Source organism: Haemaphysalis longicornis, unplaced genomic scaffold (assembly GCF_048455015.1).
Source record: "Haemaphysalis longicornis isolate Haplotype H1 unplaced genomic scaffold, Haemaphysalis longicornis Haplotype H1 scaffold_6, whole genome shotgun sequence".
Lineage (NCBI taxonomy): Eukaryota > Metazoa > Arthropoda > Arachnida > Ixodida > Ixodidae > Haemaphysalis > Haemaphysalis longicornis.
In genome coordinates this window covers 151,318,534-151,390,622 of record NW_027526407.1, presented here as the reverse complement: position 1 = coordinate 151,390,622, position 72,089 = coordinate 151,318,534, and the positions used below count along the sequence as shown (strand labels likewise).

The 72,089-nt window shown below is 45.7% G+C and overlaps 1 non-coding gene across 1 annotated transcript; it reads right to left on the bottom strand.

Annotated features, from left to right (window-relative positions):
- Positions 1-20,823: 20,823 nt before the first annotated feature.
- Positions 20,824-20,895, bottom strand: Trnat-ugu (transfer RNA threonine (anticodon UGU)). The gene has a single exon. It is a non-coding gene; the product is annotated as a tRNA-Thr (tRNA).
- Positions 20,896-72,089: the final 51,194 nt, after the last annotated feature.

The following is a 72,089-nucleotide window of genomic DNA, read 5'->3' as shown; positions in this document are numbered from 1 at the left end:
GATGGCGTGGCCTCGAACCCCCGGCTTGTTCCTCGGACTCGTGCCACCTGACCTTCCTGCTGTGGCGTTCTTCTGATCTCTCTCTCCCCCTCTCGGCCTGTGCCCCGGGATTGAATAGCCTCTGCCCGGCCGTCGCGGCACTCTCGCATTCGCTGTGCCCGTGTCCGCCGCACGGGTCACCACCACATTGGTTAATTCTCCACGTGCCTCCATCGCGTCCCTTCGTCATTAGTCCTCCCTCTTCGCGGGAAATTTGCATTCTCTTCGTCTTCCTCTTCGTCAGCCTCTGGCTTTACTATGACACTCATCTTTGTTTTCAAGGGGGGATTGCCCCCTTAATCATGACAGCGCGCATAACGGTGAGGGGACGCGCCGGCGCCAGTGCGTCTGCCGCGGCTTTGACGCAACAAAATCCAACACAATCCACTTTAATCCAACCCAATCCAAATCCAAGCCAAGCCAATCCAATTTAAACCAAACCAATCGAATCCAATCCAATGCCCCTCGCGAGAGAGTGTTCACTATCGGAGAGGAGAGGGGGTGAGCGGCGGAGAGCGCAGCTGGCGCGGCGAGGAGAGTGGGGGAGGGGTGGACGCCGACAACGCCGGGTGGATGCAGGGACAAGGCGAGTGAATGAAATGCGTTCACATCTAAAAAATACTGGTTGGGCTTTATTTGTCGCGTTGTCTTGCTTGCGGTACTAACAATAACGTTTATTTGTTCCCGTCAATCATAGTTTCTAAAAGGTGTGAAGTCGTGTGTTCGCGAAAGAGTCCGAGTGCTTTCCTACGTAGCGCGGCGCGTTCGTTTGTCTTTCGAGTTTTGTGCTGCCACATTTGTCTGAATACGGTCAAAAATGAGCTGTGTTGATGCGCTGATTGGTTGCCCAACAACAAACCGTGTGATCTGAATCTTTTTTGAAGTCGGTGTAGTTGAAATAATTTTGGCTGCTTTGCAAGGGGGGAAGATGATTGCAAGATCGATACCGCAGGAGTTACTCTAGCGTAACACCACGCATACAGCCTCATCCTGCTGACTGCACCGAGTGTGGACTGAGGTATTGTTACGAATGAAATCTTTTCAGAAACGCCAACTTGTATTTTGTCTTTATGGCTCGTTTAAAAAATGTATGGGATTACTTCAATCGCTGTAGAACTTAGGTCCAGGTCAGTTAGCCGATGAGCCAATGAAATCACGGTGCCTTCGTCGCCTCCGCCGCAAACGATCGGATCGTTCGTTGCGCGAGAGCAGAAGCTCATACCTCTAGTTGAAGTGGCGAGCCGGAGATACACGCCTGCAGCGCTGAAGCGGCGAACAGCAACTCGTGACGTGTTTGGTTGTTGTTTGTTTACAAAATATCCAGGGAATGTCATTTGTTCAAGGTCGTCCGCTGGCTGCTCCGTTGCGTTTGGCACTTTGAAATTGATTTTAAATATGTTCTAAGATGTATTTGCCGCTAATATTTTGCAGATGATCTATGTGTGTTCACCCCAATCTATCTCCGAAGTTATCTCACCTTCAAAATTTTGTGTCAGTACCCCTTTAAAAGGAGCCATGAACACAAAATACAAGTTTGGGTCATTGAAATATTGTCTCGTTAGAATCATACTCGTACCACTATTCACACACTGTTCCCTCAAATAAGCTATATCATTAGGAAAAAAGGGAATGGATTGCGACCCACTAGCTCATTTCCTGCCACCGAACCTATGATGTCATACCATCCATGTTTGCGATTAGCGGAGGCCGTCGAAAGAAACCGCCAATTAGGTAGAGCTTATAAACTTCTATAACGAGCTTCTTGTGCTGATATATAGGGCACATTCTCTTTCTCTTTATAGCAGTAAGAATGATGGGACCAACAGTGGAAGTTGCGAAAGCACATGTAAGCATACAAGTACCGATGTGTACTGTCGTTGCTACTGCTCGAACTAGGCTTGTTTTAGCTTTCCAGAAGTCCGCCGCTTTCGAATTGGCTTACACGTACTGGCCGATAGACGTAAGGAAGCGATTACTTAATGCTGTAATAAAAACGATCCAGATGCAAGTACGGTCAAAAACCAAAGGAACGGCAGATATAGGTCCATGCATGAACATGGTAACGCCATCTGGAAAGACTGACGGCAAGCAACGCTGCAGCCGAATCACGCAGTTGAAGTTCCTTTGTATATTCCTAGAGCTTCGCGATTGCTGCGTCGGCTGCCGCCGCATCTCCGCGGCGTTTACGGGATTTGCGCTGCGTGGCTGATAGGAGCTGGTGAAGTGTTTCGGTTGCTTCGCTTCTTTTGGCATTTGCGCGCACTATAAAACTGGTTAGGGTGACGTCTATGATTAAAAGTACGTTTACGTCACTGAAACTGTCGCCTCGTTTAGACCTGATAATGGCACAGTGAGAGGTTGGTTTCGTTTTGCGGCGCGGACAAGGAATGCGGCTTCGCTTTTTAACATTTACGTCACAGAAAATAATGTTTTAGGGATGTGATTACCCAACCCCGGACAACAACTTATGCCTTTTATAAGAATATAAGCAATGCAAAAATGTTAAGTGTATGTCAAGGCTCTGCTTCCTTAATTATGTGCTCGCTCACGCCTTATAGGAAGAACAAAAGAAAGGTAATAAACCAGAGAAAAATAAATGCTAAGCAAGTCCGGAAATAACAGAATAGCTTTAATAGAAATGAAAAAACTCAGTGCTGCTTGCTATATGCTAACGACGTTTGTCAAACCTTAGGCCAGGTAGGACTCACCAGGCCAACTAGGCGCGGAACGCACTGCAATTTCCAGAGACATGGGCGGGCGAAGGTTAGGGGAACGCTGTACACGTACAGATGCGGAGCGCAATAAAGCAATGTAAGTTTTACTATTCACACATGCAAATCTCGCGTTCACTTCCTTTTGTTTTTCGAGTTCAACGAACAGCCGATCGGTCAGCAGACGCATTTTTAGAAGTATACAGTATAGTCAGCTCAGAAGCGACGAATAGTGTCGTTAGAAGAGTTTGGTATCTGATACGACCCTCTGATTTCAGTTTGCTCTTTATTTTGCAGGCTCCCTGTGCAATATGACGAAGTTTCGAAGAAGCGTTTAGTCACGGCCGCGGATTGTATTGTAAGGTTGTGTCCGCGCTGCTATTTTGTCCGCGGTTGGTATTTTGGGCTTGCTGCACGCGCAAGATTGTTTACGCATTAAAAGAAAACGCCCCATTCATGCTCTCGAACCGGCCGGTTTAAATTCGACAGAAAGTTAATCGCGAAGGTGGGCTCTTCATCCAACGCAAGCGCAGAAGAGCGCACACACTCTTGCTTTGGCCACGGAATGTTTCGGTGGCCCGGCGAAATACCGACCTGATGCCGCGGGCGGTTTGCACTTGGCGAGCGCGAACAGAACGCGCGCCGGCCGTGGCGATGACCGCGCACTTCCTTCGCTTCAAGCGAGATGCCGCAAACTTGACGTTCGCCAAGTGCTTGTGACGTTATCAGGCTGCCGAAGGAAGCCCAGTTTCCCCTCCTATTTTATTCTTGCTCCGTGGTGCCAACACAGCTTATGTTTCAGCAGTCCAGTGATTCAAGAAGCTTTCAAAATATGCAGGGCGAATGCACCACACTAAGATCGCGGCAGAAATATTTACTCTCGTAAAAATGTCCCATTTGTGATCAATTGAGTGCTCCGCATAAATATGGACTTACAACGCCCACAAACCGTCAATCTAAGTCGCGACATGCCGCTGAAGCAGCGGCAACAATCCGCAGCGGGATGGAGACTTCCACGGCTTCGTCCGAAACGGCCGCTAGGACGGTTTCAGTGCGTCACTACAGGCGTATGTTGACGTCCCGAAAATGCGCAATAGGGGGGGAAAATCAAAATCAAAATTTTAACCTAAATTGATTAATTTCTTAGCGAATACGGCCACCATAGGCGCCGGACAAACGCTAGGAGCACTGTGAAACACAAAATATTTTAAATAAAACAAACGTGTATTTTTGTCCTCATGGCTCCTTTAAAGCAGGACCCTGGACTGTCCGCGAGTCTGTTATAAACAAGCGTACCAACTAATTGCGAGTGGCGCTTGCTTAAGATAAACGCCGAAATATCCGACTGATGTCAGGCAGTGTATCAAATAACAACAATAAAGGCTTGTTTTTACGGATGCCTTCCGAGGTACGAACTCCGGCCTATATTTGTCAGTCTGTTATTTTCTACATTGATGTCTCAGAGATCCCGACGTCTCCAAAACACACTTTTTTCGCGCTCTGCCTTGTAACTGCACCGTTTAAATATGAGAGTAATATAATAACCGTCACCTTAATACAAAATGGACGACCTTTTTTCAAAAAAGTTAAAAATAATCAAACTTAAAAATTTTTCCTATCATTTTCACTTGTGCGACCAACGTCTACTCACTGTAAGTACTCCTGAACATTATAAACCCACAAACCGCTAACCGAAACTTAGGCGCCCAAACTAATACCAGCTATACGTCTTTCGCATTGCTGTGCTCCTAAACACAGCAACTCAGCTGTCAAAAACAAGTGATTCTGGCTTTAAAATGGGCAGAAAGCCTGCACCAAAACACGTGCACCGTGCCGAGCTATCCCTGCATCCTGAACAACTGATTGATTGTGGGAGGTCAGGGCTCCTGAATAATTCTGCCCACCTGTGGGTGCTTAACGTGCGCCGAAGCTAAACAACTGCTTCAACACTCGTGCCTCTGGGCCATTCATTGACGGAAGGTGCCCGTTGGAAGACGTGAGACGAAATGGTGGAGAAGAGACGAAATCCCTTTGGAGAGGCTGCTGAAGTTCCCTTTACACTTCCAGGGAAGAAAGCAGGCGTCTTGCCCACAGGCTTGACTTAGATGGTGCTCAAGCTTCTGCAGCCGTTCTTAGCGTACGTCTGCGTGCCACCGGTGGTTGCAATGCCATCGATGTTTTCTCTTGTTTTTTCCTGTGGGCCTCCTAATCCAGATGTTTCTCGGGGTGCTAAGAGGAATGTGAGTTTTTAATCAGCCCGTAGTGTGATCTTTTGCGGAGCAGTACTGTTGTGGATTTTATGTATGATTCTCGTGTGTAGTGAGAGAACGGTTGAGAACCCCCATACATACAGGAAACTAACTTAACATTTGAATGCTCTTTTAAGTAAGCCCTGGCTGCGTTATCGTGAAGTTTATTTGATACGAAGTGCGCGAGAAGGGGACAAAGACAGCCGCAGGGCTGGTTGTTGAATAGGAAAAACAACATTGAAGGTTTAATAAGGCGCTGAAAAAAGACCATTCATCCTTCGAAATCATGGCCTGTGTTTTGGTAAGGAGCGCAGTAATTTTCTAACGGTATGCAAGCCCGGAAACTTTGTGGGGTATTTGCACTTGTTCGTGTAGTCGTCGAAGTCCACGTCGTACACTGCCCAGGCCAGTTTTCCAGGAAGGGCACTCACTAGCTGGAAGAATTTTTCCATCTGGGAAGAGTTGGAAAAATAAAAACGGTACTTTTAATTGTTTTGCCATCGATTGCGATCGTGAGGGAGACAATTTATTTTGTGGGTTGGTTCGACAATAATCAGCACTGCATTTAAACCAAGATTAAAACCATACGTTTTTCTGGCCAATTACAAGCGTTTTTTAGGTATAAACACGAAAATATGCACTAAAACCTCTTTTTACCAAAAGGAAAGAAATATTCAGTGCCCCGCAGTTTTTTATATGCACACTGAAAAGCTGAACAGTGGCGCGAAACTCAAATTAAATGCGATGCACTTTTACCAAAAACGTTGTTTTCTTATGAGTAGTTAGGTTGCCTGTAATTCATGAAGCGATAGCGTAAAAAAGTCTCACCACAAAAATAGACATTCTATTTGCGTCAGCATAACCCCAATTTTAAGGGCGACCTTCTTTTCTTGGCAGGGGTACTTGGATCTGGCAAACAAATAAAAAACTATCGGTGGCTTTCAGTCCATTACGGTAAATTAGCTACTTCTGATAGATACACCAATCCCAGGATTGATACGCGGTAGTCTTGTTCAACAAAGTGAAATTTATGTTATCTTGCGCCCTTTAATACAAAAATATTGGGAGCTATTTTGATAAATTCGCTTTACATCTTCGGTCTTTATTTTCTTTCGGGTAATAAATACTAGTGATGCGAACAGTACACTAGTAGATGCGGCATTCTGCGTTCGGGAAATGCGGTAAAAGTTTTGACATATATTATTGGATCTTTTGCTGTGGCAGAATCGCAGATTTTTATTTTGCTGCGTTGTGGTAGGTCCTTCTGGTGCGAAATCAATACCTTTGTTTGAAGCGTTGTGGCGTTGTCACAAGCCAGAAGAAAAAAGGTGTCGTTTGAACCAGTGTAGATAAAATACCCTGTATTATCCATCCGCACAGGCTCAGAGTGATTCTCCACACATATCTGTAGGATAGACGGAGGTCGTGAAAATATGAGTGCGCACAAATATAAAACAGCCACAACGGCTTCAAAGCGCACTGTCGTTGCAAAGTTTTTCCTCGAAACCCTGCTTCAAAGAACAACTTTTGAAATCGAATTTACTGGCAGCAATTGCAAGTACATGAGCCGGAAATTTGTAACGGAAAGCGTGCAATGACCATAACGTAAATAAGAAATTGAAGAAACTGTTGCCGTTCGAGCAAAAGTGTTACATTTCGTTAATACTCGCCATTATTTTTACTACAGACTGTTTTCTGATCCTTCCCTAACATGTCGGAGCAGGGGAAAACTGGCTGTAAATTGCCGATGCTTTTCTATTGGACATTTTCGATGTCCGATTACAACAACGAGTTAAGATTGTCTCGGTGGCTACGAAAATGACGTTCAATATTATTGAGAAGCTTTGCATGCAAACATTGTGCGACGCAATATGAAGTTTTCCAGCGCATCCATCGAGGCCCAGACTTGTCGGTTCCAAAGGCAATCTTTACTTGGAAGCTTCGTCTTTTTCCATGCTCTGTTCAAACTTCCTTCACTGCGTAGGTGGTCTGTAGGCAGTTGTCATATAGTCCACGTCCTCGGATAATAAATGCTTCGCGAGATCTACGCAAAACAGCATACATTTACAGAGCGGCATCGCGAGAAAATACAAGTTTATGTGTTTTGAAAACTAGCTTTGGCGACACACTCAATACCCCAAGTTCTCAAGAATGTGGCGTGACCTCAAAAATGTACTGGTGTGCGCACGATTTCTGTGTATATATATGCCTTCTTTTCCTAATAAATCTTAGTTGGAAGTAGCGCGTGTCCCTGTGCCCTCTCGTTGTCCCTTGTTTATGTTTTGCGCTTCGACAGGTCTTGCAATGGAATACCAACTTGCCCAGAAGTTCACCTTAATCGACACACTCAGCTTCGTTCATGCCATGAAAGACGTTTTCTCAAGCCAAAAGATACAAGAAATATTGAAAATTTGAAATTGTGCGATGAAATCAGGTAATATGGAAACGAAGGACGTGCTGTGGGGCTGCTATGAAGGTGTAGTTATCCGTGTGTTAGCTCCAAGTGACAATTTAAATGACACCATCAAACAAACCTAGGGCTCTACTGGAATGTCCCAGGGATTATTCTTGGCGGTGTTTCATTCCCGCCGCGGCCAGTCGCACAATGATTCTGCGGCAAAATAAAAATGGCGGGAAAGTGGCGGGGCGGTACTCACTGCTACACATGTTTTCTTTTAAATCTTTATTATTTATATTAAATTTGCAATCAAATGGATATCATACTTCCGGCACAACAGCTGTCTTTTTTATCAACCAAAATTGTCCTTCCTCTTCATCGCGCTTTCTAATTGATCAGGGATGCAACATACTGTTGACAATTTTCTTCAGTGAATAACAACATGTTACAAGAATTGAAGACACCTAATTGATGACGCAGCATTTGCAGCGGTCCAAAACAGATTCAAAACGGCTGGAATTGACTGAATAGCTGATTTATAGTATAGTTTACCGCTCCGTAAAGGGCCCGAGCAGTGCCAGCGTACTGATAATCTTTCGAAGCACGTAACACTCTCTGCGCTTACATTTCCCGGTAAACACGACCATAGCTTAGAATACAGAAACAGAGTACACCGTACTATCATACGTACAAAAACATTCACACTCGTAAAAAAAGTCACGGAAGTTCGAAAGCGAAACGTGCGTGGCACCTTCCATGAAGGTCCGTCCAGTCAACAGTCAAACATTCATACAACGAAATCGCAAGCGAAGAAAGAAATGATGCGACAATTTTCCTCGCACTGAACGAATGAATCTACCAAAAGTCTAAATGTAGAGAGATAAATCGCTTATGAGATTATTTATTTATTTATTTATTTATTTATTTATTTATTTATTTATTTATTTATTTATTTATTTATTTATTTATTTATTTATTTATTTATTTATTTATTTATTTATTTATTTATTTATTTCTTTATTTATTTGTTCACAATTCCTTACAGCCTCCTAGGAGCGTTGAGTAAGGGGGGGGGGGGTAAATACAAAACTATTTGCAAGAGCATTAAAGTAACATGAAAGGTTAAAGACGATGTTGTACCAAGAAGAAATAGTACATAAATCGCTATGTGCATTATTACAGGTGATGCAAGCATACAAACACGCGGTAATACACACAAAAAGAAAACAAAGATCTCAAAATTTTGTTTTAGACTAAAAATTGCGCTCAAAAAGAAATGTGAACAGCCAAGTAAAAAGCAAACAAAATCAAAAACAAAAAACAAGGCACAAAATGAACAACATTGCAAATGTTGTGCTGTGCGTCATTAACATGAAAAATGTCGAGACACATGTTCCCGAAATCTAGTACTGTCAGTTATGGAAGCAATGGTATCTGGAAGGTCATTCCACATGGAAATAGCCCGAGGCAGTGCTGATAAATTAAATGCACGAGTGTTGCCATAAATGCGGGAAAAACTAAACTGATTATGAAATCGTCTCGACATGCGCACTGGTGTTACTAGTGGTAATAGTGAAAGCCTACTATTATGAACATATTTAGGAAATAAGCAAAGGAGAGCAATGGACCGGCGTTTTTCTAGAGGCGGAATTGAAATATCTAATATTATTTTTGTTACACTTGAATGACGATCAGAAGTTCCTGAAATAAAACGAGCGCCTCTGTTTTGCACAGACTCCAACATAGTGGTTAGGTGGTTTTGAAACGGGGACCCTATTGGGGATGAGAACTCAAGCTGTGGGCGCACAAAAGTCAAATAGGCTAACTTGCGAACGCCAGAGGGAGCTTTTCGCAAATTTCTCAGCAAATATCCTAAAGTTTGAGATGCTTTCGCGCAGAGGGCAGTCATATGTAACGACCAGGATAGATTGGGTGATAGATGTACGCCAAAATATTTGTACGATTACTGTCGCGAAATCTGTTCATTGTTTAGTACGTAGGAAAAGTTGGTATTTGTTTTTTTGCGGTTCAAAGACATTATTTTGCACTTGGATATATTAAGGGTCATTTGCCACTTTACACCAACTGTAAATAAGGTTAAGATCATTTTGTAACATGAGGTGATCATCAGCGCTGTTATTGGTGCGGTAAAGAATGCAGTCATCGTCAAATAGACGGATGGAAGATAGTATGCTAGTGGGCGTCATTAATGTAGATAAGAAACAATAAGGGCCCCAGAGCACTGCCCTGTGGGACACCCCACGTTACGTAGCCATAAGAAGATGAAGCATTATTGATGACTGTGAAGTGTTTGCGAAGTGTTAGAAAGTTACGCAACCATGATAAGGTTAGACAATTCAAGCGCAGAGCAGATAATTTTGAGATTAAAAGGCTATGGGCTACCCTGCAAATTCTTTCGAAAAGTCAAGAAAAATGCAGTCTATTTGTTTGTTGTTATTCATGCCTGAATGCAGGTCAGTTGTAAATTCGAAAAGCTGCGTGTCGCATCAAACATTTTTTCTGAAGCCATGCGGATTAGTGAAGAAAAGTGATTTGATTCCAGCGGACAGAAAATATGCGAAACGATAATGTGTTCAAGTAGTTTGCCACATACGCATGTCAGTGACATTGGCCGGTAGTTATCTGGGGAATGTCTGGGAAATATGGGAACTATGTTTACGATCTCTCATTCTTCGGAAAAGAGACCCGACGACAAGGATTGACGAAATATGTGCAGCAAAAAAATGGCTTGATATACGTGCTGTGTTCGTAAGTATTTTGGAATTGATGCTGTCACCTACCGGCTGATGTAGATGTCTTGAGGTTGTCAATGAGATTACAGATGCCTTCGACAGTGATATCAATGGGTTTCATGTAGGTGAAATCGAGGTCAGGTACGAACGGGACTGTGGAAAGATCTTCCGACGTGAATACAGATGAGAAAAATTTGTTAAATTCTAGTGAACAGTCATGATCAGAGAGAAGTTTCTGGTTTGCGTCGTGCAGGGAAATATTGTATCCATAGTCGGGGGATATGGCTTGCCGAAATTTCTGCGGATTGGTTTTAAATAGTGACGGCGGGTCGTGGTTGTTGTATTTATCTTTAGCGGGAGAAAGGGCGGAGCAGTAATCTTTGAAACAGGTACGGTATTTAGGCCAGGCTTAAGGATTATTTGTTTGCATTGCATTCTTGTATAAGCGCTTTTTTGTTACCTAATTTGTTAAGTGACTTGTTAAACCACCGGTTGGTCTGGTCGTTAGATATCGTAATCAAAGCAACGAATTTGTCAATCAGCGCCAGCATCGTATCTTTGAAAAGGAGCCAATTCTCATTAGCCGATCGGGATGAAAAGGAAGGAAGGAATGTTAGGTCAAAAAAATCTTCAAGTTCAATGTTCATAGCATCGTAGTTTGCCTTGTCTCTAATTTTTTTAGACGCAGAGCCTGTGTTTTTTAGAGGAATGTCAAGGAGTAACTGGAGTAGGTTGTGGTCACTGAACCCATCAAGGTATAAAATGCTATTGACAGTGTTAGGAGCGGAGGTAAGGAATAAATCTAGTACATTTGCACCGCCGGTAGGTTGATTAATGACCTGAAATAAATAAAGTCTAATAACAAATTGAGGAAATTATTAGACTCATCGCTTGAAGATGATAAAAGCGTCCAATCGATATGTGAGTAATTAAAATCACCGAAAAGGTAAATGTTACAGCACGGGTAATTCTGAGTGGCCTTAGCTAAACTTTTGCAAAGATCGTTGACAAAGGACCCGTTGTTGTCTGGTGGACGATAGCACACCCCGATTAAAGCCTTAGTAGACAGCATCGCACAAGCCACGCAGACTATTTCAAGGGGACTGTTGGTATCAATAAGAAAGGACGAGATTGTTTGTTTGATACCGAGATGTACACCGCCACCCCTTATTTTTGTCCGGTCCCTCCGATAGATGTTGTAAGGACTGTTTGCAAGAAATATTTCGTAATCTGAAATGTCAGGGGTAAGCCAAGGTTCTGTAATGGCTATGATATTAGAGTTACTGTCGTTAAGAAACGAAGCAACGTCATCGCGCTTCGGCATCAAGCTGCGAATATTAGTGAACGAGACCTGAAATGCTAATGGTTGATGGACTGGTTTGGCGTTGTTAGAACGTGGGTTATTGATAATGGGCTTCTCATTCTCAGTAATGCGGTCTAGTTATTTGGGTGCCTCGGTTACACTGTCAGTTTCAGCATCATACACATAAGTAATGTCATCTATACGCAACCTGTCAACGTTAAGCTTAAATGACACATTCTTCTCTTTTGCAAAGGCGCGTAGTTTATTTCTTTCGGTCCGTGTTTGCCGTGAAAAATCTTCTATAACCGCGAAATCAGTGTCCATGGAGAGTTTGCCTTTTCCCATTATGCCCTGTTTGTCATTAAAATGCAAACATAACAATACTATTAAGGTATACAATTGAACTCCTTCTTCATTATCAATGCGTTTATTGTCTTTTTTTGAAACCATTGTTTTTTTCGCGATTTTCAAGAAACTGTTTGCGCAAAATGGAAGCAAGGTTTTCTGCACGCTCCTCGCGTCCAGCAATTTTTGAAGAGCTTGAAGAATTGCTTTAGGTGTTTGCTTAAACGGCATCAGTTGAAGTTAGAAAGCTTTCACATAAAAAAGCTCCCGCCTGAGAGTAGATATCATCAATATATATTAAACTATTAGGGGCCCCAGTGGGGGGCTGAAAAAACGTGGCAAGCTAAAGTCGCTGTATAAATAATGGCCCAAAACAAATGCACTTCAATGTATTACCTATTTATAATGTAACGAAGAAGCGAGGTCAGGGTCAAGGGATTAAAGCTCCGGCCGAAATCCAAACGGAAGCAGGACAATCCCCACGGACAATCCCCACGCATCAAGCGCACAGCATTCGCAGCGTGATCGTGTTCAGTGCTGGCTGCTCTGCTTCCTCGGCTGCTCGAGCTTCTTCTGCCTCCGTCGCTTGATCCCATCGGTTCCTCGGCTGTCTAAATAAACCTCACTACATTTTGGTGGAGTGTGCGGGTTCGAGCTCAGCGTCATCACCCTGGAACTTCCAAATCGGCGGCTTCCAACCCCAACCATGCCCGGTAACGACAACGCCACTCAACCGCAGCCGACGCCGTCGCCTGTGATCTGCTCTGGCGCGCTCCGGGAGCGTGATCCTGCCAAGTTCACCGGCACTGGCGACTATGACGCTGACGATTGGCTTTCGTCATACGAGCGCGTCAGCAACTACAACAGATGGGACGACCCGATGAAACTCAACAACGTGAGTTTTTCCCTCGAGAAGGTCGCAGAGCTGTGGTACAACAACAAGACCGGCATTCATACCTGGAAAGATTTCAAAACGCGCTCTTTAGAAGCTTTTGATCGCCCTGCCGTGCGTAAAATTCTCGCCGAACAGCGCCTTCGCGGACGAGCCCAGCAGCTGGGAGAAAATTTCACCAGCTACATCGAAGACGTCGTGGACTTGTGTAGGCGGGTCGACCCCGCAATGACGGACGCCGAGAAGATCCGGCACATCTTGAAAGGCATCGACGACGGTGCTTTTCAGATGCTCATTGCGAAAGATCCGACCAGGGTGAGTCAAGTTATAAGTGTATGCCAGAGCTACGACGAACAGCGCAGGCGCCGGGTCGTGGCCCGTCACTCTTTGGAAACAGTACATTCCGTGTCGGGCCTCGCTCTCCCTTCGGAAAGCCCTTCCCTTTGAGCAAAAATACAAGATTTTTTGCGCGAAGAGGTGGCGCGCCAAATTTCTTGTGTGCGCCACGTCCAGGAGACGTCATCATCTCTAGCTCCTGCTCTTCAAACTGTTATTAAGGAGCAAATCGCCGAAGCGCTTCCGACAGCTGAACTTTCTGCTCAAGACGAGGCACCGCTCACATACGCTAAATTAACGGCCCGACATCCACGCCAGTTCTCCGCAATTCGTCGTGTGGGGCCAACGTTATCACCGCTCCCTTCTCAGATGACGCCGCCAGTCGCCAATCCTTGGCGAACACCTGACAACCGGCCTATCTGCTTCGCCTGCCGCATACCGGGTCATGTTGCACGTTACTGCCGCCGTATGCCACTGTCTCATCCCGACGCACTTCGTGCCGCTGCCTACTCACCCCATCCCATGTCGATCTATGAGCCGCCGCCGCTTCGTCGTGGCGCACATCCTGGTCCAACTCCTGATCAGTTTCCGCCCACTCCTGCCGTTGACGCCAGCCGCCGTTCACAGTCACCACGCCGCCGCTCACTGTCGCCTATGCGTCGCCGCCCCGAAGATGTCCAAGAGGGAAACTAACGTGCGTAGTTCACGAGGCACGAACTGCGCACTCATCGAAATGCACAAGACCTCGATCGCCCCCAAGAAATGTCATCGACGTAACAATTGACGGTATACGCAAAGTCGCCCTCGTAGATACAGGAGCCGCTATTTCTGTGATAAGTGAAAAACTTTGTCGCTCATTGAAAAAAGCAACCACACCCCCCACAGGCCTTTCGCTTCGTACCGCAAGCACTGAACAAGTCGAACCCTTTGCGACGTGTACAGCGCGTGTAGTTATTCAAGATGCCATTTACCCCATTGAGCTCGTCGTCCTGGCCTCGTGTTCCCACGACATTATCCTGGGCTGGGCTTTCCTCTCTCGCCATCATGCGATCATTGATTGTGCCCGTGCTGAGGTCGAGTTATCTGCTCAATATTATGAGCCTTTGTGCGATGTTCCCGGTTCATCGTCTTCCAGTGACAAAATCATCATCTCCGAAGACGCTCATATCCCGCCGTACAGCTCTATCCTTGTACCTCTGTCGTGCTACTCTACCTCTGATGGCACGGTTCTGTTTACTCCATCCGAAGTATTCCTCTGCCGAAAAAACCTACCCCTTCCTTTCGCTGTTTTGGAGCTCCAGTCTGGCTGCACGTCAATGTGGATTACGAATCCGACCCCCTGCCCTTTCAGTTTGCTGCGCGGCGAATCCCTCGGTAATGTTGAACCCATAGCCTCCATTCTCTACTTCGACGATGATGAAAGTACATCTGCCCTGGACATCAACGCTCTCACCACTCCGTCCTCCCATGCCCATCCGCTACCGGCCGACGCTTTCGCCTCTTCATTGGACAGCAGCTTGACCTTAACGCAGCGCACACAATTGCTCGCACTGCTAAGCGCCTTCCATTATTCCTTTGACTCGAACCAAACTGCCTTGGGCCGTACGTCAACGGTCGCCCATCACATCGACACCGGCGCACAGCCACCCTTGCGCCAGCGTCCATATCGAGTATCACCACCTGAACGCCGCGTCATTGGTGAGCAAGTGGAAGACATGCTTCGGCGAGGTGTCATCCGACCGTCCCAAAGCCCGTGGTCATCGCCGGTAGTGCTCGTCACTAAAAAAGACGGCTCCATACGTTTTTGCGTTGACTATCGGAGGCTTAACAAGGTGACCCGCAAAGATGTCTATCCATTGCCCCGTATTGACGATGCCCTTGACTGTTTGCACGGTGCGGAATTTTTCTGTTCATTAGATTTGCGATCCGGCTATTGGAAGGTTCCGATGGCCGAATCTGACCGACCGAAAACAGCCTTTGTTACTCCCGACGGCTTATATGAGTTTAATGTAATGCCATTTGGCCTTGGCAACGCGCCAGCAACATTTGAACGGATGATGGACAACGTCTTAAGAGGTCTCAAGTGGAACACGTGCCTCTGTTATTTAGACGATGTTGTCGTGTTTTCTCCAGATTTCGAGACACACCTCATCCGGCTCAAACAAATTCTGACCTGCCTGACGGCCGCTGGTCTACAGCTAAACTTGAAAAAGTGTCGCTTCGGGGCCCGCAAATTGACAATCTTAGGCCATGTGGTGTCCAAGAAGGGTGTTCTACCTCATCCGAACAAGCTGCAGGCAGTCGCGGAGTTTCCCAAGCCGACGTCATTCAAGGCCCTCCGCAGCTTCATTGGCCTCTGCTCTTATTTCCGCCGGTTTGTCCGAAATTTCGCTTCCATCATAGCGCCCCTAACAAGACTACTGGGCAGCGACAATGGAATTACTTCGTGGTCGCCAGAGTGTGACGAGGCTTTTTATACTTTACGGCGCTTGTTGACATCACCACCCATTTTGCGCCACTACGACCCCAGCGCCCCAACCGAAGTGCACACGGACGCCAGTGATGTCGGCCTCGGTGCTGTTCTCGCACAGCGAAAGTCTGGTTACCCGGAATACGTCGTTGCATATTTTTCAATTCAATTCAATTGTTTATTTTTCACCAAATCAATACACCAGGTGAAATATGGTGAAAAAATGGCGGCCGAAAAAAAAACTGCAATAAAGCAGCTTGACAGAGCTCCGGCCACCGTCAACTAGCAGCAAAGAAGTGCAAACACAAGACATACATACATACTGTTGGAACATTCATTTCCTACTGGGTAACATTTCACACAGGGAAAAAAAACGAGATAGTTGAGGAAACACGGTAAAACGCAATGAGAAACAGTATTTGTTCACTTTAGAAAAAACTAAATGAAGGCGTGCACCGTAAAAACGAGGTAAAAGCAACGTGAATATTCAGCAATGTAGCGCTTGTCACATGTAAAAACTACATAAAATGCAAACAGGCAACGAGGTAAAATTTCAGGACATGGTATCTTAGAATTCCAATGACACATAACATTCGTACGCGAAAGTGACAATGTATACATGAAAGTGACACGAACCGGACCCTCACTAAAGCGGAGTCCAATTATTCCGTAACGGAAAAAGAATGCTTGGCGATTGTTTGGGCCTTGGGAAAGTTCCGACCTTACTTATACGGCCGCACATTCGACGTCGTCACCGACCACCACGCCCTATGTTGGTTGTCGTCTCTCAAAGACCCCACGGGACGGCTTGCGCGTTGGGGCCTACGTATTCAAGAATACGACATTCGCGTCGTTTACAGATCAGGGCGCAAAAACTCTGACGCCGATGCCCTCTCTCGCTCGCCTCTGCCAGATTCGACGACGTGCCCCGATTCACCGGAGTCCATGGTCTCTGCGCTCACGCTTACTGACCTGACCTTTCACCAGCGACAAGACCCTTGGGTCTCTTCTATTATAACGTACCTTACCGCCCCGACAGCCACCTCCCAACCTCGAGCACTACGACGGCAAGCAGCTCATTTCACTGTGCGGGAGGGTCTTCTATACCGTCGCAACTATATGTCCGACAGAAGGAAATGGCTGCTCGTAATACAACGCCATCTACGAGCCGAAATATGTGCATCTTTCCACGCTGACCCCCAATCCGCCCACGCTGGTGTCTTGAAAACTTACGCTAGGCTTCGTCAGCGGTATTACTGGAAGGGAATGTATAGTTTTGTGCGCAAGTACATCCGTGGCTGTGAGGCCTGCCAACGACGCAAGCTACCCCATCCAAAGCCTGAAGCAGACTTGCAACCTCTACCCTGCCCTTCGCGCCCCTTTGACCGGGTTGGAATTGACCTTTACGGACCCTTACCATTCACTTCTTCTGGGAACAGGTGGATTATCGTCGCTGTAGACCACCTTACGCGCTACGCGGAAACGTCCGCGCTTCCCAGCGCTACGGCACGCGACGTCGCCATGTTCCTTCTCCATCACTTCATCCTACGTCATGGTTCCCCCAAGGAGCTTCTCAGCGACAGAGGACGCGTCTTTCTGTCCGAAGTTCTGGACGCTCTCCTCAGTAAATGCAAGATTGTTCACCGGACCTGTACTTCCTACCACCCGCAGACAAATGGTTTGACGGAACGGTTCAATCGCACGCTTGGTGACATGCTTTCCATGTACATAGCATTGGACCACTCTAACTGGGACGTGGTGCTTCCATTCGTTACTTTCGCGTATAATACCGCAACGCAAACCACCACCGGGTTCTCTCCCTTTTTCCTTCTCTACGGACGCGAGCCTTCATGCACCATGGACACCATCCTCCCATACAGCCCCGATGCCTCGGAAGGCAAGCCCGTCTCCGATATAGCGCGACACGCTGAAGAATGTCGCCAGTTAGCACGTTCCTTCACGTCCAGTGAACAAAGTCGCCAAAAATACCAACACGACCTAGGTGGGTCATCTCCGCCTTCTTTCCCCCCTGGATCTCTTGTTTGGCTATGGATACCGCTTACAACGCCTGGCCTGTCTTCTAAGTTCCTCGCCAAATATCATGGCCCGTATCGCATCATAGAGCGCGCATCACCAGTAAACTACGTCGTTGAGCCGCTCACACCGTCTGACGATCTTCGTCGCCGTCGCCGCGAGACTGTCCACGCCAACCGTTTGAAGTCCTACCACGAGTCCATCGTCTCACCCTCGCCATGAAGTCGCCAGGATGGCTCCTTGTCCCCCGGGGGTAATTGTAACGAAGAAGAGAGGTCCGGGTCAAGGGATTAAAGCTCCGGCCGAAATCCAAACGGAAGCAGGACAATCCCCACGGACAATCCCCGCGCATCAAGCGCACAGCATTCGCAGCGTGATCATGTTCAGTGCTGGCTGCTCTGCTTCTTCGGCTGATCGAGCTTCTTCTGCCTCCGTCGCTTGATCCCATCGGTTCCTCGGCTGTCTAAATAAACCCCACTACAATAAGAACAGTTATACAAAAGCAAAATAACGAGAAAACAGAAAAGGAAGCAGGTGGAAAGTCATCGAGACAATTAGGGATTGATGGCTGAGGTGAGACAAGAATAAATTTCTAGATTTAGCAGGATTGCTTTCTCTAACAACAGAATTTGGCAGATTGTGCTATTCTACCGGTTTTATGAACCGAATGTCGTCATTGTGCGCAGTTGTTTGGCAGGATACAATGCACATACGGTACGTTAAAAATGATCGTTCGAACAAACCTTTCAAGTTCCATTCCTACAAATGCACACTGTCTTCGTAGAACTCCGAAACTACTGTCAGCTTTCGCCAACTGTGAGAAAGCATACGTGCCTGAGCGTGCTCTACTGGCGTGAAATAACTTGACACCCAAAAGCCGTCCTTGTTCAACGTGACGCCACCTGGGTAGTAGGTTTTGTTAAGTCTCCAATATATGCAGGACATGGTAAAGGAGACAATCACAGTGGAGTCATTTCGAATTTTGGTGCTTGCTAGCTGTTCGGCAATGGGTTTCTGAAAAAGAAAACTTCGTCAGAACAGCTTTACAGAATTTTTCCCTATCTGACCTAAATTGTGTTTTAGGATAGCTTCAGTTCTGTCTACAAATAGTACATATCATTTATAACATAAAACACGTTCATATTGGCGCTGCTAAAAATGAAGCTTGCAATAGCACTTTTTACTGAAATTAGACCCGAATAAACTTCTGCAAAGAAGACAATAAATAGAAATTTCAACCATGCACCTTGACTTCTGCAAAGAAGACAATAAATAGAAATTTCAACCATGCACCTTGGGGGAATAACAACACTTCTGTTAATGGCTATTTGGTGGCATGTTCTCTGTCGGCTGCTATAGGTGTTGAGGATGATAATGAATAAAAGAAGCGGGGATGAAGAGATGAAGCACGGTCGCTCGATGGAAACAAGGTCGAGCCTGCCAAATCGCGCCTCGGCAATGGGCGAGCGCGTGAACACGGAGTTTGCAGTTGCGGCCGCTACTTTCGGTGGGGGCGCCCCACATCGGTGACTTCACACCGTGTCCCGTTTCGGAGCGCCTTCGGAGTTGCCGGCACATGCCGCACGAAAGTGACTTCAACGAACGTTCTGTCTCGGGTATATAGAAAGTAATACTATTACCAGCGACCGGAAAGGTGGCTCTGCAATCTCTAAAAACAAGGTCTTGTGGAATGCCCTCAGTAAATGGTAATCGTGGTTTATGACGGCTGCGATGACGACGCGGCCTCAGGAGCCGTTCAACGGCCAGGCAGTGCTTGGGAAAAGGGCTGTGCAGCTTCGTGCAATGCGAATTTGGTTTAAAAATTCGTTTAGGTGTATGCTGTGACACGGCCGCTCGATGTCCATCGAGCGGTCGTGATTCTGAACTGACTGCTGGCTGCTGGCATTTATTACACTAAAATATTTGAAGCTATTTTTCAGCGCAGTTTAAAAAAAGACGTGTTTGCAGCTTCACACGCGTAGTTTGAGTTGCCTGGGGGCTAAAGCTGTTTCGCCGTGCGTGTTAGTATGGCTGGTAGATCCAAATGTTACGTATCAACAATCATATCTAAAAAAACGCTGTCTTGTAGCACGACCATTTAGACGGTCGTGGAAAACCAGATCGAGCGGAAAACAAGGCACTGTGTTACGTTTAGAGTCACGACGGGAGGCTTGCTTGGTTTTACGTCGAAATTGAATATATGAAACAGAAAAACAATGGCTCAGACGCAGTGTCCCACCAAAAAGACCCACGAAACAATCGTCATGACAATAAGGAGGGAGGTCGCTAGTGTGCCTAAATTCTCGGTAAAGTGAATCAAGTATAAAATTTTTTATAGCATTTCATTTGCTCACATTTTCAGTTACACTGCTCCCCCCTCCTCCCACACACACACTCAAATGAAAAACCGAAGTTACAGAATAAGTTATTCCGCCGCGGTGGCCCAAAGGACGCGGGTTCGATTCCTGGCCGCCATGGCCGCTTTTATGATGGCGGCGAAAAACGAAAACTCTCGTGTTCAAGATTTTGGCACGTGTTAATTATCCAGAGCTGGTCAAAATTAAACAGGAGCCCTCCACTTCAGCGTGCCTCATCGCCTGTGTAGCTTCGGCGCGTAAATGTCACAATCAGTTGAAATACAGTAGTTGTCGTTCCGCATAGAGATTTATTCATAAATTTTAAAATAATGAGGTTTTTTAGCCATCAGCGGCTTTCGGTATGTAATGGCTGAAACGAGCGTGTTGACCACCGAGCAGCAGTATTCAAAGGCGCCAAATCATTCCGTGTTCGTACAAACACTCATTTGGAGATAAGCGCAAAGTGTGTTTTTAAAACCTGGTAGTATGATTGAACACGTGTTCTCGAGGGGTACTGAGCTGTCACTGAACGTCTCTAAATAGGTCTCTTGTTTGTCGACGCACTCGCCACTGCTTTGCTTTTCTTCGACCCCGATTGGCCAGTTTAAGATTTCAAACAACTACTGTGAACGGTGATGATGACTAGCTGCATGAATGTACTGTACGGTATTGCACTTTCCTGTCGAAAGCTGGCAGTGATGCGCACTCAATTCAAGGTACAGTTGGAATCATATATATATATATATATATATATATATATATATATATATATATATATATATATATATATATATATATATATACAGAAAGATAGGTCGGCAGTCTACAACGCCAAAGGAGGCATAGGGGTGTGGTTAGGCTCTTTTCTTTTTCACTACGGTTAATTAAGTAAACATTTTTTTTAATATACAGAAGAAAGACAGAAAGAAAAACACGCGCCCAGAGTGGGGACCGAACCCACGCCTTTCGATTACATGTCGAACGCCTTACCAATTCGGCTATCTGGGCGACTGTGTTCTCCTTCACTTTCTGGGCTAATTATATTTACTAGGAGTGTATCTGACTCTTGAGGGTGGTAGCCAGCGCCACTCTGACTCCACGGGGAGAAGGGGACCTTCTTTTCAACCCCCGGGGCGTGACTAGAACGTCTACAGCCTGTCATGAGCGGGTTACTGGCGGGAAGTCCTCTTATGCTACCTAGGCATCAAGGCTGCCAGAACAGAGACCCTCGCTAGGCTTTCGCAGAATAATATAGTAAGGAAATGAGGGGCTTGTTGAGGAAATACAGAAAGATAGGTCGGCAGTCTACAACGCCAAAGGAGGCATAGGGGTGTGGTTAGGCTCTTTTCTTTTTCACTACGGTTAATTAAGTAAACATTTTTTTTAATATACAGAAGAAAGAAAGAAAGAAAGAAAGAAAAACACGCGCCCAGAGTGGGGACCGAACCCACGCCTTTCGATTACATGTCGAATGCCTTACCAATTCGGCTATCTGGGCGACTGTGTTCTCCTTCACTTTCTGGGCTAATAATATTTACTAGGAGTGTATCTGACTCTTGAGGGTGGTAGCCAGCGCCACTCTGACTCCACGGGGAGAAGGGGACCTTCTTTTCAACCCCCGGGGCGTGACTAGAACGTCTACAGCCTGTCATGAGCGGGTTACTGGCGGGAAGCCCTCTTATGCTACCTAGGCATCAAGGCTGCCAGAACCGAGACCCTCGCTAGGCTTTCGCAGAATAATATAGTAAGGAAATGAGGGGCTCGTTGAGGAAATACAGAAAGATAGGTCGGCAGTCTACAACGCCAAAGGAGGCATAGGGGTGTGGTTAGGCTCTCTCTCTCTCTCTCTCTCTCTCTCTCTCTCTCTCTCTCTCTCTCTCTATATATATATATATATATATATATATATATATATATATATATATATATATATATATATATATATATATATATATATATATATATATATATTGGCACGTTTGGATGAATGGGTTGGATGAATGAACAAAGGAGCAAGTTTCCTCAAGTACCCGCCTCGGTGGCTCAGTGCGCTGCTAAGCACGAGGTCGCGGGTTCGATTCCTGGCCACAGCGGCCGCTTTTCTGATGGAGGCGAAAAGCAAAAACGCCCGTGTGTTCGAGATTTCGGCGCACGTTAAAGATCCCCAGGTGGTCAAAATTAATCCGGAGCCCTCCACTACGGCGCGCCTCATCGCCTACGTTGCGTCGGCGCGTTAAACACCACAATCAATCAATCAATGAATGGGTTCCAAACAATCACTTGAGATTTTTTGCTGCTGGAAGCAGATGGGCCGGAAAAATGTTCGGCATGAATAAGAACCGTTGATCTTCTTGTAATGCTTAAGTGTTGCGTGACGTTTGGTCACCTAATGCTAGAGGCGGAACGGGGGCGTGGTGAATGAGAATTTTTGTATTCGCCAGAAATACGCACTCAATGAGGTTAAAGGAAAATAAATCGTTTCCCAGAATCAGTTCCAATATAATATATGAAGCGATGCATTGACAGAGCCACAAATACATGGGCCATTTAAAGTCATCTTTTCAGAACGCTAGAACTCACCGAGTATTTTGACCTGATTCCGCATGTACAGTAATAGCGGTCTCTGCTGAGGAAAGGAATAGAGTTCTTAAAGCAAACGTTTTCTGGACCGATGAATGACGGGTAGAATAGACATATCTCCATCTAATCAGAATTTTAACACCCTCACCCTTCTGTAGCTCCGCCTTAGTAAAACCTAGATTGATCAAACTGAAAACCTGTTGCCGTGAAGCGGCGCACTGCGAGAGCCTTCAACGCTCTCTGGAATAAGTCGGTAGGCGAAGACAAAAAGTTTCAGGAGGAGTTCACTAAGGTCATTTGGCCACGTACGATCTATCCACATTCATGTTCGATCCAGCTTTGCTTGAAATTCCCAGGTAGAAGCAACTCTTACCATCTTGAGTGGGCACTCTTTGTTTCCGGGGACATCCCAAACAGATGGGCCATGGGAATAGTGGTAACCGTCCGGTTTTCGCTTGAACAGATGAGAAACAGCAACCAGTACTGTGATCGGGTAAGCGCTGTAATAGATGAAAAGGACAGTATCAGGAACTGTCAAATGGAAGAACGCTGCTGTGGAGTAGGACTGCAAGCGTTCCGCAGATTCAAGCGGTGGCTCAGATTGGATTTCAGATTGCTACCAGCACATTATTGCAAGCTTCAGCTGGTAAGTTGAAGGTTACACCTTCATAAGAGAACTCCTGTTGCCGATTCATTACGCCCATAGAGTGCACAAAATAACCTGTGATGATACTTGCGGATTTCAGATAGCTTCAGATGATACTTTTAGAGCCTAATCTTTCTCCATTACTAGATGGCGTTATTTGGAGTAAGGGACACGGCTTCCCAAACGCTATAATATATTTTGCAATATATATTTCCAAAGTTACCGCTTTGCACAACCGTGCGCCTAGTTTGCGAAAAGCCACACGAAAACCAACGGACTTATCAAGAGCATGACTAGTCAGCGGCAACACAAACCATAACAAAAAGATGGGCCGAATCTTGCCTTTTGAAATTCGATCGTGGAAACCTATAAAGAGAAACCTTCGCGTGCTAAAGACAGGGAGGAGATTCTCGCAATTAATAATAAATTCCAACGCGACCTCTTCATTACGCAGAACATAAAATGACGGTGGTTTTCAGTTAGAGGCAGGTAATACTTTCTAGCACTCCTAGCCTGTACAAATTGTGTTGCAACGTGTCCAGTGGCGGTGTTCTCACCATCCATTCATTTTGAGCTGTCCGAGAAGTTGGCGCCTAGTGACGGATGACATCGCCTCAAAATGAAGTGGATGTTGTTGCAGTCTTTTGTAGTGAAAATTCCATCAGGGTTTAATTTTTGTACCTACTGAAATATCTTTTTTCCTGTAGTTAGCCTTGCTATGGTTGGGAGAAAATGCGCAGACGAAGTCGCCCCCGAGTAGAACCAAATGCTCAACCTTCGGAGAACCGGTGTGGTGCTTTATCATTTTGTATATCCAGCGACCGTGATTCCCGCAAGTTTGATGTTAGTGAATCTTATGAAGTGAGTAGTAGTGGTAATCAATTTACTTATTCCTTTTCCTGCTCTTTCATTGGTATTTACGACTGCAGGCTTTCCTTTCGTTTTCTAATGAAGGAACGGCCTTTTTATTCATAAAATCTTATTGGGTCTCTAAATCTGGTTATTCTTTTTCAAAGCGAAATGCTAGCGATTATTCAAGTCTTCCTCTGACTACATTTTGTTTACGTCTCTTTTTTTGTGTTTGCAAGCACAAAAATTAGCCCCACAGCAAGACCAGCCGGATTTGCAGCGGCAGCTTCCGCAGTGTCCGAGTTCGCCTAGGCGAGCAATTGTTCCACGCCCGTGGCGCCACTTGTGCCTGCCAATGAGCACGCATCAGGCGAGTCCTTGTTCCCGTTCGGCAGGGCGCCCAGTCAGCACTTTATTTAGAGCACAGCGCTTCTGTTCTAGCGACCCAGTTAGAAACGCCGAAACCACACGAAGCAAATTTATTTTCTTTTTACAGCCGCAGCCATTTCGTGCCATTCGTGATGTCGCCGACGCGATGAGGAATACGTCTTTTTTATTCAGTGATTAGACAGCTAAAGCTTTCCCTTTAGGAAGATTTTTCGCTTTACAAAGCTTTCAAAGGATAGTGACGGCCTCGGTAGTGGCAGCCTTTGTGTTGAGGAGTTTACAAAAAGAGAACCCAATCCGTCAATTCTTCTTGGTTGGCTGCAGGTGCTCGAACCAGCACCAGGAAGTCAAAGGAAGGTCCTCTCCACCAAGAGCCGTCTGAGAGACGCTGACTACCACCCCGAAGCCGTAATATTGCAGTAATCAGGGAACAAAAAGAACACTTTCATACTTTCAATACATACTTTCAGTGCAAAAAAGGATTTATTTAGGGCATTTTAAATGTTATCCTAATGTCCTGGGTTCGGGCCCCTCTTATCGCCGATGTATCTCCTGACTGTAAATATGAAGCACATCCCTGAAAGATGATACTACTTCTTTTAGGCTCTGTTTATGGCACCTAGGTTTTTGTTTATTCTTTCAAGGAAGCCCTCATAAGTACAGTTGAACAAGCATGAATACATAACATGCGTGCAATTTGACATGCGTTAAAATTTGATTGTGGTTAAATAGCGCGAACACTGCTCTCATGTAGGGCCTTGACTCACGAATACCCCTTCAACACAGCAGCCACGTTTGAAATTCATTTTGTGCGACAAATCAGCCAACATACTGGAAATTGCTACCGAGCATCGGACATTTGCGCTCCCTATATTATATCCCTGGAGGCGGTGCCAAAACCTTTTTCACAGCTTTAAGAAAGGTGAAAGAGACTTGGAAACAAATGCGCGCTCTTCTGAGACGCGTTTACTAGCTGAAATCTAAGCTGTTCAAAAAATATTGCACTACGCCAGAAGACTTGAACGGTGCTGTGTAGGACGTTCGGTATTCCTTAGAGCCAGGCGAGGACCCGTCAGGGACCCCTTGAATACGATAATGTAGAGGAATGCTCCCTAAATGAGGTCTCGTGGGCACGAACATCATGCTTCGTTTGGGCGATTATTCTTTAAATGCCCATAGGGTTTTTTCGAAGTATAGATGAGTGAATTCTTCCAAAAAACTACTTATGAGGCCATTTCACTTTTTGCATTTATTGCATCCTTAAAGGCCCGAGGGCATTACATAGGGGCAGGCAACAAACACTCTGTAAGGGTGCACAATTCAATGTGAACCAATTGTTATAAACGTTACCGTTTTAAATAGGCATATGGTAGTTTGGTGAAGAATGACGACAAAAATGAATGAAACAAATTAACAAAAAAATGCTTGGAATGGGCATTAGAGTCCGAAGAGGACAAGCAACTTGGCAAGAAAGTTTGTACATACACTACGCTGGTAGGATATATATATATATATATAGCCAGGGGGGTTTTGTAGAATCAAAGTGGGATTCAAGTTTTGTACGGAATGATGTGTGGTCAGGTGTGGCAACATTGGTGTCGGGGAGGTGATTCCAAAGTGTAATTGCACGCGGGAAAAAGGAGTCGTTCTTCGCGGATGTATGGCGGTTAATTCTTGCAGTGGGTTAGAATGGTTAAAGCGCGAAAGAGTTCCGTTAGGGGGCTTTAAAAGATCGGAAAAAGATCGGAAAAAAGTTAAAAGATCGGAAAAAGAAACTGTGCAGGAGGCATAGGCGTGAGGTGAGGTGGCGAGCCGCAAAAGGTGCCAGTTTGATTGATTGTTTTAGGGTGGTGAAGATGATTTTTCTGGATACCTGTGAGGTTAGAAAGCCAGCTGCGTGGTATTGGACTGCTTCTATTTCGTTAGCGAGATATGCCTGTGATGGATTACAAATGGACGATGCGTACTGGAGATTTGGGCGTACGTATGTTAAGTATGGTAGTTTTCAAACGTCAAGCGAAGCATATTTTCGATTACGGCGCTGGAAACCAAGCGTCCGCAGAGCATGTGAGAAGATGGACTGCACGTGCGGCGCAAATGAAAGAGATGGGAGTACATGCGCACTCCAAGATACTGGTATGACAAAGCCGAATCTACGAAGCGAATTGATAAACTAGGTATGACGGACAGTGGCGCGCTTAGTGGAAATGGCAACGATTAGCATTTACGTACATTTAACGGCATTGATCAGTCTTGGCACCATACCGCGAGTGTGATGAGGTCTTGCTGCAGTTTAGTACAGTTTTCAATGTTTTCAATTGGAGAGTATATGACACAGTCGTCGGCAAATAGTCGAAGTTTTGTTTGTAGGTTTGTTGGCAGGTCGTTTCTGAATATTAAAAATAGAATAGCTGATAAGCTCGCGCCCTGAGGGACGCCTGATGCTCCGTTAGTTAAATAGGAGTTATGATTATTACCAGAGGTGAATTGCTTACGGTTAGAGAGGAATGGTTCAACTCAGGAGGCAATATTCGGTGCCATGCCGAGTGAACGAATTTTGCTAATAGATTATGTGGTACGCGATCAAAAGCTTTGGAAAAATTTAGGAACATGACATCATTCTGAACGTTATCATCCATGCATTGTGCGTGGGTAAAGTCGCCTAATTGAGTCTCGCATGAGAAGTGCTTTCGGAAACCGTGCTGGTGATTATAGAAGAAATTTGCTGATTCAAGGTGAGTCGCGATGTGAGAAAATATAATGTCTTGCAGTGATTTGCAGGGAATACTATTCAGGAAAACTGGGCGATAGTTCGCTGGATTGGTTCATTCTCGTGTTTTGAAGATCGCTACTGTACTGGCGATCTTGCAATCGTCTGGAATTTCACCTGTTTCAATGGAATGCGTAAAGATGAGGCCAAGGATCTGACTACCACTGCGACTGTGTTTACTAAAAGTTTGGGGGGTATTTATTTATTTATTTATTTATTTATTTATTTATTTATTTATTTGTATTTATACCCGAAGGGGCAAATGCATTACCGATTGGAGTGGTAATTGAAAGGCGAAAAATGACGTACCATGGTTACTAAAATGTGGTGTTCATAAAAAGAAAAAGGAAAGACAAAACAAATTAGTATTATCGCAAAACCGTGGTCACATAAACAGAGATTAAACATCAGATATTTCCTCCATATACAATAGGGGCTAGGGCAGCTCGGAACAAATAATTATTAGTGATACCCGCCATTTCAACTGGGAGGTGGTTCCATTCCAGGAAAGAACATGGCAAGAATGACTGAGTGGCACATTTGGTCACTTAGTGGCCTGAATATATTTTAAGACCATTGATTGATTTATCGATTCGTTCAGGGTTAAGTGCTATGTCGGAACACACAGCGCTGGGGGATCAGGTAGGTAGTTTTGTTGACTGGGTAATGTTATGGGTAGAGAATACAGATGAAGAGTAGTCATTTAAATTGCTTGCAACGTGTTTTGTGTCTGTTGGTGCCTTGTGTGGGGCTACAAGTTCTATGTTGGTACTTTGACTTTTATGAGACACAATGCACCAGAATTTACTCGGATTTGAGCGTAGCATCGATAGTAGGCCACGTTAAAATATTTCTCTTTAGCTTTTTGTAGTTCCTTAATCAATTTTTATGCACACAGATGAAATTTGTGCAATATTATAGGGTTATTGCATTGACTGCCGACCCTGTAAAGGCGTTTGCTTCGATTTAAAAGACTGTTCAATTGTTTCCGAAATCAATGAATATGGCAATCCGATTTTATGCGAATTTTTAATTACACTGTTTTTGTGAGTTCAGTATCGTGTTTTTGAATATCTGAGAGTTGGTTTTTACTAAGAAGGTTTGATATTATCAGCGAAAACTGTAAAAAAGAACCAAGTTTGTCGTTGATAGCTTTAAAATTTCCTCGTTTGCAATTCCTTAAGAATTTTTGAGTTGGTGACCTACCAATAAGAGGTAGAGATATGCAGTTGTAGACAAAATAATGGTCGATGTATCCGGGAAGTACTGTTGCGCACTTTGTATCATCGGGGCTTGATGTTAGAAGAAGGTTAATTGTGTTTCGCCCCTTTGGGGGGGCGGTATAGCGTGGTGTGGGTTAAATGTAGCGTCATATCGAGGAATTGGTTGGATTCGTTGGACGGGGATGCACTAGCGGTTGAGAGTAAAAGCCAGTTTATTTGAGGGAAATTAAAGTCACCGAAACAAAATATGGCCTTCCGGGAACTTCTCTTTAATGTAAGTGAGCGAGTTTGAAGGAGGATGGAACAGCCATGTTCAGAGTCAGCCGGTCGGTAACAGCTGTCAAACATCACCTTTAGGGCAATGTTTGAGACTCGCACCCAGGTTAGTTCTGAAGTGTCCTCATGAGTGATAAACGGGGATGATAGAGTGTTTTATTATCTATAAGTGACTACATAACTCGAAGATAGAAAACAATTGCAGTTCTGAGGGACAAAAACAAGAGCGATGGGGATAGTCTCTCTGTGGGCGCGTCCTATTTCTGAGGAAACTTCGCGAAACAGGGAACTGTGCAGACGTAGACCTTGCATGTTGTGCAAGTTACCTTGAACAGCTGGTTATTTTTTGTAGGGCAATATCTGCAGCGTGGTCATAATACCGAAACTGTCATGCGTCTTTTAATCTGCTGTATCCAGCCACCTTTCTATGCTTCGCAAAGCAATTTGCTTGTAGAACTGGAATTTTCTCATCAACACAAAACAGTGTGTTACTGCGTAAAAAATGACGGCGTACACTTCGCAAGAATCCTTGCTGGAACTGTGTCCACAATTTCGAGGCGCCATTTTGTGTGTAAAGGACCATAAGCCCAAGTTGCCATCGTTGCTTTCATGCTCTTCAATAGTGTCGCGGCTGGAATCGGCCTCTGTCGGGCTGACGGTAGCTGCGGCGCTATCGGCTTTTGGGTCTTTTGAAATGGTGAACACGCTGATGCCTTATCAACATCATTTTCCTCACTGTTTTCCGAGTGGTCTACGTCGTCAGAAAAACAATAAAAATTCTCAAGTCTCCTCTGCAGTGAGACGCCAAGATATCTACACAATATGCCGGAAAGCTATTCGAATGCTCTGAGAGCTCGCGTGGTAGATTTCCGCGTGGTAGATTTTATTTGAGCCTTATTCCTATTACATAAAAGCCAGAAGTTGGCTCCAAAACACCCTAATACCCTAGGCAAGGCACCAACATATCATTTGTATTTAATTGTTTTGCTCGAAGCGTAACCGGATTCCTTAGTGAAATAACATTTTGTAGTACTCTTGGTGATCTACTTGTGATGATCAGACAGAGACAAATGCTCGATAAGTTCACAAATACTGCACTGTTTTCCCCTCGTGTTTAGAAACATCACCCTAGATGGTGCCACCATACTGTGAAGGAATATGCAGCCATCCCGGCTATGTAGCCATTTTATGACATGAAACTTTGCTTCTCTGATGGCGGGTAAGGGTTGAGGGTTAAAGGGTTATTTAATTCACAGTCATAGTTTTCGGAATCAAGCTACTTCAACTCACGGGAACTCCTGTTGCTCTAAAGATAAAAAGGTCGATTTAGTTTATGAGGTATTCGCGGATGCTTGATACACGAATTTAAAAGACACACTGGGATTGCATCACTGGTACAGCCTTCGCTGTGTTTGCAGCCAAACTACCTTTCATTTCCACCTGTTACAATTGGAAACGCTCCGTAATTCATGTGGCTCTAGAAAGAGGTGCTTCCGAACATTAAACAACGATATTCCTGGGATGAGGTGAAAAATCCTCCCCTAATTTGCATTAGGTAGTACTCCCCAAATAGATAGGAGAAAAAAGGCGATGATACTTATGAAGCAGCATTAAAGGTAAGTAAAACCACAGGGCTGCTCCTATTTTTTGGATTACATACGGAAGTACGACGGTGTGCGAAAAACAGGCACTGTTATTTTTGTTACTGTTTTGGTATTCCGGTGTTATGAACAGAAAAAAGAGTAGTGGTGGTCATTTCGAAGGCCCAGCACCTGCCTGTAGGCCTTCCGAAAGAAGGACTCAAGTTTCTGAACTAGGGAATGGTTAAGTGGGGCGTAAAGACTCGGGTACAACAACCTGGATTCCGCACAGGCCTGGGCAACCGAATGGCGTTTTCCTCTACCACAAATTGACCACCACTGCGCAATCTACTCACAAAACTATGACTCCACGAAGGCACACTACAAACCAAGCTGTGTAGCAGAGCAGAATAAGGTGACACCCAATTTTGAAGAATCCTTGCAGCTGAATTATTTTTAGCTAATTATGTCTAGTATTGAGGCTCCCTGGAGTGATATTGTTCTCTTAGCCCCGTACAGTAAGGCAAAACTTATTCGAATATTTTACACAAAATAGTCGGTTTGTGTAGCCACACTCCTAGCGTAGATACCCATGTATTGGCAATAGCTCAAGAAAGAGCCGTGTTGCAGGTGACTTTGCATAACAGGCTTTATTTTCACATGTGGATAACACAATGTTTAGAGCTGTTTTCTTCTGAGAATTTACTATGACAAGGGCTCTCCTGCAAGGCATTTCGCTCTCACCGAAGACAAATTTAGGCAAACCTAGACGCACAAATCTTCGATTTGTCAGTGTGGGAATAAAAGCCCTGTCTCGAGAGTGGGAGCCGAATGCGTAGCCATCACGCTACATAAACTAGGTGAACTCTTGTTTTCCTCCGGCGGAACAGCAGTTCCCGTACTGCAGGGTATGCGGCGGGTAAACGATACGGCACACGACTCACACTGGTGCGCGCCACCCACAGGGGAACTTCATTACTGACAAGCTGTGACGCGAAGTGCGTAGTAAAGTGTTTCTTGCCAAAAACATGAAGAATCTAGATCGTATAAAGACAGATGCAAAATGTGGCCGTTCAGCAGTATTGCCAGTGGACGGCGTACTGTCTTCACCTTCCAAGAACGTTAAAAGTAAGGAGAAATGTTTTCTCAACTTTTGTTAACTATCCCTACCCGGTTGAACTGGGTCGTTATTCCCTCAAACCAGTCGTGACTGAAGAAAAGCTGATTGACCAACTCGTGTTTCTGATTAATCTGGTAAAATAAATTGGTACTATATTCTACGAGTGAAAAACTTGAACGCTAACAAAAAACCGGGCCTCATATGTAATAATTAAAGCTGCGGAGAAAACAGTGTTTCATAAACACTTCGTACTGGCTCCACACTAAGATAATGCTTATAAAATATTCACTCCCTCTCCCTTCCGTGAAGTCCGGGACAGCAACGTTCCCAACAATGACGCTTAAGTCCTGAGTACAGAAGCAAGATTGATTACTGGTATCATTCAAAATTACCATTACACTTCGTTCTAGCCCATGTTGACGCCATGACAACAGGAACGCTTTGGAGAATAATTATATAGGCGCGCTTTTATTCTGCTCTCTGAATAGTGTGCTGGAGAAATGTGCGACAGTAGAAATAAATATTGTTACACCAGGAAGCGAAGCTTGTCGCTGTACGGTTCGTCGTCATCCTGAATAGCACTTGCAAAGCATGCATGCATAGGAAAAACAAATTGCTCACGTTAAGAGGTGTGTGGCCACATTCTTTATGTCGGTTAGTTGGTATCCATACTGAAATTGAAATCCAATGACCAGTTCCACTGCAACGACTTTATTTATTTTGTCCGTTTCTGCTTTAAGTACCTGCCGTGAAGATGAGTGCCAATATGAATTGAAAGATTGAGGTCAGAACCAAAGAATATGTGACAAATGTATGCATATACCAAAAATAATGAACATACAAACATCATATTCTCTTTTTCTCTACCAAGAATCGTAAACCGCAAGGCATAGATTCGGCTGAGGGATGTTAAAATGTTTAATTCGGCGGTAGAAGCCAGAAAAACAATATGACTAACGCGTGCAGGCAACAATTGTATGTTTTAAAAGTGGGATTAAGAGCAAGTAAAAGGAAATTTTTCTTATTTGAATTTGCTAAAAGGGACCCTTGAATGAGTCGCTAAACCTTGCAAGACAAAAAAGTGTGAAGCAATGGTTCACGACCAAAATAATACAAGCTGCGTGGTGTCACGGCGTGTCGTCTTCAGTTTGTGTTGTTTTGCACATTTATAGATTTTAAATCAGGAGAAAATCAACGTTTCGTGAAGAAGCACTGCAGAATGCTGAAATCCTGCGCACTATAGAATAATTGAACAGCTGTCGACAGGCAGGATCACGGGAAACAAAAGGCCGAAAATTAAATCAACGCTTGTGTTAAGAAAGCTCCTAGGTAGAGAATAGATTCAAATGACTTAGGATTGCAGGTTTTCTGATGCAAATGGTAGACGCCCTTATTGTGCAGGCGATGTGAAGTTCGTCGATGGTAATAATGGTCGAAATATAAAACTTTCCGAGCATACCTCAAGAGACTTGGTGTCACGGCCTTCTGCATGCGACATTGGCATGTAGTTTTACAATATACTCATGCGGCAAACTGTCGATTAGGAATTCAGGTACCACTCTCACATTCTATTGTTTGCTTCTCAGAAAGACCACTGAGGTTTCATCAATGTCGATATAAGGAAAAAAAGGGTCATAGTCTCATTCAAAATGAGGCTGCTCATCCTAGTGAGAAGTTGGACATCCCAGGATGAATTAAGCGTCGTTGGTGATGCGCATAGCTCCCGTTGACCATGCTTTACGCGTGGAGGGAGTCATTCAGGGATTCTGAGTAGCACTGAGGAATAAATCAGGAAGTTTTTTTACTACTATATCACAGTTTCCGGTAGCGAGTCCTGACAAGCCATCTTTACCTTGTATAATTTTACTGCTTTCTTTGCTGTATTCTTTTACTGCATTCTTTGCTGATAACCTGTGAGTTCGCGAACAATAAACGAATTTTCTGTACTGTAAACTCTCTGCTGTAGGCCAATTATATGAGTGCTTTTAGGCCAAATCTGGAATATTGAGTGACATACTGGCGGGTACCAGAAAATAAAGGCTGCTTGCCTATTTTAGCAGCGTTTTTGCGAAACCTGCATGCCTATACATTTGCGATCAAGTGCTTTTTGTAAAAGCTTAGTATTGTGTAGGGGCACGTGATTGATTTGGCGCTAACGTGTGCACTTTTATTTTCTAAAACCAACAAAATGAAACGTATAGCTCTAACGGAAAACCGTTTCGCAAGCTCACGTGCGTGTGCCTTGTTCTAGGCAGTAGGAAAGGAAATTAGACGCGCTTATTAACTATCTCGGAACAAAGATCTTCCATTAGCGAAGCGGCCAGGCGCTTCATTGCTTTGTAAGTTTCGCGGAGACGCTAGAGCGCTGTGCTCTTTCATGTTTACGTTACATGGCATGTACGTGTGACTAGACGTGTCACCCGGCCACAGCTCCCTCTCATAAGTTAACCGAGAACTTCCGAATACTATCATGTCTCCAAAGCAAATGATTGCATATGGAAATATCAAAGCCACAGCTTCTTTGGGTTTTCCTGGCTATTACAGTCATCGCTGCTCTAACCACTTAGTTGGTCTCAACGTGTGTTTCGTCTTTACGTTGTTCGTCCTTTGCTATAGTTCGCTAGAAGTATGAGTTTTTTAGTCCGCAGCAACCAACTCGCCCAACTCTCCGCGTTAATTGACCACTTCTAAGTTCACTGTTGGTGTCTTCGCACCAGCTGTTGAGGGAACTTTGCTTTCCCCATTACTTCATCGCCAAGGACAAAGAGTGATGTAGAAAAGCACATAGATAATTACGGACACACGAATAAAGAAACCATAAATATGGACAGGTTACGTAACGGCCTATATTTGACCAAAAATGCGTAATTGTCGGAGTACACATTTATTGTTAAATATCGTTGAGTAGTGTGAATGGAGAGAAAATTGACCAAAGATATTGTCTAAAAGCGAGAAAATTTAAAAAAAAACTTACATAGGTACGAAAATGCTCTATCAATACAAGAAAATACGGTTTGTTGAAGGCTCGCAGAAAGAAAGACAAAACAAATATTTCGAAACAACGTCCTACACCACAGGAAAAAAATATATAATCGGAAGACCCTTCTAACGATCAGCTGGTACCAAAGTATGTAAATCTCCAAGAACACACCGTCAATTGTTACAGAAATGTAACAGGAAATAGTGGGACGAATGAATTCTCAGTAACCTTGCATCTACACATTAATGCATGTACGTGAACGAAAGTATTTAACCACATTAGTTGTATAACTGTACTTCATCACTGGCGAAAAGAAACAAGAAAAAAGATTAATCCGACAAATAACCTCACGTATAACCCAAAGCAATTACAACATAAGATAACGAAGCACCGAAGAGGAGAGCCTAAAGGTCAATAGAAGGGGCCTTCGCCCGGCAGTGAACCTAAGTAAGCTCATAATAATGAATAGGCTGCCAATAGCCAAAGCTGGGTACAAACAATTCACAGAAATGAGAATTAGCGGAACCCAGTACCAACAGGCTTTATTAATTTCTCCCAGTTCTTCTACACCTTACGCACTTTTAGTAGTTTCTATAATACTACTGCAGATCTGCCAATATTCAGCACAGGGTGTTTGCATAGAAGCTTGCCAGCTTGTTGTTATGCGTTTAATAAATTGCTTTACGTCCGAGTACTGAAGACAAAGCAGCGCGCAGCCACAGGAACTATACGTAATTATATTACAAAGAAAGTGTATAGAAAATTGTCTATATTGTTGAAATAGTCAGTACGTATAGTTGAAACAAATATTTCGTCGCCAGAGTAAAAATTTCTCTGCTACAATTGCGGCATTGCTGCCTCCACTGGCGTAAATTGCTGCTTTAGCTCTAACAGGTATGTTTCTGATTGACACTGCAAATTCCACCTTATTTGAGGCGTATTAACAATTCAATAACCTTACAGCAGGCACTTCAGTATTAAATTCCTATTAGGAAAGCTTTATTCCAGCTGTATTTAGACCATTCCTATGGTTCCATAACTTGTGTGCGACGGTGGGCACCCTGAAGTACCACTTATATCCGCCTATTCTTTTCTCACATTTCACAAACGTCACAAATGTACAAGAAATCAGCCGATTTTTCCGAAAAATGGTCACAAAATTACGATACCGTTATTGGACTAGGGATTTCAATGCCCACGGCGATGGTACGTATCGTGGTACACACACGAATCGGTTCAAGTGAATGCGAAAGCTTTCTTTTTTGAGGGTCGACTTCAATCTCTTTCACATTGCACCGTAGGTCTCAGTTACAATAAACTTCAGTGCGTTCTTTGACTCTACATTTCCCGTTGCATTGTAGTTCATCACGTCCAAAACAAAAGATAATACGTAATTGTTACTTTACTGCCACAAATGGATATCATGCTTTTTTGTACTTGTAAAAACCTGACTGAATTTTGCCGCATTCTGTTAATGATAACTGTATTGCGCTGCGAGAGAAAGTTGCCGCTTTAATTAAAATGTTTGTTTCGATTCGGACCGTTTCATGTTTTAACAAGGCACCAGGTTTTTTAAAACCGCCGAAAACACTATGCAACAAGAAAAAGCGCTCGTTTCCATTGGCGAAAATAGAGTTTTAGCTGACCGTTTCTGACGGCCCGCTCCGCTCCGATAGCTAGCGGGAGCGCCATTGTGCATGCGTGGCGCGCAATGCCGCTCGCGGCGACACCGGAGCGGGGCCCCGCTCCGCTAATCTGGGCCTCTTAGCGAACTGTCACGGCAGGTTACGTTACTGTGCGGAATATCAACATAGCTGCCCCACGATGCGAGCGCGCTCCCGCGAACTCCGTTTCTTTAGTTGAAAGGCGAGCGAAGAAATCGCGAAAGCCCTTCTAAATAGGCAATCGTGCCACACTCCTCAACGAGCTTTTGAACGGAAGCAAAAAACGCCGACCGAAGCGCGGGGCTGCTTCTATGCAGCGCCGAGAAAGACAGCCTTGTCTTGGCTATTCCAAAGTTTATCGGCTTATTAAAAAAAATTAGAACCATTATACCGTGTAAGCGACTAATAAGGCACTAAATTCGGTAGTTTACATTACTAGAGCGACCAAATTCCAATTCGTATGTTTAAGTTTGCGATGACGTTTTGGTTTGCACACCCACAGGGCAGGACCAGTGACACGAATCATTCCCCTTCGAGGGAGATACGGTTATAGTTTAGCTGAAAGCCTTTCTGCCACTGACGCTCCGTTTGCGCTGAGCGGGCCGCCGATAGCGGAGCGGAGAGTCGAAAATGGTCAGCTAAATCTCTCTAATGCCAAACGCGTGGACAAACGATGGACTGGAGCATCATGACTGCGAAAGCATTAACATTCATGGAGCGCACTACATCAGGGCAGTCTTCATCAGACCTCCTTTAAAGCACGGAACAACTAGGCAGATGAAGAAAACTAACAAATCCGTACAGTTTTTTGCTGGCTTTGCTATGAAATGTGCCAGCTGATGCTCACGTTCCAAAAAAGGGCCTTATTATGGTGTTAACCCGCTTTGAGCAGCGTCGAACCTCTCTATGTACGATTGACAAGAGCATCATGACAGTGTAAGCATTGACATTCATGGAGCGGACTACATGAGGGCAGTCTTCATCAGACCTCCTTGTGAGCGCAGCACAACTAGGCAGAGGAAGAAAACTAACCAATTCGTACTGTTTTTGCTGGCTTTGCTGTGAAATGTACCAGCTGATGTTTACGTTTAAGAAAAGGCCTTATTACGTTTTTAACCCGCCTTAAGCAGCGTGGGACCTCCCTATGTATGATGGACTGGAGCATCATGACAGTGAAAGCATTGACATTCATGGAGCGGACTACATCAGGACAGTCTTCATCAGGCCTCCTTGTGAGCATGGCACAACTAGGCAGATGAAGAAAACTAACACGTTCGTACTGCTTTTGCTCGCTTTGCTGTGAAATGTACAAGTTGATGATCACTTTTCCAGAAAGGTCCTTATTACGATGTTAACCGACTTTGAGCAGCGTGGGACTTCCCTACGTACGAGGGACTAGAGGATCATGACAGTGAAAACATTGAAATCAATGGAGCGGCCTAAATCAGGGAAGAATTCGCCAGACCTATTTGTGAGCACGGCACAACTAGGCAGATGAAGAAAACTAACCCATTCGTACTGTTTTTGCTGTGTTTGCTGTGACTTGTACCAGTTCATGATCACGTTTCAAGAAAGGTCTTTATTACGATGTTAACCTACTTTGAGCAGCGTGGGACTTCCCTATGTACGACGGACTAGAAGATCATGACAGTGAAAGCATTGAAATCAATGTAGCGGACTAAATTAGGGCAGACTTCGCCAGACCTATTTCTGAGCAAGGCAAAACTAGGCAGATAAAGAAAGCTAACCCATTCGTACTGTTTTTGCTGGGTTTGCTGTGAATTGTACCAGCTGATGTTCACGTTTCAAGAAAGGGCCTTATTAAGGTGTTAACTCGCTTTGAGCAGCGTGGGACTTCCCTATATACAAGACTAGAGCATAATGACAGTGAAAGCATTGACATCAATGGAGCGGACTACATCAGGGCAGACTTCAGCAGACCTCCTTGTGAGCACGGCAAAACTAGGCAGATGAAGAAAGCTAACCCATTCGTACGGTTTTTGTGGCTTTGCTGTGAAATGTACCAGGTGATGTTCACGTTTCAAGAAAGGGCCTTATTACGGTGTTAATCCGCTTTGAGCAGCGTGGGACTTCCCTATGTACAATGGACTGGAGCATGATGACAGTGAAAGCATTGACATCCATTGAGCGGACTACATCAGGGCAGTCTTCATCAGACCCCATTGTAAGCACAGCACAACTAGGCAGATGAAGAAACCTAACACATTTGTACTATTTTTGGTGGATTTGCTGTGAAATGTACCAGTTGATGATCACGTTTCAAGAAAGGTCCTTATTACAATGTTAACCTACTTTGAGCAGCGTGGGACTTCCCTATGTACGACGGACTAGAGGATCATGACAGTGAAAGCATTGAAATCATTGGAGCGGACTAAATCAGGGCAGACTTCGCCAGACCTATTTGTGAGCACGGCACGACAAGGCAGATGAAGAAAACTAACCCATACGTACTGTTTTTGCTGGCTTTGCTGTGAAATGTACCAGTTGATGTTCACGTATCAAGAAAGGTCTTTATTACGATGTTACCCTACTTTGAGCAGCGTGCGACCTCCCTGTGTATGATGGACTAGAGGATCAGACAGTGAAAGCATTGAAATCAATGGAGCGGACTAAATCAGGGCAGACTTCGCCAGACCTATTTGTGAGCACGGCACAACTAGGCAGACAAAGAAAACTAACCCATTGGTACTGTTTTTGCTGGGTTTCCTGTGAATTGTACCAGCTGATGTTCACGTTTCAATAAAGCGCATAATTATGGTGTTAACCCGCCTTGAGCAGCGTGGGACTTCCCTATGTACGACGGACTAGAGCATAATGACAGTGAAAGCATTGACATCAATGGAGCGGACTACATCAGGGCAGACTTCAGCAGACCTCCTTGTGAGCACGGCAAAACTAGGCAGATGAAGAAAGGTAACACTTTCGTACAGTTTTTGTGGCTCTGCTGTGAAATGTACCAGCTGATTTTCACGTTTCAAGAAAGGGCCTTATTACGGTGTTAATCCGCTTTAAGCAGCGTGGGACTTCCCTATGTACAATGGACTGCAGCATGATAACAGTGAAAGCATTGACATCCATGGAGCGGACTACATCAGGACAGTCTTCATCAGACCTCCTTGTGAACATAGCACAACTAGGCAGATGAAGAAAACTAACACATTCGTACTTTTTTTTCTGGGTTTGCTGTGAAATGTACCAGTTGAAGATCGCGTTTCTAGAAAGGGCCTTAATACGATGTTAACCTACTTTGATCAGCTTGGGACTTGCCTATGTACGATGGACTGGAGCATAATGACAGTCAAAGCATTGACATCCATGTAGCGGACTACATCAGGGCAGTCTTCTTCGACCTCCTTGTGAACAGGGCACAACTAGGCAGATGAAAGAAACTAACCAATTCATGCTGTTTTTGCTGGCTTTGCTGTAAAATGTACCAGCTGATGTTCAAGGTTCCAGAAAGGGACTTATCACTGTGTTAACCCGCTTTGAGCAGCGTGGGACTTCCCTATGTACGATGGACTGGAGCATAATGACAGTGAAAGCATTGACATCCATGGAGCGGACTACATCAGGGCAGTCTTCATGAGACATCCTTGTGAGCAGGGCACAACTAGGCAGATGAAGAAAGCTAACCCATTCGTACGGTTTTTGTGGCTTTGCTGTAAAATGTACCAGCTGATGTTCACGTTTCAAGAAAGGGCCTTATTGCGGTGTTAACCCGCTTTGAGCAGCGTGGGACTTCCCTATGTACGATGGATCTGCGCATCATGACAGTGCAAGCATTGACATCCATGTAGCGGACTACATCAGGGCAGACTTCGCCAGACCTCCTTGTGAGCACGGCAAAACTACGCAGATGAAGAAAACGAACCCATTCGTACTGTTTTTGCGGGGTTTGCTGTAAATGTACCAGTTGATGATCACGTTTCAAGAAAGGGCCTTATGACGGTGTTAACACGGTTTTTGCAGCGTGGGACTTCCCTATGTACCATGGACTGGAGCATCATGACAGTGAAAGCAGTTACATCCAGGGAGCGGACTACATCAAGGCCGTCTTCATCTGACCTCCTTGTGAGAACAGCACAACTAGGCAGATGAAGAAAACTAACCCATTCGTACTGTTTTTCCTGGCTTTGCTGTGAAATGTACCTGGTGATGTTCACGTTTCAGGAAAGGGCCTTATTAAGGTTTTAACCCGCTTTGAGCAGCGTGGCACTTCTCTATGTACGATGGGCTGGAACATCATGCCTGTGGAGTTCGGAACGTGAAAGCGTTCATATTCATTGAGTGGGCTATATAGGGCAGTCTTCATGACACCTTCTTGTAGGCACGGTACAACTCGTGCTATTCGTACTGGCTTTTCTTTATAATGTACCAGCTGCTGCTCACACTATACGGGCCTCATCAGAATCTTCTACGTTCTTCACACGCTTCAACCTACTGGGTACTGGCCTATCTACGATGAACTACCTTATGCATGTGGAACCGAAACAGTGGAAGCATTGACAAACCCCAGTGTGGACGACATAAGGACAGTCTTCACCAGACCTTCATGTGGGCACTGCACAACTTGGAAGATCAAGGCAGCGAAACTGCTCATTCTGTTCTTGCAGGTTACTAAATTTGGAAAATGTTATGGAAGTGAAAATAGGTCGATTATCATTCTGTCATGCTGGAAGTGCTTCTACAAACGATTGTACAAATTCTACAAACAACAAACGACGTTGTTGTTGTTAGCGGAAGATGTTGAGTTAAATCCCGGACGTGAGAAAATAGGAAAACTCCCTATCATGAAAACTCAGAAGGTACATAATACGAAAGCTGAAGGTAACCATCAGATTAAAACGCAGGCCGTGTTTTCGAAGTAACTCGACAAATTCAGCCAAACAATTTCTCAAATAGAAACAGTCGTCAATATTGTAGGGAAAAATACGGATAAGATTGCTTCCTTGGATGAAAACATAGCTAGCATGCAAGATGGTTTAGCTTCTCAACAGTGTAGCGCGATGATTTTGAAGATCGGACCGGTCGAAATAATAAATTGTATCTGGAATGGTGGAGCACCAGGTGAAGCTAACAACTCAGAGCGAAAATTCTTTTAAGTATAATTGGATAATATCCAGCTGTTGCTGCTAAAACAATTGAGCGAATATACAGGCCTGTACAAAATAGCGACAGATAAGGCTCATCCGGTAAGCTCCTGATGGTCAGCGCTGACCAAAATAAGACGAGAAGAGGAAGGGCACACAAGAGCTTGTAGCGTCATTTCTCTTCTGGTCATGTGGTGGTATGCGCTGACCATCACTTACTTACTCCAAGGGGCCCAATGCGCTACATTTTTGCGCTGGACTTGTGAGTATACAATTTTACGACTTCAATGAAACAGTTACACAATTGCAAAAGGCAGCAATCTGAAGGAAAGTGTAATTCCATTGCAAATGGCCTCTTACAGAAAATTGTGTGAAAACAGCAGAATGTAAGGCACCCCCTGCACGGGCACCTAGAGTAATCTTGGTGACAGTACTGGCAACACTGTATACCGCGAGCCCCTAATCATACGCTCTAGTCAACCATGGCGATGTTTTTTTAGGTTGAGTGTGACAAACCACGATTGGGCAGTCGTAGTCGTGGTCGAGCTCCGGCTTACGGGCTCCCTGCCTGTCTTCCAGCCAGGAAGCTCCAGGACCTCTCGCGGTGTCAGGGTAACCCCAACGAAGAATCCCCGACCCCTGCTTTATACTATTGCGTGTGGTGTTTTCTAAAGCCGCTTTCAAAAGTGGTGGGTCCCTGAAAAGGGACCGCAAAGAAATATCTTCTCCTCCTTTGCCTAGAATCTCGCTCCGAAAGTGTGATCATTTCTTGCGATTATTTTCTAATGGAATCTCTGGATAAGACAAAGCCCATTACTTCCCAGTCTGTATTTCTCATCTCCAAGTGTTTTAAAAGCGTTGTCGGCAAGTCGTACAAGGTTAAGAAACTGAAAACGAGAGAAATACTGACTGAGTTAATAATAATAATAATAATATTTATTAGTCAAACAGAAGTCATGTACATAATCAGGCCTACCTAAGCCGCAACGGGCTTGTCAGGCAGAGCCTGGCAGGCGACAAGCGTTAGATGTTAGATGTTAAACAGCTAACAAAGCCACAAGGTGGATGTTGACATCAAGATCACACCCCATTGCTGTCTTAATAGCTGTCAAGGCGTGGTATCTGAACTGGAGCTAACAAATGAGACCGAAACAGACCTGCTAGAGGACTTTTATGGCCAGGGTGTGACGGTAGTGAGGCGTATCCCCATACGTCGAAACGGCCAACTATACCGACGAAGCACAAAATCTTGACATTTGACCACTCAACAGCTCCCAAGTCGGTCAATGCAGGCTTCATGAGATGTTCAGTCCGAACTTACATACCAAACCCGCGCCACTGCTTCAAGTGTCAACGGTTCGGGCACAGCACAAACGCCTGCCGTGGGAGACTGGCATGCGCTAAATGTGCAGTACAAGACCACCCGGTAGACAACTGCAACTCCACAACCTTCACTTGTATTCTTTTGAGGGTAAGGTGCGCTTGTTAAGAACACTCAGACGGACACGGGAAAAAAACGTAGACTTTCACGAAAAGACGGCGCACTAGCAACTGATTTATTCGGAACTAAACACACACATATATAACAACGCAGAATGCAACAAATTCCAGAAAGATGGGAAATGGAAGTGCGGCTGGTGATAAAACGATACATATAAAAAGATAGCGGTGGTAGAAGGCGGTTCACGTGCTGTCGTTAAAAAGATGATTCTAAAAACAGAATCTCACGCTGGGTGAGCGTAATCGGAGGGGTGCTGACGCATTCACCCTCACGTCCTGACATCATTGAAAACGCGTCGTATATCTCACGCGACATGTTGTCTTTAGCGCGGAACAAAATGGTGGTTTTTCCAAACTCGACCTCACACTTGCACTTTGCACGGTGTGCCGCTAGATTTCCTACCATGCTGACCTGTTGGCAGGGATTCCTGTGTTCACACAGTCTATCGTTAATGCATCTGCCTGATTGTCCGATGTAGAAACGGTCGCAATTCAAAGGTATCTTATATACAGCACCCTGCGAGCAATTCACAAATTTTCGCACGTGCCGAACCTTGCATTTTGCCTTAGATGCTGCATTTTCTTTTCTTAGCTGCAATGCCCTACAAAGGCCACCGAGCTTTAAAGGTGCAGTGAAAACAACTGGTACTTTATGCTTTCCCCCGACTTTTTTTAACTTATGAGAAACGCCATTAACGTATTGCAAGACGGCAGGTCGCATGCGTTCTTTCACACCTCCTACTTCTGCACCTTTTTCTTTGAGAACTGTTCGCAGGACTTTTTCTGAAACTGAAACTAGCAACGCGTCTTGATAATCACTTTTCTTTAGCCGACTGACTTGGAAGCCAAGGCTTTCCGTGCTACGGTGGGGGCAAGATTTTTTGACAGCATTCGAAAGGCACGAAAATGAAATTAAAAAATGTTAAAAAATTTCGAATAAATCAGTTGCTAGTGCGCCGTCTCTTCGTGAAAGTCTACGTTTTTTTCCCGTGTCCGTCTGAGTGTTCTTAACAAGCGCAACTTACCCTCAAAAGAATGCTACACTAACTAGCCCGACATCAAGGTTTACTGAACTTCACTTGTGTAAACTGCAAGGGATTTTATGCAGTTTTTTTGAGTGCTGCGAAGAGTTGAAACAGGGAAACCAATTAATCAACCTCAAGGCCGCAGAGAACGTCACCTTCGCAGGGGCGCGAAAGAGGATATCTTTCTGTCTGGGGAAGTACGCCGATGCAGCTAGCAGGGGGGCAGAGTGGCGTCTGGTTTTGGCAGGGACTCAGTACCAGCAGTCGGACTTGATCGGATCACCACCCACCACCTCGGTTGCCTCAGACAGCTCAACTTGTCACCCCAACGAATGTTGAGGCAGCAGCTGTTAGGGAACCAACCGTCTCATTCGGGACCGATGCCGTCCCACCACTGCCTGCTCGTCCTCCAGTACATGAGAGAGTGCCGAGAGGATGCACACCGGGGGCCCCGCATCGGCTCCCTCCGCCACCGCACCGCCCGTCCCACCTCGGGTGTCGGAGGTGGCGGCTCAAACGAAGGGCCCCCGATGTGGAGCCAAGTTCAGGGGGCCCGGTCCGTCGGGCACCCCTCTAAAATCTACCGAGGAGGTGGATGTGTGGCCGTTCCTGCCTGCAGCGCTGTGCAAGGAGCGGCGTCCGACATCCAAGCCAAAAGAAAGGCCCAAAACGCCCAATCTGAGAATAAAAGCCCCGAAAGACAATACCTGAACACACAAATACCCACAGGCAAGCACGCACGCACACACACACACAAACTCCACTTATTATTAAATGCAAATAATGGGAACAGAACACGTCATTAAAAAGAACTGGAGAGGCCTCCTTAAAAATCTTGACGATGTGTATGAGATACTGCATGCTAATCAGCCAAGTGTCATGTGTCGCGAACAAACACACCTCAAGTCGAAACAAACAAATCTTTTAAATAGGCACAAGGTATTTAGGAAGAACACAGTTGGCTCCACACACCCTTCAGGCACTGTGGCCATTGTGTCCCAGAAATCATTAGCATGCCACCCTCGCTCTTTGAACACTGTCCACAAGGCTGTAGCCATCCATACAATATTGAATTGGTTGATAACGGTATGCTCCATTTACATCCCTCCTGGTCTTGAACTTTTGTGCTCTGATTTCGAAGCCCTGGTTGACTAGCTTCCAGAACCCTACCTCCTCACGCGTGAACTGAATGCGCACAATTGTCTTTGGGGCTCATCTCGCCCTAATGACTGAAATCGCCTGATAGAGAAGTTTCTAACATCCTTTGGAGCACGCCTCTTCAACAAGAAACAGCCTACACACCATAACATAGTATGCAACGCCTCCTCATATTTCGACTTGGCAATTGCTTCTGCAGTTCTCTTTCCTTGTCTTCAGTGGGGCGTGGGGACGGACCCATATGGTAGTGACCACTTCCCCAATTCACCAACACACATAGGTAAATACCCAAGCAGTCCATCTCCACATAAACATAATAATGAATCAAAATCAAGCTGGAGTAAATCCACAGATGTATCTAAACTACAGCACTCAGCCATTGCACAGTTACATGTAGACGAAGGCGCCCAACTCCCCATGGCCCTAATCCTCGATGATGCCAGAAAGTCCATTCCCTAGGCTTCCTATTCCCCGCGCAACCCAAGGAGGCGCCGGTGAAACAAGGACTGGAGACGAGCACGAGAGGCCCACAACAAGGCGTGAGGTGTTCTTAGCTGGCGCCCCACGCCCAACAACCTAGTATTTTTTCAAACAGGCAACGGCGCTTGGGAAGCGCGTGCGGAAATAGGCAAAAAAATTAGCAGTGGCTTGGCTCGGCTATGCCAGGTTATACGTACCCTGAGCTAAGGTTCAGCTGGTTATTCTCAGGTTTCCTGTTGCCTAGGTTAGCTGATTATGCTTGCTGTTGCTAAAACAATTTCCAGTTCAATTCAATCCAACCCAATCCAGTCCTGTCCAGTCTAATCAAATTCAATCCAATCCAGTCTAGTCCGGTCCAGTCACTGCTCGTCTCGTATGCAAAGCACGGCTCTCCAGGAGCGACGCGAAACGGCTATCAAGCGGCTCCTGCGCAGCGCCACTTAGCTACTCCGCAACGGAGGCGCACAGCTAGGCACTCGCCGGCGGCAGTGCGTCTGCCGCGGCTATAACGTCACTTTTATGGAATGCGCAGAGAGGCGGATGTTCTGACCAAATTCTCTACACACCCATACTCCAGTTGGATTGCAATTCAGTCCAACACAATCCAGTTTAGTTCAATTCAAATCAAGCCAATTCAATCGAATCCAATCCAAGCCAATCTAATCTGATCCGATCCGATTCAAATCAATCCAATGCTCCTCGCGCCCGTAGAACGGCCCTTCACGGCCCATGCGAAACAGCTCAACCTCGGCCGGTGTAGCTTACGCTACAAAATGGAAAGTTGGCGCACCTTCTTGACATCTATTACCTCATACACCGACACTCCCAAACTCTGGACACGTATACGAAAACTCAACGGACAGTAAATACTCGGACTGCTCTGGTTAGTAGAAAACGAGACATACTGGAAAACTAGACTAACAGACGCGCACAACACTTCCAAAATGTGCCCAGTTTAGCACCCTACATCAACACTTTCATAAAACAAAAAACAAACAACCTGTGAGAAGAATTCCGTACGAAATACTATAGTCGACTTCATCTTCTGTAAATAGAAGACTCACGTACTTCTTAGAGTACAATGGTCTTCTTGAGAGCTGCCAGGCTGGCTTCAGGGCCGGAAGATCTACCAACGACAAACTTGTTGCGTTGGAATCGTATGCAAAAGATGCCTTCATCTATGACTAATTTTGCATAACAGTACTCTTCGATTTGTAAAAAGCCTATGACACGGGCTGGCGGTGTGGTATCTTGAGTGACCAATTCATTTGGTCCAAGTCATTTGGTTTTTCCTGCAACACGCTGAACACCCTCGCTAGCTGCATGTTGGAAAAAACCTTCCGAGTGAGGGTTTGCAGTGCACTTTCCAATGTATATGGGCAGGAAAATAGGCGGTATGTTGTTCAAGGCGGTATGTTGAGCTGTACAATATTTATTAACATCAACTCACTCCGGACGGCATTGTCACCAACAATTTCCGGTTTATATACGTAGATCACGCTCAAATATCATTTAAGTATTGTAACTCCTATTTGTGAAGGCCAAGTTCTTCTTGGGGTGAACAAACTTGTTAGCTGGGCGGACACAAACCAAACGGTTTTACACAGAACCCTGGAAAAAGTACTTGTGTTGTGCTCTCCGTAAAGCGCGGATTTCACGCCGACCCTGATATCTTTATTAATAGGGTAGTATATTCAACACAGGGGAAGATAAATTTTTAGGCCTACTATCGTAAGTAAACTCACTTTTATCCCTCACTTGAAACACGCACAAATGCCTAAAAACAATCAACATTCTTTAAGTACTCTAACACCAATACTACGGTGCTGAAAAAGAACTCCTTCAACGTCTGTATAATGCGCTGACAGGATACCGGCTAGACTATGGCAGTGTTGCTCATGGGTCAGAGACTAAAACATCCCTGAAAATGCTAGACTCAGTGCTGCACCTCGGGCACCGACTTGCATGTTGGGCTTTCAGTACTAGCCCAGGTAAAAGCCACTATGTAGAATGTAACAAGTTGAGCCTAGAACGTCAGCGAACCAACATGCACCTCCGTTATGCTTTTAAAATCTCATCAAAGCCTAACCATCCCTTTAAGTCAGTCTTTTATGATACATCCTTATCCCATCTTCTTTTAAACCACCCATGTATTTTTTATCCGTTCTGATACAGAGCTAGAGAGGAAGCATCAGAACTCTGTCTCGTTTTTAGATACCATGAAAACCACTGTTACTACTTCTATATCCCTATATCATCTTCATCCTATACCATGGGACATCTTTAATAGATATAGACAAAACCGAGTTCCAGGAAGTGCGATTCTGCAAAGCTTCTTGTCTCCAACACCAATACAAGGGTGCAGAATTTTGTACTGACGCCTCAAAAACTACCACCACTGTGTCCTGTGCTGCACAAGGATAGAGCTTGAATACTAGTAAATGTTTCGGTAACATTTTAAACACCCTTGTTCGTTACTTGTCGGAGAGAACCTCTAAAATGAGTTGGTTGTGCCCTTCAAAAGTTCACATACAAAAAAAAACTGGCGTACCGCAAGCTGGGTGTTATGCTGCACTCTGTCTATATTTAACATTAACTCTCTTGGAAAGGCATTGTCACTTCCAATTTCCAGATATCTTTTAAATCATGTAATATGTCAATCTGTAAACGTCACGTCCAGCTGGGCGTCAAGGAGCTCCCCGGCTGGGAGAGAAAAATGGTTTTAAACTTAACCCTGGAAAAACTCTTGCGTCGTGTTCTCAAGGAAGCGTGAGGTCCATCCGGACCGAGAAATTACTCTGAATGGCATGTCCACTCCTGTGAACAAGGAGCACAAGTTTGACCACAAACTAACATTCATTCCCCTCATCAAAGAAGTTAAGCATAAATGCCTGAGAAGAATGAATATCCTTTACTTTTTCTACCACCAATCCTACTTGGCCGACAAAGAACTCCTGCTGCACTTGTATATTGCTTTGGTTGGGTCTCGCTTGACTATGGCAGTGTAGTGTATGGGTCGGCGATTAAAACAGCATTTCGGATGCTTGGCCTACTGCTACACTTGTGGCTTCGTCTTGAGTCGCGTGCTTTCCGCACTAGCCCGGTCCAAAGTCACTACGTGGAGTGTAACAAGTGGTGCCTTGAGAACGAACGCACATACATGAACTTGCTTTATGCTCTTAAAACTTCATTGCTGAATAACCATCCTTTTGATCCTGCCTTTATTATTACACTAATTCATCTGCTGTTTAGAAATCGGCCATCCGTTGCTCTGCCTATAGAGTGAGAGAGCGAGCCTGAGAGCTCAGCGTTTCGTTTTTAGATGTGTAATACTCATCTTTTTCAGATATTTTATCGCCTTGGCAAGCTCGCTCTGGGTCTTGTGACTTACCTTTTATAAAAATAAAAAAATTGGTACCGTGAGCTAAAATACGGCAGTATTTTCTATCTCTGCAGTTTAAATACCCATGTGCAGAATTTCACAATGATGCATCTACACCCTCTACTGCGGTGTCTTGCGCTGCGCACGGTCGGAAGTTTAATGCTGCCAGAACCAAGACCGTATACACAACCAATTTTTTAGCAGCTGCATATAGAATTTTGGTAATTATACAACAAATTCTTGAAAATCGTATTCCCACTGCCATCATCTTTACAGATTTATGGAGTGTTGTTCGAACATTCTCATCTAACCTGCCCAGAAAAAACCACATAGTTAATGTTGTTTTCAACACCTATATGTCTGTCTATGTACAAAAGCGTGAACTGCTCCTGTGCTGAGTCCCAAGACACGGTGGGATCACTGGCAACGAGTTCGTAGACGATAGCGCCGCTGCATCGCCACTCAGCAACACTGTAGACATTACAACGGTACCCGATAGAGACCTCAAGCTACACAAAAAAAAAATCACAGCATATCCACGGGGTGAATGATGATGAGTGGGCGAAGCTCCTGAGGGGAAATCATCGGTAAAACCGTGACTCTTCAGTAAAAGTTCGCCCACTACATCTGTGTCTGAACGTAACGTCTAGAAAGTCTCGCTTAAACCGCGCGTCGGCACCTTGGGGCTGAGCTCGCCTGATGCGTTTTGCAGACGCCTCACAAGCTCTCACTGCATCGGGGTCTGCCTGCCGATACGCGCGCTTTCTCGCCGCTTCCCGTTCTCTGACGTTTTGGAGATCCTCTTCGCGCCGCAGCCGTGCCGCTTCGCGTACGGCAGGGTCCTCGCGCCGTTGCCGTGACGCTTGGGCCTCTCGTTCTCGAACGCTGGGATCTTGGCGGCGCCGTCGCGTAGCCAGACGACACGCTTCGGCCTCCCGCTCTCGTACGGCAGGATCTTGGCGGCGGCGTCGCGCAGCTTCACGGAGCGCTTCTGCCTCGCGGGCTCGCACATCTGCAGCCTTATCCATCGGGCGACTCCGAGCGTGCGCCAACAGCGAACGGATTTTATTACAACGCTCCCCGCCATCTAGTTAACAATCCAAGAACTAAACTAGAGGTAGCCACGCCATCTAGTAAACAATAAAAGCGCATCTTTTCATCATATACAAGTACCGCCATCTAGTAAACAATCCAAGAACTAAACTAGAGGTGGCTACATACATACGTCGAGGATGGACAGACCCACGCCTTAAGGAGCTTCGCCCCTAAAACAACAGTTGCGTAGAACATGGCAAACATACTAGAGTGAACAGACAACAAATTGCAGGTAATAAGGCCACACTTGGGATAGTACACAGCTATGGCATGCAACTGACACACGAAAGTCGCCTTGGTTAGGCTACGGATAGGGCAGACGCATGCAACGCGCTCGTATCTGCTCACGCGATCTGCGAGACCCGGTGCAGCAGTTGTGGAGAGGCCCTATCCGTAGTTCACGTACTCATTCAATGCAAGGCACTCGACAGCACACGTCGCAAGCATTTTCCTGAACTGTGCTTAAAACACATCCCTGAACACCATTCACATATCTTGGCCGATAACCCAATATTTTCTAACAAGCGTATTTTTCAGTCTTTATCAGATGCCAAGTTTTTACACCTTCTTTATTATCATGCGTAATCATCCTGACCCTATACACTAGCCATCATGTGGAATTCGCTGCTTTTTTGTTTTTACTGAGATAATTTAGTATTTAACTGCACAATGGCCTTCATCAAATCTAGAGAAGATGAAGTCGACTATTAGTATTTCGCACGGAATTCTTCTCACAGGTTTTTTTTTTGTTTTATGAAAGTTTTGATGTAGTGCGCTGAACTATGTGTTAGACGCTATTTGCCCTTGTTGGCCTTGTGCCATTAAACTCAAACCAATATCATCATGAATATTAGTAAAATGATGAATCTATCTTAACTGCCGAGGCTCAAGGTATACTTCTGGTCGTGAACCACATCCACCAAACTAAACTTCTACAGTCCGTACTATGTAATTATTTCTTAAGTGTTGTGCGGACACTGTAAGCACAAAAGAAGTCTAAAAACCATGTAGTAAATCGTCGGATTAGCACTACTATGTCTGCATATGCGTTAGACCTCGACGTGACCGCGTTCTGGGTGCCAGGTCACTCTGGAATCGCTAGGAACGAGGCCGCAGATCAAATGACCGCTGCTGCTGCACTTAGGGCAACAGTTGACATAACCGTACCATACGCCCACATGAACCCGCACATCAGAAAACAACTTTGAAAATCCTGGCAAGAACACTCGCGTGAACGGAAAGACAACAAACTACACGTAATAAAACCGCACTTGGTACCATGCACCACTGACACACACAACAGAAACACAGAAGTTGCCTTTGCTAGGCTACGGAAAGGGAACACAATTGCAACACATTCGTATCTGCTCACGGGGTCCTCCAGACCTTCCAGGCCGTATTCGTAGTTCACATACTCATTAAGTGCAAAGCGCTTCGCACAACAGGACGGAAACAGTTCCCACAACTGTACACAATACATCCCGTTCCACCCAGCTGTTTTCCTCTCTGGCTATCCCATGTTTTCAGTCCAGTGTGTTTTTAATTATTCAGCAAAAGAAAAATTTTCAAATATACATTCATGGCATGCATAATCACAACCTGGTCTTCTACACCAGTTATCCTCATTGTCTTCTACTGATTCTACCTTCTTTCCTGTTGAGTGATTTTAGTGTTTTGATCTCCCTCCCTCATAATAACCACTGTTCTGGCACTATTTGCCCCAGTTGCCCTTGCGCCATAATCATACAACCATCATCATCAGGAAGTAAGGCCAAGTACAAAACGGAAAGAGCAAGGGGAGTGACCGTAAACCTGGTGGATGTTAGAATTACAGTGGGGAAAGAAGCTCTGGTTCGGGACGATGTAACTAACTGCGTGGTTAAAACAGGCTACAAAAGACCCGAGAAAAGCGAAGTCGCTGGACGATGCGAAAACAATCCGGGAGAGTTAACCTTGATCAACATAAATGCGTGTAGCCTAGCAAAAAAAAACGTTTGAGATCGAAAACCTTATTTTAGAATATACCCCTTTTATAGTTTGCCTGTAAACCTGGCTGCGACCAGAACGTTAGGACTGCGAAATAACACGAAACGACGCGTCAAAAACTAAAGCTTATGCTGATGCAATATAGCCCCCAATGAGAGTATCTGGTGTTCAACAGTATTTTGTGGAGTACACTGTGTCATAGGGGCTGCTTCCAGGCAACGCAATTCTCCAGTGTCGTTTTTGAAGTCAATACAAATCTTGAAGGGTGCTAGTATATCCGGTAATACTCTATTAAATACAGCCGGCGATTTCACCCTGCCTGGCATAGAATGGGATCAATCAAACTTCACTGACTTTAAAGATGTCGTAATTGTGTTTGAAATAGCATGGACATATGACCTTACACAGTGTGCCCATGAAGTTGAGAGCATGACGGAATGCCGTGTGGCCGGGAGGGTACATTCGGAACAAAACCTAGATGGTCGGCATATTGTTTTTGTACCAAGTGTATTCATAGTGGGATTAGGGTTGGTAGAACTTCGGAATACGATCTTGATTTTAGGTTCCTAGATTGTTCATTCTTTGAATTTTATGGGGAAATTAATGTTGGTGCTTCCGATCACAAACTTAATTGTTTTTGGTTTGATTAGAGAAGGCGTTCGGAGCTAGGGTCGGTAAAAGGTTTGTTTTTACCTACAGAAACTTCTCAAGGGCTGATGATGTCTGTATGCTGGATTACTTGGAAATGCCATTTTGTCCATTCAGTAGGAAGATTGACATTATTGTGATACGGAGCCGCTTTAGGGAATCATTATACTATTGCTTGAAATTTTTTTTTATTGCGAGTAAAGATGGTTACAAAGCATAACCGTTGAATAGAACAATAAATTTTTCTTTTAAAACAGAAAATAAAGCGCAATATATAGAAACAGGAACAGAATATATCATATGTTACAGATCTTTTGCTTGCTCTTTAGCAAAAAAAAAACTGCGAAGAAAAAACATTTTTCAGAAGTCCTTTCGTGATTCTGCAGCGACTCCTCTAAGCACTTTTGGCACCACATTTACCCCTCACAGGAGAATGTCGAGTATGTTAGCGTCTAGGAATGCTTCATCTCAGATGAGAAAATTACTGATTTGGGCTAACTCCTCACCGAATAAAGAATTAGCCCGAAATTTAATGAATACCTCCGGTGTTACTTTGAGCGTCTCGCGGAGTAATCCGTGAGAACTGTCTCAGAGCTGAAGGGTTGTCTACAGACCAACATGTCATATGTTTTATACTGGCAAGGAATATTATCGCTAGTTTTGTCCATCGACATAAAACGTCTCCTGGAGCGGATATTATTACGAATATATTTTGAATGGGTTATGCGAACGGGTTTCAAAATATTTGCTTATTCTATTCGATGCATCAGTGAAACAACAGAAAGTGCGTGAATGGTTTATAGCGAGCACTTTACCGGTACACAATAACAGGGGTAAGTTCAGTATCAAAAATTACAGGCCCAACTCAATTACTTGCACCAGTTGTAAGATACTCGAACACATCCTATCCGAACAACATTTGACTTTCCTGGAAAGCTCAAATATAGTCTTTCCCAATCAACGTTGCTTCTAGCATAAATTATAATCTACAACAGAGTTTTTTCAGACTATGATTTTTCTGAAGTTTTTAACTAATCATTCCAAGTGGACGCCATTTTCTTAGACTTATGTGAGGCATTTTACTTTGTACCACATGCTTTGAGAAGTTAATAAAGTACTTATTAATTGGATGAAGTTCAATCTTACGAGTAGATTGCTGAATGTTGAGATGAAACAGGAGAAATGAGCCTGCTGAATGTTGAGATTAAAGGGGAGAAATGAGCAATACAAAAGGTAACGCACGGCGTTCCCCAGGCGTCGGCGCTCGGCCCCTTCTATTTTATTATGATATAAATCATATCGCAGCAGGCATTCACAACCCACATAGACTTGGTCTTTTCACGGAGGTCTGATTAAATTATTTTAAAATAGCAATCCAGAACGGCAACGTCAAGTGAACACAACGTTAGAAGAAATTCACGAAGAGTGCCCGAAATGAAAGAAGAAAATTAATGTCTATAAATCATTTTGTGCCTAAATATCAAGTAAAACCAATAATACGCGTCTGTTCCATTATTACATGAATAAAAAACAAATAAAGTGAGTGACCCACTCCAAATATCTGGGCGTCGCAATAGCTGAAGACATAAATTGGAAAAACACATAAAAAATCAGCTTTCCAAAAAAGAATTATGGTTGTTGACAAGGAAATTTAAACTTGTCCGGCCGGTGTTAGAGTACGGCAACGCAGTATGAAACCCGTCTTAAAAATACAAAATCTTTCAGCTGTGAAGTTTCCAAGGAGCAGCTACGTTTATAATGTTTAACTATCGGTCACCAGACTCTGTTGCAGAAATGGTACATGGACTAAATTCCCGCAACTTTCCCAGCTTTGCAAAATGGAGCCATTGAAGTGTCTATTTATTACGTCATAAGTACTTTAATTTTTACTCAGTGCCGTACCTAAAGCCGCGGTCCTCGCCAATAGTAAGGAGCATTCCCCAAGGTCAATTGATACCGATAATGACGCACACGTATAAGTGCTCTTAAATATTGTTTCCTCCTCAGCCAATAAAGGCTAGAACTTTTTGCCACAAAAAGTCGTAAGTGCAGAAAGCAATTCGAACAATCGTTACACTGTTTTTTTAATTTTCAACCAAAACTGAATGGTCGTTTCCCGGCTGCGGCGGCCACTTTCTGATATAGGCAAAAAGTAAAAACCCCCGTGTGCATGAGATTCCGGCGCACGTAAAAGATCCCTAGGTGGTCAAACTTATCCCGGAGCCCTCCACTACGGTACGTATCTTCGCTGGTGTTACGTCCGCGCGTTAAACCCAACAATCAATCAACCAAAGCTGAATATTTTTAAAGTTCCTCAGATTCTGTCCGTCAGCTGCCTGAACGGACAGAGTTCCCTTGTACTTTCTCTTAAGTATGAACCTCGAGTTGTTTTTGAACATGTCTTTGAACCTTCATAATTATTTGCTGCCTGTGCTTACGGATGTTGTTTATGTAGACTTAAACTTGTGGCTATTGATGAGTACCTTGAAGTTGTTTTTTGTCTGGCACATTTGGCACAATAGGTCACCTCGTTACGGGCGGGAGTCTGTTTGAAAATATTATGAGTATGGCAGAAGTTTTTCCCGAATTAACAGCGATATGTTTCCGCATGTCGATAGGTGCTTTTTCTTCAATGTGTGTTTTCAAAGAGTTAGTTCCTGACGTGTTATTTATTTGGCAGCTGGCGATCCCAGAGTTTTTTTTACACCCTGTGTCGGCCTTCACGGGATAACAGAATAAATGAAAATAAGGAATAAATTCAACCCATTCTGGAACGTCGTTAATAACTGCGCATACCTAGCTGTAACTTGAAAACATCCAGATGATTAGGCTGCGCTTCTGAGAAGTTGGCTAATGCCGTAATGGTGAGTTTTCTTTTGCATTTTCTACTTCTGCTGATTTCAAGTGTTACCCTGATTACGAAAGTTTTCATGCTGTCCCATAGCACTGATCATTTTTGAAAATATGGCTTTGATTGTGTAACTAGAAAACTGAAACATTCTTCGTTATGTGGTGTTGATAAAATCAAGTCAGTTCTTGGCTAAGGCTAAATCCTACTGCAAGCGAAAATGTCCTGGCCAAAATGCTTGCGCAGTGAATCGAAACGTCCTGTATACCCGTTGAATAAAAGATAGGATAGTTGGTCCCATTCCACATGTCTCCGGACATCTATCGTTTGATCACTTATTGCCCGGTGTCACTAACCAGCATCTGTTGTAAGATAATGAAACACGTCATTTAGGTTAATATTCGAGAACGCTTGAAAATAATTCATTGTTGACAATGAATTCCAATTCAAGCAAGAATTCCGGACATATACCCGTCTGAAACATAAGATAACATGGCTTAGGCATGATCTTCGTACTCTTCTTTATCCCGGGTGCCTTACTGACTGCATAATTCTAATTATTGCTAAAGCATTCGACAGAGTCCCCCATGATATTTTGTTTTTGAAACATTACAAAAAGAACCTCGATTCTATCATACTTTTATGGTTGGAGTGTTTTTTGACTAGCAATTGTCTATTGGCAACTGTTGAGAGCGGTAACTCAATTCTTTCTACAGTTGTTTGAGAGCTTCCGCAGGGTTCTATATTGGTGCCGTTTCTGCTTTTAATGTCTACATAAATAATATACTGACTACGCTTTCTTTATATATCAGCCTTTTTGCAGACGATTTCATAATGCAAAGGAAAATCAGAAGTGATTCTGACGTTTTCTGCACTTTCAGACTAAGGTTAAGCGTGTCTTTCAGAGCTGTGACCTCTAGAAAATACAACACAATTTAATACATGTAAAAGCAAGGGCACAAATTCCCAACCGTGCTTTTAGTGTATGAACAATTTTATCTGTGGAGATGTCTCGTCCTAAGAATACCTAGGCATGCACATAATCCCACTGTCCTAATCTAAAACTGTCAATAATTGCAATAATTATCTCTGGAAAAACACTATTCAGGGTAATACTTCCTTATGGATTTCTAATTTATAACAGACTATTTTCTGCAACATGGGAGTGTCCGGCCACCATTTCGGATCCGAACATGGCGTCACCCTGTGCAGAGTTCGAAAGCGTTCAGAATCGAGTTTTTTTTTTTTTCAATTATTCTGTTGCACCCATAATCGGTGCCTGTCCTCGAGCATCGCAGAAAGGTTCTGTTAGAACTCTTTTCACGAGATATATCGGTATCATCTCATTTTTAGAAAGAAGCTTATGTCCTGCCTGCCATACATGTCGTCCCTATCGACCATCAGCACAACGTTCAGGTTTTATTGTGTTGTGCACATTTGTGTCCGCAGCAGTTGGGTAAAAAGGAATAGCCTTCCTCATTCCGTCACTGATATCGTCAACGAGATATCATCCTGTTCAGCCTGAGCCAACGCCTTTTCGCAGCCACCCGTTGTTTTCATTGTTTATTCTTCTTTCGCTGCTTGCGTGTGTTATTTTTTTCCGCTCCTCTGGGTAATGGCCTCGGGCCTTGATAGGTGCACAAATGTTTAATTGAGTAATTAGTGATTTTTAGCTAATAAAAAATAGCAGTCAAATATTTTATTGTTGAGCAGTTATGTAGGTAAATTATTTATTGATTATTATTTATGCATTTATTTATTAAATATTATGTGATTTAGGATACAAAATTATTAAAATTATAACTAAACAGACAAACAACTACATATTTAAATACATTGTCACAATTATACAATAAACACATCATAATTGATTTATAACTATTAGGTAATTTTTCATCAAGAAATTATTATTATATAATTTATTGCAGAAATAATTATTAGTTGAATATTAATGACTAATATTTTATTGTAGGAACGTGGCCCTACTGATACTAATAATGCTGTAAACAGAAATGGTTCATTTAACTTTTAGAGCTGCAATTATATTTCGCTATTTTGTGTAGAAAGATGTGAACTGAGCTCAGGTCAACCAATTTGTCCAATTGCCCACACAGCTTCCTCATTTTCAGGAAAGTCTATTCTTCGACACAACAAGGGGCTCGAACAGATAATTGAAGAACCACTGCGTTTGTGTCAATGCCGAGGAACGCACCAGCAAGAAGCGTATGGAGAAGAGTGCTGCCCGTAGCGCCTGGAACAGACCCTTTTTGGCGCGGCCAGAACATTGTCAACATCAACAGCTCTGACATTGTCGAATACCGACTACAAATATTTCTTCTGTCATTTTAGGTTGACCCAGAGTCACACTGCACAAGACATAATGTCCTCACTGGGGCACCTCTACAATTACGAAACGGAAGGAACATGGTTAAGATCATATGGTTCATGCAGACTATACCTCTATCTTTCTGTTGTTCTAGAAAAACGTTTACAGGTAGCTTTTTCTCTCACTCAGCAATTGTTAGTGGCTTTACGTTTTAATGGCAGTAACGCCATTACGAAGTTACCTTCTGCTAACGCCACTAGGTTCACGACACTAAGGAGTAAGACGCCCAAACCTCCCACATTGCCCCTTACCTTGATCAATTCAAGTTTGTCGTTTGAAGCCGTAAGATTATCTGGCTTATCCCAGGCGTTCAAGATGCCATAATGGTATATGTTGTCGTTCCACAATTTATCTACCGTGTTACCCGATGTACGTCTTATAGCAGCTGCGGTGACTGAAGCGTACCTGCGAAAATAGAGATTGGGCATTACATGTTCAAGAATTCTTTAAAGGTATTGTGCAGTCGGCCCACAATAAAACTAGATAATATAAACACGGTAAAGGTCCACAGGAACAGCAATAAGACGCCCCACGGCGCAGCAAGGAAAGCGCAATATTGGCTGTCTTTCTTGTGAATTGTAACCTAAATGTCATATAATCAACCAGCCCCTAATATGTGCCTAAATAAATCGAGCCTAAGTTATTTCCAAATCTTTATAGCCTGTCTGCACAGCAAGGTGCTTGACCCACAGCGGCCGTCTATCGGTTTTCAGACAGATTCCGACATGTGGTTACCGTGAGAACTCTATCTATCTGTAGAAAGCGTAAGAACTTTTTGGATTTTCATTGCGACTGTATATTTCCAGGCACACTCACACACACAGTCACACACATGCACACGCACACAGATCCACACACACAAGCACATGCATACGCGAGTAGACACACACACTCACACACACACACAAACACACAAACACACACACACACACACACACACACACACACACACACACACACACACACCAGCTCCAACAGTTGCGGTCCCTACTCCGGAGTTTGTGAATCTACAATAAAGTGGCTTATTATGATAATCACGTAGAACTGATGATTATAATGGTAATGTAGAAGTGAGAGAGTGCCTGCCCTGGTGAATGGACACAGTTTATGACACTTCGACGATGCAGAAACAGTCCAGCAGCTTACGAGCAAGTCCTGACCATGTATGTATATATATATTGAAACATGTTTGAATATTACGCGTTGACAGGAAACTGACGTCACGCATCAGCGAACAAGTGGAAGGCAAGGAAGAAGAAGACGAGTGGCACTACAGGTAAAGAAGAGGACGTAGACAACATTCCAGCTCTGAGTCTACGAGCAGCGCATCATTTCTCGCCATAAGTTCGCCTTGTAAATAAACATTTTCCAGTCCTCATTCGTAACCATCGTTACAGAAGTGGTGGAGGAGCCGGGTAAATGATACCTGGTTTTACGGACGCGCCCAGCATTAGTCAAGACATCCGGATCTCTCCTGTTCACGAGTGCGCCATTCCCCGCCTGCAAGGACTACCGGCGGAGTGCGAGCCGTTGCTCGGTCGGACGCCCAAGATGACTAGACGGGATGCCAGTGCAACACTCACACCTCCCAATGAGGCGATTCTTCAGTACATCTTCCAGCAACCTCGCACACCGAAGCCTTTCTACGGGGAAGCCTTTGAAGATGCGGAGGACTGGCTGCAACAGTTTGAGCGTACCGCCAACTTCAACGGCTGGAATGAGCAGTGCAAGCTGCACAACATTTATTACTCCCTGGAGGAAGCGGCCAGAACGTGGTTCGAGAATAACGAAGCCGACATGTCTACATAGCAGGAGTTCCGTCAGTGGCTACTTAAGACCAACGTAAGCGTCGACTGCAAAGAGAAAGCTGAGGCTGCACTACACGTGAGGATCCAACGTCCCAACGAGTCCGTCGCCATGTACGCAGAAGACATGGCGCGCTTGTTTCGACGCGCAGACTCATCCATGGCGGACGACAAGAAGGTGCGGCACCTAATGCGTGGTGTGAAGCAGAAGATTTTCGAAAGGCTCGTGGGGAACCCTGCGCGCCGACCTCCGAGTTTATTGCGGAGGCCACCGCAATAGAGCGGGCACTTCAGCTAAGGTCACGGCAGTACTACCGAGCAGATGCCACCATCTCCAGCGCAAACTGCATGACATGGCTGGGGAACAACTTCGACGATCTTCGCGAACTGGTGAGAAAAATCGCGCAAGAAGAGCTCCAGGCGCTCCGTGCCAACCAAGCTTCACCTCCGACAGTTTCCATCGCCGAGATCATAAGGGAAGAAGTTAATCGACCAGATTTTGGGGAAATCCCCAAGGTGGAGTAAGTTTCTGCAAAGGAAAGTTTGACATCCACCTAAATGCAGCCAAACGGCTACATAGGAAAGCTATACAGCTTTCTCGGAAACTTCGCAGTTGAATAAAAATTCATCTTGGTCCACGATTCGAACTCGGGACCACTGCTTAACCGGAGCAGTCGCTCTACCAACTGACCTAAACAGGAGGCTAGTCGTTAGCTGCGCGAAAGCGAATTTAGCAACAACTCGAAGTGAAGGACAGGAATTAATGGACCAGATTTTGGGGGAATCCCCAAGGTGGAGTAAGTTTCTGCAAAGGAAAGTTTGACATCCACCTAAATGCAGCGATACAGCTACAAAGGAAAGCTAACAGCTTTCTCGGAAACTTCACAGTTGAAGGAAAATTCGTCTTGGTTCAGAATTCGAACCCGGGACCACTGCTTAACCGGAGCAGTCGCTCTACCAACTGACCTAACCAGGAGACTAGTCGTTAGCAGCGCGAAAGCGAATTTATCAACAACTCGAAGTGAAGGACAGGAGTTAACCGACCAGATTTTGGGGAAATCCCCAAGGTGGAGTGAGTTTCTGCAAAGGAAAGTTTGACATCCACCTAAATGCAACCAAACGGCTACAAAGGAACGCTAACAGCTTTCTCGGTAACTTCGCAGTTGAAGGAAAATTCGTATTGGTCCAGGATTCGAACCTGGGACCACTGCTTAACCGGAGCAGTCGCTCTACCAACTGACCTAACCAGGAGGCTTGTCGTTAGCAGTGCGAAAGCGAATTTATCAACAACTCGAAGTGAAGGACACGAGTTAATGGACCAGATTTTGGGGAAATCCCCAAGGTGGAGTAAGTTTCTGCAAAGGAAAGTTTGACGTCCACCTAAATGCAGCCAAACGGCTACAAAGGGAAGCTATACAGCTTTCTCGGAAACTTCGCAGTTGAAGAAAAATTCGTCTTTGTCCAGGATTCGAACCCGGGACCACTGCTTAACCGGAGCAGTCGCTCTACCAACTGACCTAACCAGGAGGCTAGTCGTTAGCAGTGCGAAAGCGAATTTATCAACAACTCGAAGGGAAGGACAGGAGTTAATCGACCACATTTTTGGGAAATTTCCTAGGTGGAGTAAGTTTCTGCAAAGGAAAGTTTGACATCCACCTAAATGCAGCCATAAGGCTACAGAGGAAAGCTATACAGCTTTCTCGGAAACTTCGCAGTTGAAGAAAAATTCGTCTTAGTCCAGGATTCGAACCCGAGACCACTGCTTAACCGGAGCAGTCGCTCTACCAACTGACCTAACCAGGAGGCTAGTCGTTAGCAGCGCGAAAGCGAATTTATCAACAACTCGAAGTGAAGGACAGGAGTTAATCGACCAGATTTTGGGGAAATCCCGAAGGTGGATTAAGTTTCTGCAAAGAAAAGTTCGACATCCACCTAAATGCAGCCGCAACTGCCTGTAGGAACCGCAACTGGCTGCATTTTGGTGGATGTCAATCTTTCCTTTGCAAAGGGAAGAAGTGAAGCAAGCGGTGCGGATTCCTGAGCCGGCGGAGGAACCGCTGCCTGAAGAACCGCGGTGTTCGTACGCAGCCGCCGTACGGCAACAAATTAGGGCGCACCCCCGACTGTTGCCAGCATTGCGCCCAAGCCGCTATTCAACCCCAGGCCTCGTAGCTACCTGCCGTACCCGCGGGAAATGCCCCCACGCAAAAGTGACCTCTGGCGCACTCCCGACCACAGGCCACTTTTTTTCCACTGCGGAGAAGAAGGACATATCTTCCGCGCATGTCCCTACCATCGTGCCGGGTTGCGAGGATTCGCACCGAATGCGCCGCTTCCGAGAATCGGTGAGCGCCCGCCGGAGATAAAAAACTACCTCGCCGAACGCCATGAACCCTTCACGCCACGACGTTCTGAGTCCCGTTCGCCATCCCCTATGCAACGCCGATCCCTGAGCCCACGCTTTGCCCCGAATTCCACCGACCGTTCATCGCGCAGCCCTGGAACACGGGGAAACTGAGGTCAGCGACCCCGGGAGGTGAGGCCGCTGGCGTCGACATGAATCAAGATCCTCCATTGCGACGACGAGGACGACAACTGCCAGATTCGGCTGGCCAAACGCATACCGGAAGCTGCGCCACTGAACATGTGACATGCGACGTATTTGTAGAAATCGACAGGTGCGAGATTACTGTGTTGGCCGCACTGGTGCGGGCCATTCCGTTATGAGCCAGACGTTGGCTACAGAACTGAAGAAGGTGCTCACTCTCTGGGCTGGCTTGCAGATCCGTACTGCCGGAGGCCATTTGATCACCCCTATGGCTAGGTGCACGGCGCGAATCACGATCCATGGATTCACATCCATCGGCACCTTCATCATGCTCCCCGATTGCTCAAAAAGTTTAATTCTTGGTATGGACTTCTTACAAGGAAACGGCGCGGTTATTGACTTGGAGAAATTTACGATGAGCTTCTCCAAAAAACAAGCCATCGGAGGTGGCATCGAAAACCGACGCGACACTGCATTACGCATCGCCGACGACAGTGTCACGCTTCCCGCTCGCACCAGCGTGCTCGTCAAGGTAAAGAATGACGCATTCCATGACTGTGAAGGAATAGCCGAAGGAAACACGAGGTTACTCCTGGATAAGGGTATCTGCATCGCGAGGGGACTTGTCGGACTGAAAATGGGTGCACGTCGGTTTTGCTCACTAATGTCTGTGATGAGCGTCGACATCTCGCGAAGAACACCACTATCGCGTTCATCGAAGAGGCCGCCGACGTCACGCATCTAGCTACACTGGGAACGGCACCACCGGATTCAGTGACAGCTGACGTCATGCTACCGGTCGAAATTAACCCAAACCTCTCAGCCACTCAAAAGGATGCATTGATGAGTCTGGTACGCGATTTTTCTGATTGCTTCGCCACGACGTCTAAGGTTCGCCAGACTCGCGTGGCGAAACACCGCGTCATAACGAACGAATCCGCTCGGCCTGTTCATCAGTATCCATACATGGTGTCCCCAACGGAGCGTGAAGCAATTTAAAAACAAGTGAAGGAGATGCTGAATGATGACGTTATTCAGCCGTCTAAAAGTGCATAGGCCTCACCCGTCGTGCTCCTCCGGAAAAAAGACAACACGCTCCGTTTCTGTCTCGATTACCGCAGATTGAACAGCGTGACAAAACGCGACGTGTATCCACGCCCAAGAATTGATGACACATTAGACCGCCTGCGCGACGCCAAATTTTGCTCTTCCCTGGACCTGAAATCTGGATATTGGCAAATTGAAGTTGATGAACGGGACCGTGAGAAGACGGCATTCGTGACACCGGACGGCCTCTACCAATTCAAGGTGCTTCCTTTCGGCCTATGCTCAGCGACGGCTACGTTCCAGCGCATGACGGATACCGTTCTCGCTGGGCTAAAATGGAAGACGTGTCTGGTATATCTCGACGACGTCGTTGTCTTCTCTAGCTCGTTTAAAGAACACCTCTCACGGCTGAGGCGTTTTCTAAAGGCCATTCGCTCTGCAGATTTAACAATACAGCCTGAGAAATGTCACCTGGGCTTCGAGGAGCTTAAATTTGTCGGCCATGTTGTAAGTGCGGCAGGCGTTTGGCCGGACCCCGAGAAGACGACTGCCGCCGCTTCTTTTCCTTGACCTACCGATAAGAAGGCCGTGCGACGCTTCTTGGGACGTTGTGCCTACTACAGGCGCTTTGTGGAAGGCTTCTCAAGAATTGCGAAACCCCTCACGTGACTTACAAACGATTACGTTCTATTTCTCTGGGGGAAAGAGCAGGAGGAGGCATTTGACACGCTGCATAACCGCCTTCAAACTGCGCCAGTTTTAGCTCACTTCGATGATGCCGCCGATACGGAAATTCGTACAGATGGCAGCAACGTGGGAATCGGTGCTATCCTTGTTCAGTGGCAAGCTGGCGTGAAAAAAGTTATAGCTTATGCGAGTCGCGCCCTTTCCAAAGCGGAAACAAATTATTCGGCGACCGACAAGGAATGCCTCGCCGTCATCTGGGCAATCAGCAAATTTCGTCCATATTTGTACGGCAGGCCATTCAAAGCAGTGAGCGACCACCATGCCCTCTGATGGCTCGCGAGCTTGAAGGACCTATCGGGGCGACTAGGTCGTTGGAGTTTAAGGCTGCAGGAGTACGACGTCACGGTCGTATACAAGTCCGGAAGCAAGCACAGCGATGCTGACTGTTTGTCACGGGCACCAGCTTCCGCGGGTTCGTCCGAAGGGGACGAGGACTTTCCCTTCATCGGGATCATCCACAACACGGATATGGCTGACTGCCAGCTGGCCGACGCGGAGCTGCGACCGCTTATCGAATACCTGCGATATGACACCGTTGTGCCCCCCCCCCCCCCGCACGTTCCGTAAGGGAATAGCTTCGTACTGTCTACGGGACAACATGCTCTATAAGCGGAGTTACGACGGCAGTAACGAGAAATTCCGGCCCGTCGTACCATCACGACTACGTAGGGAAATTTTGCAAGCGTACCATGACGAACCTACGGCTGGGCACTTAGGCGTCACCCGCACGTTTGCCCGAATTCGTAAGAAGTACTACTGGCCAAAACTGCTGGAATCGGTCAAACAGTACGTAAGAACATGCCGTGATTGCCAGCGCCGGAAGTCACCTTCGGTAAAACCCGCAGGCCTACTCCATCCGCTAGACCCTCCCGATGCGCCGTTTTGGCAAATCGGAATGGATATACTTGGCCCCTTCCCGACATCAGCCTCGGGGAATAAGTGCATCATCGTGGCCACGGACTACTTAACGCGCTATTCCGAGACAAAGGCCCTTCCCCGTGGAACCGCTGCAAAGGTCGCCAATTTTTTCCAGAGCAACATCGTCCTCCGACCTGGGGCGCCAGCCATCGTGTTGACCGATAGAGGCACCTCTTTCAAGGCCGAATTCCTGCAAGAAGTCTTACGCCTAACGCACACTACTCACCGCAAGACGACCGCCTATCACCCGCAAACAAAAGGCCTTTGAGAGCATCTTAACCGAGCATTAGCTGGCATGTTGTCTATGTATGTGGACCTGAATCACAAGACATGGGAGGAAATTCTCCCGTCTGCGACATTCGTTTATAATACAGCTGTGCAGGAAACAACGCGATTTACGCCGTTTGAGCTTGTGTTTGGCCGCCCAGTCACGACAACTCTCGACGCAATGCTCCCTGTCGAACCGGCATGATAACCGGCACCGAAATTGACGACATCAAGCAGAGAGCGGAAGAGGCCCGTCAGCTCGCTAGATTCCGCATTCGCAAGCAGCAGGAAACGGACGCTCGACAATACAACTTGCGACGACGACTCGTGGAATACCGACCCGGCGATCTCGTTTGGGTATGGACGCCTATTCGCCGCCGCGGGCTTTCAGAGAAGCTACTTCGGTGCTACTTCGGGACCTATAAAGTCATCCGCCGTGTGTCAGACGTCAAATAAGAGGCTCTACCAGAGAGCGAGGCACCTATTTCCCCTAGACGGCGGCCACATGCTGAAGTCATTCCCGTGGTGCGCCTTAAACCGTACCGTGGCCGGACATTTGACACTACCATTTGACCTGCTGTGCATGCACTTATTTTTTTCCCTTGTTCCGGTCCCCGTCTTGTGAACCTGCGTTTCCTCCCCCGTCCGTTTGTTGTGTGAACTTCTTTTGTTCCCTCGTGCCTACCGGGAGGGGGAGTAATGAAACATGTTTGAATATTACCCGTTGACTGGAAACTGACGTCACGCATCAGCGAACAAGTGAAAGGCAAGAAAGAAGAATACGAGTGGCACTAGAGGTAAATAAGAGGAGGTAGACGAAGTTCCAGTTCTGAGTCTACGAGCAGCGCATCATTTCTGGGCACAAGTTCACCTTGTAAATAAATCTTTTCCAATCCTCATTCGTAACCATCGTTACAATATATATATATATATATATATATATATATATATATATATATATATATATATATATATATATATATATATATATATATATATATATATATATATATATATATATATATATATATATATTTATATTTATATATATATATATATATATATATTTATGGCTACCACCCTCAAGCGTCAGATACACTTCTGGTAAGTATAAATAGCCCAGAAAGTGAAGGAGAACAGAGTCGCCCAGATAGCCAAATTGGTAAAGCATTCGAGATCTAATCGAAAGGCGTGGGTTCGGTCCCCACTCTGGGCGCGCGTTTTTCTTTCTTTCTTCTTTATATTAAAAAAAAATCTTAACTTCATTACCTGTAGTAAAAAATAGAGCCTAACCACACCCCTATGCCTCCTTTGGCGTTGTAGACTGCCGACCTATTTTTCTGTATATATATATATATATATATATATATATATATATATATATATATATATATATATATATATATATATATATATATATATATATATATATATATATATATATATATATATATATATATATATTGCAAAGGGGTTTATTGGAAGGAAGACAGAGTCCGCTGGACAGGGATCAAGAGGCAAAACCGTCCAAGGTGAACCAGCCAGAGAATTCGACTCGAGCCGCGCGATCACGCACCGGTGATGACAGCCGTTGATCCGCGCTACAGGCTCATTCGGAGATTGACCGGTCGGTGAAGAGGGATTGGACGGCGAGAACACTTCAAGCAATCTCCATTACAATTGCCCCCGGTGATGCAAGAGCCATCCTGGCGACTTACGGCGATGAAACGACTGCGGGGTCGTAGTAGGGCTTCAAGCGACTGACGTGGACGGTTTCGCTGCCACGACAGCGAAGGTCTGCAGAGGGCGTCAGTGGTTCTACTGTGTAGTTCACGGGAGAAGTACACTTGAGGACACGGTAGGGGCCGTGATATTTCGAAAGCAGTTTGGAGGATAGACCCGGTGTTGTAGCGGGGACCCACAGCCACACAAGGTCGCCAGCACGAAAGGAAGATGAGGCGTGGTCGTTGTCGTGAAGATGCTTCTGGCGACCCTGGTCATTTGTTGTCAGTGAGCGGGCGAGCTGGCGGCACTCTTCGGCTTGTCGGGTTATGTCCGAAATAGGGTGGCACTCAGAAGAATCGGGGCTGTACGGCAGTATTGTATTCATTGAGCAAGACGGCTCGCGCCCATAGAGGAGAAAAAATGGCGAAAACCTAGTAGTGGTCTGTGCGGCGATGTTGTAAGCAAACGTTAGAAAAGATAGCACCACATCCCAATTTGAATGATCACGAGCGACGTACATGGTGAGCATATCTCCGAGTGTGCGGTTGAATCTCTCGGTCAGGCCGTTCGTCTGTGGGTGGTATACGGACGTAGTGCGATGAACAATTCTGCACTGAGCGAGGAGGGATTCAACAACCTCAGAGAGAAATGCGCGCCCTCTGTCGCTGAGTAATTCGCGGGGTGCACCATGCCGCAAGACAAGGGACAGCAAGACCAACCCAGCAACATCACGCGCTGTAGCGGCTGGCAGCGCTGCGGTTTCGGTGTAGCGGGTTAGGTAGTCGACCGCAACAACCATCCATCGGCTGCCGGAAGGAGTGCTTGGCAAGGTGCCGTACAGGTCGATTCCGACACGATCGTAAGGACGAAGGGGACATGACAAAGGCTGCAGAAGGCCGCCTAGTTGCGGTGCAGGCGTCTTGCGGCGCTGACAGTCAGTGCAAGCACGAATGTATTTGCGCACGAAGCTGTACATTCCACGCCAATAGTATCGTTGGCGGAGGCGAGTGTACGTTTTAAGAAGTCCAGCGTGAGCGGTTTGGCGATCAGCATGGTAAGCAGCGCATACATCCGCACGTAAATTGCGCGGAATCACAAGAAGCCACTTCCGACCATCGGGCATATAATTGCGGCAATAGAGAAGGTGGTCATCCCTTATGGCGAAGTGGGGGGCTTGGCGTCGAAGAGCCTTGGGCCGCGTAGGAGTCGGTGTAGTGGAGCGAAACTCGCTGATCTTCGCAATCCATGGATCACTGCGCTGCCGGGAAGCTATGTCGGTGAAGGTCAATGACGCTACGAGCGTATCGGTACCCGCAAGACGTTCCGGGTTACCAGGCCGCGGAGAGCGGGAGAGTGCATCCGAATCAGAGTGCTTGCGGCCGGATCTATAAACAACTCGAATATCATACTCCTCCAGGCGGAGCGCCCAACGAGCAAGACGTCCCATAGGGTTTTTGAGGAACGACAGCCAGCACAGCGAGTGATGGTCGGTTACCACGTCAAAAGGGTGGCCGTAGAGATAGGGTCAAAATTTGGAAAGAGCCCAGACGATGGCAAGATATTCTTTCTCGGTAACCGAATATTTTTTTTTCAGCTTTTGTAAGAGTCCGGCTAGCGTACGCGACGACGTACTCTACGTAGTTAGGCTTGCGTTGAGCGAGCACCGCACCGAGTTCTCCGCCGCTGGCATCAGTATGGACTTCAGTAGGGGTGTTCGGATCGTAGTGCCGCAGTATGGGTGGCGCAATCAACAGATGGCGCAAGGTTGTAAACGCTTGATCGCACTCCTTGGACCAAGAGGACAGGCTATTGTCACCACCGAGGAGCTTGGTCAGTGGCGCAATGATAGACGCGAAATTTCGTACAAAGCGCCGAAAGTACGAGCACAGCCCAATGAAGCTGCGGAGGGCTTTCATTGACGTCGGTTTGCGAAAGTCGGCGACAGCACGGACCTTTTCGGGATCTGGTAGGATGCCATCCTTTGACACGACATGGCCGAGAATAGTCAATGTGCGAGCACCAAAGCGAGACTTTTTAAGGTTCAGTTGGAGCCCTGAAGCCGTTAGGCATGTCAATATTTGGTGCAGACGGGTCAGGTGAGTCTGGAAATCCTAAGAAAACACGACGACATCGTCTAGGTAACAGAGACATGTCCGCCATTCGAGACCACGCAAGATATTATCCATCATTCTTTCGAACGTGGCGGGCGTGTTGCATAGGCCAAACAGCATTACATTAAACTCATATAGGCCGTCTCGCGTGACAAAAGCTGTTTTTGGTCAATCAGACTCAGCAACCGGGACCTGCCAATAACAGGAGCACAATTCAAGGCTGGAGAAGTATTTAGCACCGTGCAAACAATCAAGAGCATCATCATCTATTCGGGGCAGGGGATAAACGTCTTTCCGGGTGAGCTTGTTAAGGCGGCGATAGTCAACACAGAATCGGAGGGATTCATCTTTTTTCGTTACTAGCACCACAGGCGACAACCAGGGGCTTTGAGAAGGTCGGATGACGCCACGTCGGAGCATATGATAAACGTGCTCACTAATCACGCCATGTTCCGATGCCGACACCCTATATGGTCGCTGTCGCAACAGCATGTGGGTACCTGTGTCAATGTGATGGGCGACCGTGGATGTTCTGCCCAAAGGAGCTTGCTTGCAGTCAAAGGAAGACTGAAACTTCCTAAGAACAGCCAGAAGGTCTTTGCGTTGCGGGGGGTCTGAATCGGAAGCGATGGACTTCTGGAAGATGTCGTCAGAGGTGGGCGTATCGGTGGGACCAATCGCGTTCAGCGAATGTAGCTGCTGCGAACGTGTCGGAAACGTCGAGGCTGAAGACGGATTCGACAGGTTCAATATTTCCGACAGTTTCTCCACGAAGCAAGCTGAAAGGCCGGGTCGTCTGGTTGCAAAAACATCGCTGTGCTGCCAGTTAGAAGTGTCAGCACAGCAAACGGAAGCGGGAAACCCTTGCGAGCGACGAAAACGTTTGATGGCGTAAATAAAACAGGTCCATCCGCCAGAGGACTGCCGGAAAGGGCGACGAGAACTGAGGTTTGCGGAGGGATATCCATGTCTTCGTCTACGGCCAGCTTTTCTCCGTTAGTAGAGGAATCGTTCGGGGTCGAATCGTCATTTTGCGAACAGAATTCGACTTCGGCGCGGGCGCAGTCAATTACGGCGTTCTGGTTCGACAAAAAGTCCCACCCAAGAATAAAGTCGTGTGAGCACATGGGCAAGACGGCGAACTCAATTGTGTAGAGAATATTTTGAATGGCGACCAGAGCAGTACACGCAGCCAAAGGTGCAACATGTTCTGAGCTTGCAGTTTGGAGACGAAGTCCCAGAAGTGGCGTCGTGACTTTCTTCAGCGACCGACATAGTTTAGCACTGATGACCAACACGGCTGCTCTGGTATCAACAAGCGCCAGCGCAGGTAGTCCATCTATTAACACGTCAATTACATTTTGTGAAGGTAGGTGAGGACTTTGGTATTTCGACGGGTACGCAGTTCATGCCTCAGGAACTGCGCGAATCAGTTTCCCTCTGGAGTGGGGGCGGAGTGGCGGCGCATGGGGGATAGGGAGCGGCGACGGGGTGACGGCGATCGCGGCCTTCGAAGATTTGACGGTCGGCGGAAAACGAGGTTGGAGGTGGTCCTGAGGACACGTTATGATGTGGTGGTCGTGCGGCGTAGGCGGACGTCTGGGGCACACGAGGAGATGAAGCGACACGGCGGCAGTAACGGGCAACGTGACCGGGGCAGCAGCAAGAAAAACATATAGGCCGGTTGTCGGGAGTGCACCAGGGATTACCGTACGGCACAGCTGGTGGTCTGGTCGGTGGAAACTGGGGAGCGGGCTGCAAAGTGGGAGGTGCCACTGCTGGTATCGTTGGCCGAAACGACCGGAAAGATAGGTGCACTGGCTGCGCCAGACAGTCAGCGTGCAGATGGGTCGTTGGCATGACTGCTGGAGCTGCAGCGACTGTAGCTGTGAGCGGCGCCGCGACTGTAGCTGCCACCTGCGGAACGGCCAGGGGTGCGCCCGCTGCGGTAGCGACGTTAGCAGGCGGGAAGGCCTCGGCAACCTGTTCGCGGATGGTCGCCAGCAGAGCAGAAGGCAGGATGGACGAAGCCTGCTCAGTAAACGGCACCAGCGATAGCTGACGTGCTACCTCCTCGCGGACAAATTCTTTGATTTTCGCCTCGAGCTGCAATTGGTTCGAAGAGAACGTGAGGCTCGAGAGAGATTCCGTCGTCGGCAATGAATGGCGAACCAAGGCCCTTTGCCGACGCAGTTCCTCAAAACTCTGGCACAGGCCAATCACTTCAGTCACGAATCGAGGGTTCTTGGACACAAGCATGTGGAACGTGTCGTCGTCCACTCCTTTCATGATGTGTTTGGTTTTGTCATCATCGGACATGGACGAGTTGACGCGCCGACAAAGATCCACAACGTCTTCAATGTAACTGGTGAAGTTCTCACCCGGTAGTTGCGCCCGTGTACGCAGGCGTTGTTCAGCGTGCAGTTTCCGTACGGTGGGTCGATCAAAGTCACGAGTTAAATTGTTCTTGAAGTTAGACCAGGTCTTTATGGTCGCTGCGTTGTTGTTATGCCACAAGATCGCGGGTTTTTCGAGGGAAAATGCGACGTTGTGCAGCTTGGCAGCGTCGTCCCATTTGTTGCAAGCGCTAACTCGATCGTAAGAAGACAACCAATCTTCAACGTCATAGTCACCTTTACCGCTGAAAAACGGCGGGTCGCGCTGACGGAGCGCCCCAGCGCAGATGACCGCTGGCATCTGTGGAGGCGGTTGGTCGGCAGCGGCCATGGGGGTGACGGGCATTGGTAGCTTCCGGCTGCGGAGTTCCAGTCTGTACGACAGTTTACCTCAAACCCCGGCTCCCCCACCAATTGCAAAGGGATTTATTGGAAGGAAGACAGAGTCCGCTGGACAGGGATCAAGAGGCAAAACCGTCCAGGGTGAACCAGCAAGAGGATTCGACTCGAGCCGCGCGATCACGCACCGGTGATGACAGCCGTTGAACCGTGCTACATGCTCATTCGGGGATTGACCGGTCGGTGAAGAGGGATTGGACGGCGAGAACACTTCAAGCAATCTTCATTACAATATATATATATATATATATATATATATATATATATATATATATATATACAGTAGAATCTCGATGATACGATTCTGGGTGATACGAATTTCGGGATGATACGAATTTCTGAAAAGTCCCGGCAAAATTGCATTGTTTGCAATGGGAAAAATTTCGGCTGTTACGAACGGACCTGCGCGGCCCGGCGGATGATACGAACGAGCCGGCGAGGCGCCCGAGTCCCGAGTGCCGAACAAGCAAGTGACGGCTCTCTCTCCCCATTTGTCACTCTTCTTTCTCCAGAAACGGCCGGGCTGTTGTTTTCTGCTCGTGAAA